We start from the raw sequence: 72,089 nt of genomic DNA, 5'->3' as shown, positions 1-72,089 counted from the left end.
GGGGCTGATCTATCAAGAAGAATATAACAATTGTAAATATGTATGCATCCAGTATCAGAACACCTAAATATCTAAAGCAACAATTATCAGAGCTAAAAGAAGAAACAAACAGAAATACAATAATAGTTGCACAATGAAAGATCCAGATCATCCAGACAGAGAATCAATAGGGAAACAGTGGATCTGAACACACCATAAACCAAACAGACCTAACTGACATATATATAAAGTGTTCTATCCAACAACAGAATACATTCTTCTCAAGCACACATGAAACATTTTCTAGGGTAGACAATATGTTAGTCCAAAAACAAACCTTAGAAAATTGAAAAGGAACAAAATCATACCAAGTATCTTTTCTGACCACAAAGTAAAAAACTAGAAATCAGTAACAAGAGGAAAAGTGGAAAATCCACAAATTATATGGAAGGTGAACACTCTCTTGAACAACCAATGGATCAAAGAAGAAATTAAAGGGAAAATAAATAAGTATCCTGAAACAAATGAAAATGGAAACACAACATACCAGAACTTATGGGAGGCAGCATAAGCAGTTCTAAGAGGAAAGTTCATAGCAATAAATGACTACATTAAGAAACAAGAAAGATCTCCATCTAACTCTGTACTTTAAGGAAAAAACAAACAAACAACAACAATAAAAAACTGAGCCCAAAGTTAGCAGAAGGAAGGAAATAATAAAGATTAGACCAGAAATAAGTGAAATAGAGAACAGAAAAGATTAACAAAACTAAGAATTAATTCTTTGAAAAGGTAAACAAAACTGATAAACCTTTAGCTAAACTAACCAAGAAAAAAAAACACAAATCAAAATTATAAATTAAAAAAAGACATTACAGCTGATGACACAGAAATACAAAGAATCGTAAGAGGCTATTCTAACATAACTATATGCCAACAAATTAGACAACCTAATAGAAATGGAAAAATTCTTAGAAACATACAACCTATGAAGACTGAATCAGGAAAAAAATGGAAAATATGAACAGACCAATTACTAACTAGTAAGGATATTGAATCAGTAATCAAATAGCTCCCAGTGCAGGAAAACCCAGTACCAGATAGCTTCACTGGTGGACTTTACCAAACATTTAGAGACAAGAGTTAATGTCAATTTTTCCCAAACTCTTTTAACAACTGGAAAGGAGGGAACACTCCCAAACTCATTTTATAAGGCCAGCATTACCCTGACACCAAAGCCAGAAAAGGGCACCACAAAAACATAAAACAAGCCAATGTCACTGATAAATATAAATGCAAAATCTGTCAATAGAATACCAGCAAAACAAATTCAGCAGCACATTAAAAGGATCATTGACCATGATCAAGTGGGATTTATCCCTGGGATACAAGAGTAGTTCAAAATACACTAATCAATAAATCTCATACATCACATTAATACAGTAAAAGAAATCCTGTGATCTCAATAGACACAGAAAAATCATTTGGCAAAATTAACATCTGTTCGTGATAAAAACCTAACAAATTAGGAATAAAAGGAACATACTCATAAGAATAAAGGCCATTTATGTGCAAGCCCACAGATAATATCATACTCAGTGGTGAAAGACTGAAAGTTTTCCTATAAGATCAGGAACAAGAAAAGTGTGCCCACGCTCATCACTCCTATTCAACACAGTACTGGAAGTCCTAGCCAGAGCAATCAGCAAGAAAAAGAAAGGAAAGGCTTCAGAATTGGAAATAAAGATCTAAAATCTCCTCTATGTGCAGATGACATGATTTTATATAGAGAAAATCCTAAAGACTCCATCAAAAAAAGTTTTATCTAATCAATATGGATTCAGGGAAGTTGCAGGATACAAAATTAATATATAATATTCAGTACCCTTTCTATGCACTAACAACAAATCATCTGAATAAGAAATCAAACTATTTATAATAGCATCAGAAACTTAGCATCAAAGTACTTAGGAATAGACTTAAGAAGAAAGAGATCTCTACTGAAAACTGTAAGACACCGATCAAAGAAATCACAGATATAAATAAATGGAAAGGTATCCTGTATTCATGAATCAGTATTATTAAAATGCCCATACTACCCAAAGCCATCTATAGATTCAATGCAATCCTTATCAAGACTTCAATGGCATTTTTTGTATAAGCAGAAAAAACAATTCTAAAATTCATGTGGAACCACAAAAGACCTCAGACAAAACAATCTCGAGCCGGAAGAACAAAGCCGGAGGCATCACAATTCCTCATTTCAAGCTAAATTACAAAGCTATAGTAATCAAAATAGTATGGTAGTGGCATAAAAACAAATACATAGATTAATGGAACAGAATCAAGAGCCCAGAAATAAATCATGTACACACAGTCAATGAACATTTGACAAGGAAGCTGAGAATATACAATGGAGAAAAGACAGAGACAGTCTGTTCAATCAATAGTGCTGGGAAAACTGGGTAATCACATGTAAAAGAAACTAGACCCCTATTTTTTATCACTTATAAAAATTAACTCAAAATGGATTAAAGATTTAAACATAATACCAGAAACCCTAAAACTTTTAGAAGGAAACAGGAAAAAAAACTCCTAGATACAGATTTTGGCAAGCAATTTCTGCGTATGACACCTAAAGCACAAGCGTCAAAATAAAAAACAAGTAGAACTATATCAAACTAAAAAACTTCTGCACAGCAAAGAAACAACCAACAAAATGAAAAGGCAACCTGCAGAATGGGAAAAAAATATTTGTAAACCATATATCTGATAAGGGGTTGATATCCTATATGTATATATAAATATATAAAATATATGTATATCTAAAAAATATATATGTATATGTATATATGTCTATATTATATATATCTATATGTATATATAAAAAATATAAAACATTTTATATATAAAAAATACATATATTTTAAAAACTCCTACAACTCAACAAAAAAAATTATCCAATTAAAAATGCACAAAGGACCTAAGTAGACATTTTTCCAAACATGATATATGAATGGCCAACCAGTACATGAAAAGATGTTCAACATCCCTCATCATCAGGGAAATGCAAATCAAAACGAGAATGGGATATCACCTCATGCCTGTTAGAATAGCTATCACCAAAAAGACACAGTTTGACACATGTTGGCGAGGACATGGAGGAAAGGGAACCCTTGTGTGCACTGTTGGTGGGATGATAAATTGGTACAGTCACTGTGGAAAACAATATGGAAATTCCTCAAAAAATTAAAAATATAACTACCATATGACCCAGCAATTCCACTTTGGGAAATATATCCAAAGGAAATGAACACACTATGTCAAAGAGCTATCTGTACCCCTATGTTCACTGTAGCATTATTTACAACAGCCAAGACATAGAAACAACCTAAGTGTCCACAGATGGATATATGGATAAAGAAGTTGAAACACACACACACACACAGACTGTTACTCAACCATAAATAAAGGAAATCTACCAAGGAAGACAGTCAGCCCTTGAATAGTGGAGATGGAGTTGTTGAGGGAAGCAATTTCCATCATTTGAGGAGTTACGGCTGAGTTATGGCTGCTGGTAACCTATCCTTGGAATTTTGGTTAAGTATCCAGTATTTCTCCTTGAGTTCTCAGTTCCCCTTTATTTCTAACTCAGATCCCACAAGAGCTAGGTTGACCATGGGGAATTTACTCTTTGATTCTGTATAATTAACTGAGAATCCACTTGGGATGTTGGCTGCATAGTAACATATAAGCAACTATATATCAGATAGAGGAGGAAGTCCAAGAATAGAAGGGCAATCAAAAATTCTTTAGAAAACTTGGAACCCCAATTTGTATGTAGTTTTCCCTTCAGCCTAGACCTAACCAAGGGAAAAAGTCCCATGGATAATGGCAGCTAATTTAAATAATCAAGTGCTCTTTTCTCTAAGTTTCATTTTTTCCTAAAGTTTTACCCAGACACAAGAAGGTATTTCAGTCATTTGCAAACTTTGCTGTGATTAGCCAATAAACAGTCAAGAGAAAATCCATTATCTAGAACTTCTTCTGCTGGTCAGTTGGGCCTCTAAAGCTTGAGCTACTTAATTGCTCTCTGAGCCTTAGTCAGCCTTAAGTTGTGGATCAGACATTCTAGCATGGGAACTTTGAAACAGGGTAGAAATCCTCACATTTACTAATGATATCCAGTGTCTCACATGCATCCTGGTAAATTATTGTCAGGCACTAAGTAAATTAGTACTAATTGGAGAGGGGGTGGTTACCTTTGAATAAATGAGAAGGGAAGATGGCTCTATAAAAAGTATATGTTTTTGATGTGGTAAGCACAGGAAGACCATTTGAACACACATACACCCCCGCCCCGAGATGTGCATTTTGAAAACAATCACACATGCTTTTACGATAAACAGTTGCTATCCACTACTCTCTAGTCTTAATGGGCTTGCCTACAGTAAAGGACATACAAATTGGTGAAATTGAACAGATCTTGGAATGATTTCTGCATAGTTTCATGAGGAATAATTGGACCATAGCTTGCATCATTAATTCCATGTTCATTTTTATCTCTTTCCTCTGAATTTATTTGAGGCTCTATAAAATGTTAATAATAGCAGTTAATTGTTTTGATTATGCTTCTGTGTTGACTACAAAGAGACATATGTAGCTATACATATGTCTCTAAGAAGCTCACCAGAGTAGTCTGGGGCCAGACGTCAAACCCAAGGGTTGAAAAGACAGCTAACCGCCATTGAAATTGCTTGCAAATGGTTCAGTTAGGGAGTTTGAAGAATTTAAATAAAGGAATTTGGTGTAAAAAAAAAAAAAGAGTGGGGAGAAAAGTATTATAAATGGTCCCAAGTCTTATGGACAAGAATATTCATTTTTCACTCTGAAATAAAATCAAGATAAAGACAATTCTTCCATTAAGTCTTAATACTAAAACTCTTAGTGGTTTTTTTTATAAGATGGTATCACTTACAATAACCTAGCAATATCTACTAATTTAAGTCACAGCTAAGTTTTTCTCTCCCTGAATTATAGTTTCAATAAGGGTCTGGAGCTTTCTTAAAAAGCCAGGGCATTTAAAGCATAGGAGTTAAGTTTCTTAGGTCTAGAAACTCTTGAATTCTCTTATTCTAGGCTTATAGAAGCACTAAATATACCCTATAAATCTATTTGAATGAGAACTTTTTTTTAAATTTAAGAGGTTTTATAGTGTAGTTATTAACCTCCTCCAAAATAGGTAAATGTATTTCAACCTATTTGCTTAGAAAACCATGTATACTCACACAGTGAAGGAATAGTCTCAGTATCTTTGTCAAGGTAGGGAAATTTGAAGGCAGATATTCTCTGTAGCATGGAGTCATTTTTTCTGGTGCTAATTCTTGGGTAGGTATCTTAGCCTAGGAACAAAATTTCCTAACTCCAGTATAAGGAGTTCATTGTTAGAGGTTCAGTGTTCTTTCTCCCTGCTTCGGAGAAGAAGCTGTTTTCTCTAACGTCTGTCCAGCTGGGTTGCAAGTTAAATAAGGGCTTAACTCTAAGGTCTGTTTACACTTTGTTCTAGCCACTCAAAGGTTTTCCTCACATCTTAATTTAGTTCATTTGTGAATTTCTATAAAATTGTTCTATTTTTTTCAAGAGAGATGAGAAAAAAAAAAAACATGTACTCAGAATACTTCAGGTTTTCAGGTCTTAATGAGACGGTACAAACTCAAGATAAGCCAAAAGTAGTAATTCTCATTCAATCTGCATTTTCTTTTCAATACATATTCATACTTTTTTATATAAGCATTTAAAAAAAACAAGCAAAATTCACTTAGAATTCAGAATAAAATTCCCTTCACTTTAAATGATAGATCTGGGGGCACCTAGGTGGCTCAGTCAGTACAGCATGTGACTCTTGATCTTGGGGTCATAAGTTCAAGCCCCACATTGGGCCTAGAGCTTACTTTAAAAAAATGAATGAATGAATGAATGAATGGTAGATATGTCTAAGATATCCTTGAAGTGCACACAAAATCACCTACTACTAGTTTTTCAAAAGGTCCGGAGAGCAACACAGAGACAGAGAGACACAGAGATATGGCCATAGATACAGAAGTGCTATAAACATGAAGAGATTACTGAACAAGGCTGTTTTGAGGATCAAAAAAGCTGGTTTTGCTTTCTTCATTTATAGACATGGAGACAGAGAAACTGATAGCTTCAGTTTCACAACTGTGTCAAAAGCAATACAGACACTTTATGTCCATTACTTGATTTTGACTTCTGAGTATTTCATAAACTTTCCTATACAAACAGTGCTATCACAGCCAGGATACCATATCTAGACTTCCGGAGTGCATTCAGACATGACAGACAACACAAAAGATTCTACCAGTGATGGAAAAGCAAATGGTTAGTGGTGTAGGAAGTGACACAAGTGACTTCACAACCCTATGACTAAAACCACTAGCCAATGGTCTGAACAAATATAACCAGTTTAGTAGCAAAGAGATGGAGGACTCAGAAGTCAGGTGATACTAGAATCATCAATACAGACATACAAGAATCCCAGCATTAACAGACATCCAGATTTTTGACCCTTAAAACCAGATTCCCTGTTGTTGGACCACTTAACTACAGAGACCAGATGATCAGAGCAAACAACGATACTTTCCCATTTTACTGCCACCAGTAGAGAGAAGGGAATAACCATACGAAAATTATAACCAGGACAAAACTAGACTGAGTCAGGAAACAGATTCAGTTCATGCACATTAAAAACCATCTGCTGAGTGGAGGGATTGTCTAAAGATTGGGGAGGATGAAATATAAAGGGATCAGCAGTAAGCCACGAACCGAGCAGTACATTGAGTTAAATCCAATGGATAATGACAGTTTCGTAATATAATTGTACTATACTTGTTAAATATATTTATTTCAATTTCATTCAGTTTTATCTTGGAGGCTCTAGAAAATGAATCAACTGGAGTGTCAGAGCCACTGCCGCGGAGTCCGAATCCAACCTTGTGTGCCGCTGACGCCCGCCCGCCCGCCCGACATGCACTCCCAATTCCTTTTGGTTCTAAGTCCAAAATGGCAACTCTCAAAGATCAGCTGATTCAGAATCTTCTTAAGGAAGAACATACCCCCCCAGAATAAGATTACAGTTGTTGGGGTTAGTGCTGTTGGCATGGCTTGTGCCATCAGTATCTTAATGAAGGACTTGGCAGATGAACTTGCTCTTGTTGATGTCATGGAAGACAACCTGAAGGGAGAGATGATGGATCTCTTTTCCTTAGAACACCAAAAATTATCTCTGGCAAAGATTATAATGTGACTGCAAACTCCAAGCTGGTTATTATCACAGCTGGGGCACATCAGCAAGAGGGAGAAAGCCGTCTTAATTTGGTCCAGCGTAACGTGAACATCTTTAAATTCATCATTCCTAATATCGTAAAATATAGCCCAAACTGCAAGTTGCTTGTCATTTCCAATCCAGTGGATATCTTGACTTATGTGGCTTGGAAGATAAGTGGCTTTCCCAAAAACCATGTTATTGGAAGTGGTTGCAATCTGGATTCAGCCCGGTTCCGTTACCTAATGGGGAAAAGACTGGGAGTTCACCCATTAAGCTGTCACGGGTGGGTCCTTGGGGAGCATGGAGACTCCAGTGTGCCTGTATGGAGTGGAGTGAACGTTGCTGGTGTCTCTCTGAAGAATCTGCACCCTGACTTAGGCACTGATGCAGATAAGGAACAGTGGAAAGAGGTTCACAAACAGGTGGTTGACAGTGCCTATGAGGTGATCAAACTGAAAGGCTACACTTCCTGGGCCATTGGACTGTCTGTGGCAGATCTGGCCGAAAGTATAATGAAGAATCTTAGGTGGGTGCATCCAATTTCCACCATGATTAAGGGTCTCTATGGAATTAAAGATGATGTGTTCCTTAGAGTCCCTTGCATCTTGGGACAGAATGGAATTTCAGATGTTGTGAAGGTGACTCTGACTCCTGAGGAGGCAGCCAGTTTGAAGAAGAGTGCAGGTAGACTTTGAGGGATCCAAAAGGAGCTGCAGTTTTAAAGTTTTCTAAGGTACCACTTCACTGTCTAGACTATGGCAGGATTTTAGTTGGAGGTTGTGTATATTGTCCTTATTATCTGATCTGTTACTCAGGTAATATTAAAATGGCCTAAGAAAAAATGTCAGTTTCCTCAAGTTCCAAATAGGAATGGTTCACCAAACCCTGCAGCTGTATCCTGATACTGGGTGATACCTGTCTTTGTAGCCCTAAATTGGTTAACGTAAGTTAGCCCCACTGTCTCAGAGGCTCCACTGTCAGAGCTGCGGTTGCTCTGCACACCAAATGTGTGTTTACTGTGTGTTCTGTCACTTCGGGTTCCTTCCCCCAACACCCGACATGCCTAGTCCATCTTTTCCAGTCAGTCACGTCCTGGGATCCAATGTATAAATTCAATATTGCATGTATTGTGCATAACTGTCCTAAAGGATCTTACTTTGTGTACCATGTATGTCAGAATATAGTATACATGGCCATATAATGTAAAAAGACAATGCAACCAACTAAGTGTCATACCAACTAAAATACCAAATAAATTTTGAACGGTGAAAAAAAAAAGAAAATGAATCAACTGGTTTAAATATTGAAAATAAATTTTTTTGGCAGATTATTTTACTGTATGTCAGGAAAACTCAAGAAGCTTCAGTTAAAAAACAAAAAATCTAGAAGTAAAAGAGAACTTAGTAAGATGCTAAATAAAATGTAAATTTAATAAATATAAGCATAAAATGATTATAAGTAGCTTCTCTTTATACTAACAACCCAATAGAAATGAAAAATAATCTTAACAATAGTGTTGAGATTAAAAAAATTTTAGACTGCATACCTATACACATACCCACACACCCCAACTAACCACCACGAGCACAAAAATTCAACTATGTTAATTATGTTTATTTTGATGGGGTGGATTATGGGTTATGTTTAATTTCTTCCTTACACATATATGTGTAAGTTTTTCTGCAATCAGCACCTACTATTTAAATGGTGCTCTCCAAAATGAGCTGCTGTCACCTGGGAGGAGGGAGTATGATGGCAGGGAGACAGTGACAGGCATGGTGGCATAAGATGGAATAAGTTGATACATCAGGGTAGGGAGAGAATATATTACAACCTTTATGTATGATTTCTTATCCTTACGTTAGAGAAATATGTATCACTTACAGCAATCCAACTATCCCGAGAATTCTGCCAGAGGGAGTGGGCTAACAGTGAGTAGATTCCTCATTTGTTCACTTTTGGCATACTGAGTGGCTTTACACCTTGAGTCTGTCTCATTAAAGGGATTTGTAAATTACATTACCTCATGAGACAATACTTGGCAATAGAAACAATGCAATTCTTTGTAATGAGATAGTAAGTAATCACAACTTTTTGTACCACACAGATATTCACTGTTAATTACCTGGCAAATTTTTTTAAGTGACAGACCTCAAAAGTGAATTATACATTCTTCATTTTCCAAAAAAATATATAAAATAAATATTTCAAACTGATTGATATTTTCTGTAATAAAAAGTGGCAGTCAGTGGCTTATTACCTAACAGTTACTGAAAACAAACACAATCATTATCTTTACTTTCAAGTTAAATGTGAGATTTATTTCAATGGTGAATGAGAAAGCAACTGCTTTTAGAAGGAAATTTGGAAAGTAGAGAACATCTATTCGTAGTAACAGGACGTTTGTAGGACTAGTATCAGAGAAAGTTGGAATTGATGAGCCAAATTTCAGTAAAAACCCTTGCCTAATTGGTTGATGAAGGAAAATGACCTAGAATCTTGTGGAATATTTCCTAGTATCTCCCTGGCAAAGAATATTTTTTTAATATCTGTGAGGTACCCGGGTGGCTCAGTCAGTTAAGCATCTGCCTTCTGTTCAGGTCATGATCTCAAGGTCCTGGGATCGAGTCCCACATCAGGCTCCCTGCTCAGTGGGGAATCTGCTTCTCCCTCTCCCTCTGCCTCTCTCCCCATGCTCCTGCTCTCTACCTCTCTCTTTCTCAAAGAAATAAATCTAAAATAAAATATCTTTTAAATAAGTGAATACGCAGGCACAAAGAGTCTCAGATTTTCTGTATTTCCTGTAATATCCGAGTCCTGGCAATTTATCCGTCTTAGGTACACAAATTATAGGAGTCAAGCAGTCAGAGATTGTCAGAATTGAATAGATTATTGGATTTTTTTCCCAGAGAAATTAGATGACTTCCCAAGAATATAATCCATTCATCTGATTCTTACAGCAGACCTGAAGGAGGGATGTTAATTTCAAAATGCATACTTTTCGATTCTCTGTGCTTCCTTGGAGAGACAATTTGATATTCTGAAGAACACAGAGATTGACAGCAAAATCTTGTACTAGGTTACATTCCTATCAGTTATCAGCTCTGCAACCCTTGGCAAGTCATGTACCTTCTGAGCCTCAGTTTCTCCAACTAGGGAATTGTGAAACTGTTACTGATATTACCCATAGGCATGCCATATATACACTGCAACTAACAACATCAATTTCGGTTTGGGTTGTTACTCCTCAATCGCCTGCTTCCTTCAGATGCTCCTCAGATTGTGCTCTGAGAAACTGCTAGCCCAAGTCAGGAAAGTACTAATTGGGTTCCCTGTAGGAGAGCCTAGACTTGCCTGAAGCACTTCGGCTTCTTTCTCTTTGTTCCATTTATCTTTCAGCTGTGAGTGGATTTTCTTCTCTTAATATTAGTTTGGCTATTTTACTGTGGACAAATCCCCCTGGCTATGTCTGTGTGTATAACCCAGTCTCTCTCAACAGAGAGACAGTGCCCTCCCCCAACTAGACAAAATATGCTTTGAGAGCAGCTCTAAACTACCACCGTTATTACCTCCTGTCTTGTTTGTTCTATGGCAAATTCTAAGGTGTCTCATTTTTATTTTTGTTCAATTCTTCACCTCCCACCCGGAAAGAGTTCTCCAACACCTCCTGCTTCATAAAAATTGCTTTCTGATTCTGAAAAAGCATTTACTCTCTGGTACATTCTTCAGCCCTTCACATCTTTTCTGAACAGATAGTTCTCTTTGTTCCTTTTCAAGTCTGGAGAAAAACTTTAATTAATCCCAGCCAGCTGTAAATCCTGTCATTTGCAAATGCTTCTGTTTCAGGCAAACGTAGAAGACATTTAGTGAGCACCTGTAATATACTGAGTAATATCCTTGCAATTTAAAGAACAGAACTCAGTCCCTCACCTACAAGGGGTTCACAGAATAGACCAACATGAAAATAATCACATGGCGGTGCCAAGAACACCCCAGTAGAGAGATGGGTCTAACTTTTAACCAGAAGCTTTTTTTTTTTTTCCAATTATTCCTATCTTGCCTTGTTTCAGGAAAGACTTACACTTTTTCATGTTGATTTAACTTGTGCATGCCTCTTCAGAATTTTTGTCTTGGTTTATTTACTGCATTTTGGAATATCTCTTGGATCATTTTAATCCATGTCTTACCTGTGCATAGAGTGATCATTGGCCAGAACTAGATGAAATGCAGATTAAATGCAGTCATTCTATGGCATAGTCGAGGTAACACTGGGGAAGTAAGAAAAATCCAGAAGAAAACACCCATGGTTCATGAGGGAACCTGGCAATATGGTGACCAAATTAAAGCTGTTCAGACTGAAGATAATACTATGAAGACACATGACAGCTGCTGTTCTCTACAGAACAAATAACAAATTCCCACAAACTTAGCAGCCTAAACCAAGAGGCATTTATAGTCACAAAGTTCTCTAAGTCGGAAGTCCATTCTGGCTAAGCTGGGTTGTTTAATCAGGATCTCAAACTTGAGATGTCTGGCCAGTTGAATCCTCTTTTGGAGCCTTCAGGGAAGAACTTCCAAGCTCACTCAGATTATTGACAGAATTCTTTTCTTTGATGCTGTATACCCACGGTCATGTTTTCTGGCTGGCTGTTGGCTGGAGGTCACTCTCAGCTCATGAAGACTATTCTCAGGCCCTTGAAAATTGGTTTTTTACCGTACCATATCCAAAGTCAGTAACAGTCAATCTCCATCACATGGAATCCATCTCATGCTTCAAATCTCAGACTTTATGAAAAGCACAGCCCTTATAAGGGTTCACCTGATTAGGCTAGGTCCACAAAGGATAATCTTCCTTTCTTAAAGTCAACTGTGCCATGTAACATAAACTAATCATGGGGATGCTATCCCATCATAACCATAGTCACATCCACACTCAAAGGGAGAGGATTATAGGGGACAAGTACCCCAGGCAAAGAAAACTTGAGGGCCATTTAGCATGTCATCAACCACAGCTGGGTTCCTCTTCTGGTGTTGAGAATGGCTTGAGTCTTAAGGACTTTAAGAAAGGTAGGCCATTCATGAACAGAGGGCCAAGAGGGTTATAGGCTCTGAGAAACAGAAAAGTCGAAAAAGAAAAGTATAGGAAATTAGTAAACAGTACCCAAGGTCTTACTATGTGCAAGGCACTGTGCTAAGCATGTTGCAGACATCATTCTGTTTAATTCCTGAAACAACTCAGTAAGACAAACAATGTATCTTAGAGGAGGACACAGACAAGCACACATATACCTCTCTAGGATTAGAGAGACCCGGCAAGAGACCTTGCCATGGTCCTTCCTAACATGTACGGCTTGGATTTCTGTGGGACGGGGAGAGAAAGCTTACAAGTGTCTGAAAGGCTGTTGAAGAAGTGAGGAAGCAAACTTACTCTGCTGAGCTCCAGAGGTTGTGGTGTGCTGGCAAACACTGAACAACCAGCTTTCTAAGGATTCCTTGATGAGGAGCAGTCTTTGCAGATTTATTTGATTAAATGTTCTCACCATGGACGATTTTAACCTCCAACCTAATGACACTGAATGCAGCCTTAGGAAGAGGGGCAACTTCAGGAAAAACAAAACAAAACAAAACAAAACGGAAACAGATTTTTAGTGATATACTAAAGTATTTTTGCAGGCACCCAGGTGGCTCAGTCGGTTAAGGATCCAACTCTTGATTTCAGCTTAGGTCATGATCTCAGGGTAGTGAGATAGAGCCCCGCACTGGGCTCCAGGCTGAGCATGGAGCCTGCTTAAGAATCTCTCTCCCTCTCCCCCTTGCCCCTCTCCACTCCAACCCCCCCATGCCTGTGCAAGTGTGCGCTCTCAATAAATAAATAAATAAATAAAGTATTTTACAATAAGAAAGCTCTGCAATGGAATGGACTCTCTCAAAAACTAAGGGTTCCCCATCCTCCAGGTAATTGAAGCAGATCTTGATGCTGTCAGAGGTAACTTTAAAATGAAACCTTGCATTGGAAGGTTACAAAGATAGGGTGTGAAAATGGATGGGTTAAAGACGTCTGATAATTTCCTGTTCCTTCTGCAGTATCTACAGCAAGATCGCTCTAATTTATAGGTAAGACTTTTTTTCCATCAGCTGCTGAGGGACGGAGTCTGTAGGACTTCCTTAATGATCTCAAGAGTGGTGCCAAGGGGCCATCTCTTCTCTTTTCTGCATCTGAAATCCCTAGTTTTCTTGATTTTTCTCTGTTTCAACATTTTTAGGCTGGGCACTTTCAAAGCATACTTAGTAAAAATCACATTCTTGGCAATTTTCTTCACCACTGTGTCACAAAGATTAGAACTATAAATAATAGGAAAACTTAATTACAAATTTCTTTTTTTAAAGCACTGTTGAGAGATGCAGTGTTTAAATCTCCATAAAATTACACCTTTGAAATTGCTTAATTGTGTTTTTCCTGCCAATTTAAATTGCTCATAAAAGGAAAACTTTAAAAATATATAGTCTCTAATCCTTTCCCTGAATCATCACGGTAGCATTGCTTTTGCTCCAGAAGATAGCACTGCTTGTACAAATACTGCAAACATCAGCAAATTAAGGTTAGGCCCACAGTGGTGTGGGAGGAAGGAGGAGACACTTCAATCTACTGGTTTGGTTTAATTTATGTGTAATAGATTAAAAAAAAAACCCACTTAAAAGTTTGCTTCTTACTCAAAACCTTGCACTTAAGGCAGGTAATAATAGTTATAAAAGGCTTTGTTAAATTTCCTTACAAAGATATTGCTCTCCAGGGCATAGGCACCTAGCTTTCTTTTTAATTGCAATTATTACTGTATTAGGCTCATTTATTTGCATAATAAAATAATCATTTGCATTTATACAATTCCTTTCTTCCTAGGAGCTCACATTCTCATGGAGCCTATCTCACACACAAAAAAAATATCCTATCGCCTGTATAGCAGTCTAGTAGATTTGTAACACGACAGACATGTTCACTGAAAACTCTTTCCCTTTGTGCCCAACAGCTCCATCTGCAAACAGGCCAGCTTCCAAGTTCCATCCAGTGCTATTTGTTTTGGTACAAAACCTTCCCAGGTTCTGTGAGCTACCATAACCAGTCAAATAGTGGTACCACATGCAACTTTATACACTTTTAGGGCAAGAAAGCAATGAAAGGAATAACTAAGTGTCAGGTGCTTTAAAAAATGACAATCCGTGAGTATATAAATGCTAAAAAGCATTCAAAATTTAGCCTTCTGCTCCTCTGTGCAGGATATTAACTAGCAATTAGTTTCTTGCTAGATTTTAGTCTATTACATAGAGGGAGACAGCGTTTTCTGGTATTTCTCAGACCTGGCTCTACTTGAGATGAACTTTAGAAACACACACAAAAACCACCTTAGTGAGCTTTTACCAACTGTAAATGCCTACATTCTGAATGAGATTCTGAATGAACTGATCCTGATTTTTAAAAGTACACCAGCATTTTTAAGCTTCCCTGGTGTCTAATGCATGGCTCAATATTGGTTATCATTGGTCTAGTGGAAACAACACTAGGTTGTTCTTGGTCAACTGTAAGCTACCTTTGTGATCCTGAGGAAAGCGTTAATCTCTGGGCCACAAAATATTAGGCTGAAAAATTAGACGTTTGGATTAGAAAGAATTTTTCACCTTTAAATTCCTATGGTTTGAAACAATAAAGATGGCCAGTTCTCAACATGAATTATAATTCCCAATACACTTACACTCCACCTTTACAACATGGAAATGCTACAGAGAAAAATACATTACTGGTATTTTACATTCAGAAAACATAAGCTATGTGAGAGACCAAAGCAAGTGCAAAAAAAGGAAAAAGAAAATTCAAAGTATACTTATGCTAAGTACACATGAAGGACCATTTTAACACTAATCATTTCTTTAGAACTTGGTTACTAGCATAAAACAACAATTTCACTGTATCAGTTAAACAGGCAAGGAAGACCTTATGCAAGACTATTGCAATAAGGGAGAGAGATCAAACTCAAGTCAACTGAAACAAAAAGTGGGGAAGTTTTTAAGAACTGGGGTAAGCTAATGGAAAAGTACTGAAGGACTTTGGAAAGGGAGCGTTGGCCATTGTGACCAGGCCATCTGTTAGCTAACTGGTACCCATGGAAGTAAGGTTCTCTCTTCCCAGAGACTAGGAGATAGAGGAATTATCTCCTGGGATGATGACATTTTAAAGGGATAGTCCTTGACAAGGTACACTAGGGTTGTAGAAGATTTACATTTCAAAGGGAGAGAGAAAGAATTTATAATTTCAAGTTTTCTAAAGTAAATACACTAAGAAAAGGGATGTCAGGGGCCTACAGTCATGAAGAAACATATTTAAAGTTTAGTCAACCTGAGGAAAACATTAAAATGTTGTTCACTAGCTTACTGAGTTAGTTCTTTCTTGTCATTGGACCTGAAATTCCTACAGCTGCATGGTTTTCTCATCTCTTGACAATTTAGGCTGATGAACCATCATAGTTCATCAATTCTTAATCACACAATTTTTTTTCACATTTTAACTTTTCCAAATTTGGAATGTGTCTTATGATCAATGGTGTCTTACTATTACTGTCGGCCAGGAGCATTGGGGACCTATCAAATGGCATTACTGGTCAGTCTTCAAAAGCCTACACTGTTGTTCATTGTTGAAACTGAGTCATTCTGTTAAAATGAACCACCGCAAGTAAATTTACTACTATTCATGAAGTAAATATTTCTTGTCAAAATAATGATCGAAACTCCCTATTTTCTTGCTGAGCAAACCAGTTCTTTAGATGAAGCTACAACCAAGATGTATATGAAGCTGTGCTACTTTTGTTATTGGAACATGTGCAAACGATATGTATGTACCTCTCAAGTGCCAAGCAATAGAATAAAGACAGGAGATACAACCAATACCAACAGAAAACACAAGATGTATGTCAAAGCCAGAAGAGACGGGTATGACCAGATGCTAGTATTTTTTCTCTTGCTCAGTGATACATTAACATAATACAGTACATCTTAGAATCAATGAGGTTGCAGATTTAAGAAAGCATGGTAGATACACCCAAGCCATGTATGCAGTCCATTGTTTGCCCCAGAAAAGCAAAATCATTGAATCTGTATACACTCTGAACAGGTATCTCAAGCAACTGAAGGAAGGTACAGTGTAGAATAACATTCAGAGAAAAACCATTTTCTGTGATTTCCAATCCCTCCTTCATCTAGACCCTCTTTTTGTTATTTCACTTTAAACAGAATCTGTCCCTTTGTCGCTCAATGTGTCGGATGTGGAAAAGCCCCTCCCCCGCTCATGAACACTGCCTTGATGCCAGCTCTAATTACTAGTGAGAGCCTTCTGTGCATTCTTCAAAACTCAAGGCTTGAAACTGCCTATGCCATCTTTTCATGAAAAAGAATTACTTCATGTGGGTTTATAGTGAGTAAAATTCATTGATTCAGCAAAGCCACAAGCAGATAATGGCTTTAGTTTCCTTAACTTAATCCCAAAGGAGGGTGGTAAAAAGCAAGCTGGATTTTCTTTAAAAAAATGACCTGATTCAAGTTCAAGTGAAACAGTCCTTAAAGTGCCTGAAGTGAGGGACCCTAGGGGAATCATTAGCAACTTGTCAGTGGCTGCCTTAAATGAGAAATGGTTGGAGGTTGTCTTTTTCAATAGGACTGAAAATCTTCCAAAGGCCTCAGGAGGACATTTGCCCCATGGCCTCTGGGGAATTCTCCGATGTGTACAGGGTAGCAGAAAAGGGTGGCCAAGTCTAAGTCAATACCACCAAGAGTCCTCTCCCAATGGGTCATTTGGTCACAGCACTGGCTGCTTCAAGTCTATCTCTCCTACTCAGCAGTGATATCCTCTTGCCTGGCCTCTGAAGCCTTAATACTTCCTTGGAATAAAATCTACATTGAGTGGTGTCCTCAGTGACATACTGGTCAAAGTCTTCTGTGTATTACTGATCTTACAACTCTAAAATGCTTGCCTCTGTCTTTATGTACAAGTTTTGAAAACAAGGCCAAAAAAAGTCAAATTTTAGTGGCATGAACACTCTATTTGGAGACAAACATTCGGATCAAGTCTTTGCTCTCCCACTCACCAGCTATATGAACTTGGAGAACTTGTTGAACATCTCGGATTCTCAATTTCACTAACTAAAAATTGGGAAAGGCTGTTATGAGAATCACACGTCAGGGCGCCTGGATGGTTCAGTCAGTTAAGCATCTGACCAGCTCAGCTCATGATCTTGGGGTCCCGGGATGGAACCTGGCATTGGGCTCCCTGCTCAGCGGGGAGTCTGCTTCTCCCTCTGCCTCTCACCCCACCCCACCCCCGCTTCTGTGCTCTCTCTCTCAAATAAATAAATAAAATCTTTTTTAAAAAGTCACATGTAATTAAATGGGTAAAATATTTTGCAAACTGTCAAAAACTCTCCCAAAGTTAAATGCTCTAGAGTTGTGACAATAAATGCCACTATCTTTATCCTCAGAGGAATCACAATACCAGATAAAAGGAGGTTAAATGTGTAGAGTGCAAAGGATGGTCTTTACAATAGAAATGGCACCCTTTATTTTACAGTTGGAATCATAGTCACACCATCTTACATTGGATTTCTTTAGAAGATCTTTTAAGAATTGTTAGAAGAGGGCGCCTGGGTGGCTCAGTTAAGCGACTGCCTTTGGCTCAGGTCATGATCCTGGAGTCCCAGGATCGAGTCCCACATCGGGCTCCCTGCTCAGCAGGGAGTCTGCTTCTCCCTCTGACCCTCTTCCCTCTCGTGCTCTCTCTCATTCTCTCTCTCTCAAATAAATAAATAAAATCTTCAAAAAAAAAAAATTGTAGAAGATGCTAAGTGACTTGGTCAAAGACTTATAACTATAAAGGAAGAAATGGACAACAATGAACAGCGACTTCACAGAACAAGGAGGTAGAGATGACTATTTACAATATTGTGCTCCTGCGGAGATTATTTCGGAATAACACTTCAATTGTTCGCTCACCCATCTTGCATCATTATTGAATTTTGAGTATTAACAAACTTCTGGTCTAGGTAAGAGGATTCTTGAATATTCTTTGGGATCCTAAGACCCAGGCTATGTCTGTGTTTTTTCTCTGGGATACTCCTGGCCCTTGACAGAACTGAAGGGGGGTCCACAGTGTCCACTTTTTTTCTCCCAAGAGAATAACAGCACCAGTAGGGGAGAGTAGTACCAGTATGCCCAGAGGACTGAGTACTATAGGGAAGCACTGGTGATCAAAGGATATAGGGTGCCTATACAAGTGTTTTGTAATCTGCAAAATGCTAGAATAATGACAGCTGTTTGTTGTTGTTTACTATGTGCTGGGCATGCGTTAAGGCAATTTACGTGCACTATTTCACATGGGATTTTCATAATATTTTAACAGTATAATATGCTAATAGCATTATTATCCTCATTTTACAGAAAAACACTGGTGAGGAACAGAGAATCTCAATGTCTTGTTCATAGAAACAGACTTGTTAAAAGAAGGAATTTCCCTCAGGCAGTCATTATCACAACCCAAGGACTCAAATCCTACATTCCCACTACTATTCAATGTTTTTGATGATACTACTATTAACGGAATTGTCTCCCTTAGTTGGACAATTCCATTACCCTTCAGGCCTTAGCTTAAATTTGCTTTCCTCTTGAAGACATTCCCTAGTCCACCTGACAAGCTCAGACCCCTCTTTTTTTATGTGCATATTCTTAGTACTCTACTTCTCCTTCATAGTGTTTATAACAGTAATAATGTAAGTAATTCTTGAGTAACTGTTTAATTTCTATTTCCTCCCACATCTTGTGCTCAGACTGCAAGGTAGGTCCTCCATCAGAATAAGACAAAGAACAGACATTCAAAAGGTTCACAACACCTCAAAAACACCCTTGACTACGACTGAAGCATGAAAACTAAAGAAACCCAAAAGGACCACAACACAACCATTGTCCTCCGCATATAAAATAGGGCAACTTCTTTCCAGTTTAGGAAGTCTCCTTCACCTGTCTGAGCTTGAGTTTCTTTTTCTCTGAAACATAAAAGAGCCTGATCATACAATCTCTGAGGATCCTGTCAGATTTAACTTTCTTTCTATAAATCCATAGGCCTATAAGGTTCTTTGCCATGTGAAGGAGAAAAATGTGAAAATTTCTCTCACTGTGGCAAAACAATCTCAAATTGGTTAAAACTAGTGAAAAAAAAACTCACAGCTCTGAAGAATCTATCCATTGTCTGCTGTAAATCTACAAGTATAACAATCTTTTACTCCATGCCCATGAAGCCAAGCCACTAACATGGAAAGCAATCAGTTGAATATCAAATAAAATCAAAGAAAAACCTAAAACATAAAAAAAGTATAATGCAGTGCAAGGTGTAGTGAAATGTTATTTTATCTAAATTTTTAAAATTTCAATGTTTTTCCAATAAATTTTCTAGTCTAACAATGGAAAACTAGAACCACAGTAAAATTGGAAATGTTTAGCCAAAAAGAAACCAGAAAGAAAAAAAAGAACGTTTTTAAACTCAGTATTTTAAACAAACCTGTAGCCATATTCATGTGAATTGTTTCTATCTTTAGTGAATGCAACCAAGAAACATTAAATTATTCAAGGTTGCTTTGGCTATTCAGGGTCTTCTGTGGTTCCATACAAATTTTAGGAGTATTTGTTCTAGCTCTGTGAAAAACACCGGTGGTATTTTGATAGGGATTGCATTAAATGTGCAGACTGCTTTGGGTAGTATGGACATTTTAATAGTATTTGTTCTTCCAACCTATGAACATGTCTTCACATTTCTTTGTGTCATCTTCAATTTCTTTCACCAATATTTTCAGAGTACAGGTCTTTTACCTCTTTGGTTAGGTTTACTCCTAGGTATCTTATTATTTTTGGTACAATTGTAAATGGTATTGATTCCTAAATTTCTCTTTTTGTTGCTTCATTATTGGTGTGTAGAAACACAACAGAGGGGTGCCTGGGTGGCTCAGTCAGTTAAGCGTCCAACTCTTGGTTTTGGCTCAGGTCATGATCTCGGGGTTGTGAGATCGAGCTCTGCATTGGGATCCATGCGTGGAGGAGAATCTGCTTGAGATTCTCTCCCTCCCTCCACCCCTTCCCCCATGTGCACTCTCGCTTAAATAAATCTTTTAAAAAAAAGGAAAAAACAACAGATTTCTGTACATTGATTTTGTATTCTGTGACTTTACTGAATTTGTTGATCACTTCTAGCAGTTTTTTGATGGAGTCTTTCAGTTGTCCATATAGACTATCATGTCATCTGCAAATAGTGAAAGTTTGACTTCTTCCTTGGTGATTTGGATGGCTTTTATTTCTTTTTGTTGTCTGATTGCTGTGGCTAGGACTTCCACTACTATGTCACATAACAGTAGTGAGAGTGGATATCCCTTTGTTGTCCCTGACCACAGAGGAAAAGTGCTGTTTTTCCCCATTGAGGAGGATGTTAGCTGTAAGTTTTTCATATATGGCCTTTATTATGTTGAGGAATGTTTGCTCTAAACCTACTCTGTTGAGAGTTTTTATCATGAATGGATGTTGTGCTTTGTTAAATTCTTTTTCTGCACCTATTGAAATGATCATCTGGTTCCTATCTTTCTCTTATTGATGTGATATATCACATTGATTGATTTGTGAATATTGAACCATCCTTGAAACATAGAAACAAATCCCACTTGATTGTAGTGAATGATTTCTTTTAATGTATTGTTGGATTCAGTTTGCTAGTAATTTTTTGAGAATTTTTGCATCCATGTTCATGAGGGATACTGGTCTGTAGTTCTCTTTTATAGTGGAGTCTTTATCTGGTTTTGGTATCAGGGTAACGCTGGCCTCATAGGATGAATTTTGAAGTTTTCCTTCCTTTCCTCTTTTTTGGGATACTTTGAGAAGAATAGGTCTTAACTCTTCTTTAAAGGTTTGGTAGAATTTGCCTGTGAAGCCTTCTAGTCCTGGACTTCTGTTTGTTGGGAGTTTTTTTGATTACTGATTCAATTTCTTTGCTGTTTATCATCTGTTCAAGTTTTCTATTTCTTCCTGTTTCAGTTTGGTAGTTTACACGTTTCTAGGAATTTATTTTTTCCAGATTGTCCAATTTGTTGGCATATATTTTTTCATAATATTCTCTTATAATTGTTTGTATTTCTGGGCTGCTGGTTGTTATTTCTCCTTTCTCATTTGTAATTTTATTTGAATCCTTTCTTTTTTTCTTGGTAGGTCTGACTAGAGGTTTATCAATTTTATTAATTTTTTCAAAGGACCAGCTCCTGGTTTCACTGATTTATTTTTTGTTTGTTTGTTTGTTTTTGTTTGTTTTTGTTTTTGTTTTTTTGGGGGGTTCTATATCATTTATTTCTGCTCTAATCTTTATTATTTGCTTCCTTCTGCTGGTTTTAGGCTTTGTTGTTCTTTTTCTAGCTCCTTTAGGTGTATGGTTAGGTTGTTTTTTTGAGGTTTTTCTTGCTTCTTGAGGTAGGCCTGTGTTATTATATACTTCCCTCTTAGGACCAGTTTTGCTGCATCCCAAAGGCTTGGGATCATTGTGTTTTAGCTGGAGTCATCACAGTTCTGGACTTCAAGTTATATTACGAAAGCTGTAATGATCAGCTGGCACAAAAATAGACTCATATATCAATAGAAGAGAATAGAAAATGCAGAAATGAACCCAAAACTATATGGTCAATTAACCTTCAGGAAAGCATATCTAATGGGGAAAAGACAGTCTCTTCAACAAATGGTGTTGGGAAAACTGGACAGCAACAAGCAAAATAATGAAATTAGACCACTTTCTTACACCAAACACAAACATAAATTCAAAATGGATGAAAGACCTAAATGTGAGACAGGAAACCATCAAAATCCTAGAGCAGAATGCAGGCAGTAATCTTGTTGACATTGGCCATAACAACCTCTTTCTAGGTATGTCTCCTGAGCCAAGGGAAACAAAGGCAAAAATAAACTATTGAGACTTCATCAAAATAAATAGCTTCTGTACAGCAAAGGAAACAATCAACAAAAATAAAAGGCAACCAACCGAATGGGAGAAAATATTTGCAAATGACATATCCAATAAAATGGTTAGCATCCAAAATATATCAAGAACTTATACAACTCAACACTCAAAAAACAAATAATTTATTTTAAAAATGGGCAGAAGACATGAACAGACATTTCTCCGAAGAAGACATCCAGATGGCCAACAGACACATGAAAAGATGCTCAACATCACTGGTCATCAGGGAAATGCAAATCACAACTCTAATGAGATATCACCTCACACTTGTCAGAATGGCTAAAATCAACCACACAAGAAACAAAGTATTGGTGAGGATGTGGAGAAAAAGGAACCCTTTTGCACTGTTGGTGGGAATGCAAACTGGTGCAGCTGCTGTGAAAAACAGTATGGAGGTTCCTCAAAAATCTAAAAATAGAACTACCCTATGATCCAGCAATTGCACTGCTAGGTATTTTCCCAAAGAATACAAAAATACTAACTCAAAGGGATACATCCACCCTAATGTTTATAGCAGCATTATCTATAATAGCCAAATTATGGAAGCAGACCAAGTGTCCACCCACTGATGAATGGATAAAGAGATGATAAATATATACACAATGGAATAATTAGCCATAAAAAAAGAATGAAATCTTGCCATTTGCGACAACATGGTGTTAGAGAGTATTATGCTAAGTGAAAATAAGTCAGAGAAAGACAAATCATATGATTTCACTCATATATGGAATTTAAGAAAACAAATTAGTAAAGGGAGAAAAAAGAGAGAGGCAAACCAAGAAATAGACTCTTAACTATAGAGAACAAACTGGTTACCAGAGTGGAGGATTGGTGGGGGTTGGGTGAAATAGGTGATGGGAATTAAGGAGTGCACTTGTGATGAGCACCAGGTGTTACATGGAAGTGTTGAATCACTGTGTTGTACACCTGAAACTAATATTACACTGTATGTTAACTGGAATTTAAATTAAAAAATAAAGTGTAGATCAAAGGTCAAAAATAAGTAAGTTGTAAAGATAAAATATGAAAATAAAAAATATTTTATATGAACATAAAAAAGAGAAAAAAGAAACATTAAATTATGGTCACTCAGATGATTTCTTTTTAAGTAGGCTCCATGCCTAATGTAGGGCTTGAACTCATGACCCTGAGATCAAGAGTCACATGCTCTACCAATTAAGCTAGCCAGGTACCCCAGGAAACACTAAATTATGAATAACAAAAAACAATGGAATAGTTACAATAAGTTTAAAAATATTATTTTATCTAATACATATAAACAGTTTCTTATTCTGAATGTAAAGAGAGGAATACAGTATTTATTAACAGAAAATTAGATGCTCCCCTATACTACTAAATACAATTATTTAAAGAATATTGTTTAAAGGAGTTGTCAAATCATTAGGCTGCTCATAATGCCCTCGTGTCTAAATTTAATCCTGCATGTGTACATCTGAATATACACCCACAAGTTTATGTTACAAAATTTTTCAAAGTATTTTCTGTCTCTACCATTTTGAATTTTTGAAGGATAGCACCAGCATGACTACTCCTTAGAGATATTCTGACTTGACAGAAGTGTCAAACCTGGAAGTTAATCAGGTTATTCTACCGAAGCATAGTTTAGAATCAGATAAGCACCTCAATGTTCAAGGTTTCAAGGTCTACCTATTTATCAGATAGCCTCATTTTTCATTCACGGTGGAATGCTTTCTGAAGGCTTTAGAAATTCTCTCGGGTGGAGAACAAGCAGTACTTCTGAATTGTTTTTAGGAAATGAAACTCCTTTCCTAATAAAGTTAGGAAAGTTAGGAATCATCCTCAACATAAGATGCTTACACTATTCAAATAAGTTAACTCATATGCCAACGACTGAACTCAGCTATTGGAATGTTAATGCATGGAGAACCACTTTGTTGGAGGCAAAGTTGCTTAGAATTTCTGGAAATTTCCACTACTTTGCTGCTCCTGGAACTCTGTATTGAATGAGCAAAGAGGATGGATGGACAGATGACAGGTGGAGAGAAAGAAAGGGACAAAGGAAGGTGGGGAAAAAAGGAACAAAGAAGGTAGAGAAGGCCCAAAATAAAGAAGGAAAGAGAAAAAGGGAAGGAAGGCGGGCAGACACTTGGATAGATAGAAAACCAGGTTAAAAATCTATTTGCTAAAAATGTGCTGAGAGAAAACAAAGGAAAAACATATTTACAATATAATCAAACAGTTCTTTGAAAAATCACATAAAATTATTGCCTATGAACTAGACTCATTTTAGTTGTTATGGAAAACTGGTATTTGAATTTGAACTGATTTGGGTCCTTCAAATTGAGAGCCAAATTTTTAGAATATTAGCATAAGCCTCCATATTTCTAAAATGTAATGGTATCGAGTATGTTTTTCTACCTGATTTTCCATCTCACATGCCAGAAATCACTAGAGATGAAATATCCTCCCTCCTTCTAGGAATTTATATAACTGGGGATCTATGGCGCCCTGGTTAGAAGCACAGGATTTGGAGGCAACTAGAACTAGATCCCAATACTGATCCTCTGGATTGAACTTTCTGTGCTTTAGTTTCCATTTTGATGATAAAAGAATAATCACTGCGTTTAAAATTTCATTGTGAAAATCAAATGAGATCATGTATTTATTTAAAACTCTCAAACCATGCCTGGCACTAATCAAAGCTCAGTCAATAGTAACTTCTGCCAAATATTAACGAAGGGGCAGATATTTATTTGCATGTGATTTATTTCTATGCAGAGGAAACCAATAATAAATGAGTAATTAACTGACTTCATATACCAAAAGCAATATCAGGCTTTATAAGAAAGAAGAGGGGGAGAAGGGAAAACCACAGACATAGGGAGTGAAATTTGGATAAATCAGTAATTCGCTGAGAAAGGCTAATCAAGGTGTTCTGCACCTAGGCAGATGGAGGAGCACCAAAGAAGTCAGATTTTATGAACTCTCCAGGAAAGCCAGACTGCTTAGCCCTAGGTTGGGGGGCTAAAATGTCTGAAAGTAGGATTCTTGGTGCCTTTGGCTAGCACCAGGTCTGCACTACTTCCCTGACCAAAATTCCTTTATCTTTCAAAAATCTAACTGCACTCCTCTGCCGCGCTAGTTTATGGTGCTCTGTGGTCCCCTTGGTTGTACTCAATTCATTTTGTAATTACAAATGTCCTTTTTGATTGATCAGTGGCTCTCTTTCCCTCAAACTGTCATATCCAGAAGAACATGGATCTTTCCTGATTTATTCCTTGAGGCATGCTCCGCATGGGGCACATCACGTGACAGTGCACAGAATGAGGAGGGGAAGGGGAAAGGGGGAAAGGCGAAAGGGAGGCGGAAAGGGAAAAGAAAGGAGGGGAAAGAAAGGAGGGAGTGGAGGGGGGAAGAAAGAACGAAAACAAACAGGTGGGCACAGTCTGGTACAAGATAGGTAAAATAAAGTGTTTTGATAGTTTAGAGACAGGAATTACCACCCTAGATTTAGGCAATTACATAAAACTTCCAAGAAGAATTGCCATTTTAACTATGCCTTCAAACATGGGTAGAATTTAAAGATTCCCACTGGGAAAGCATGGGACGTGGCATAAAATGTGTCTCAGTTTCTCTAGGACAGAAGGTCTCTGAGGGGCACTGTAAGTGTTGAGGCTAGAAAGGTGTGCAGGCTGTCAGACCAAGCCATTTGACCAAGCCCCTGGAGGATGTGGGTTGGAGAGGAGACATGCTCACATCTGTTTTCTGGAAATATGAATTTCCTAAGGCAGAAAAGCTGACTGTGAGAGAGGAAAAAATCTGAAGCAGGGAGCCAATTTAATATGGGCTAAATTATTCTTTCTGTTATTTCTGTAACAGTCGTTTTATTTATACTCGCCAATAGCCTACCAAACATTCAGAGCTTAGTTTTGACAAGTGGTGATGATACTCAATTCTTCGAGGAATTTTTCCTGAAACAAAATCACCAAGATGAATAATTAGAATATCTGGAGAACTATTCAAGCCTTTTCTAAACATGCATTTATCTATGTCTGGCTAGCATGCAAATTAGAACTTAAACTCCAGGGAATAATGTCATGGAATTCACAGAGAGTAGATAAACCCGAGAAGAGCCAAGGAGGTCATGAATATGTAGACTTCTTTATTCAAAATTAGAAAGGCAGGTAAATCCTATTTTGACAAAAGTCTTTAATTTCCAACTTTAATAATAGCAGTATTTACTGTGTAGCCCCAATATTCTAGGTACAGTACCAGGGCAGTGTATACATTATTTCATTTAATGAACATAATTAAAATATAATAATTATTTCATTTCTTTATTTTGTTTATTAAATAGCTCCTTGCTATTTTAAAGTATTTTCCCAATCAGCTCACCAGGAATTCTACTAAAATAAACATACCCCCTTGGGTGCCTGGGTGGCTTAGGTGGTTAAGCAACTGCCTTAGCTCAGGTCATGATCCTGGAGTCCTGGGATCGAGTCCCGCATGGGGCTCCCTGCTCAGCAGGGAGTCTGCTTCTCCCTCTGACCCTCTCCCCTCTCATGTGCTCTCTGTCTCAAATGAATAAATAAAATCTTTAAAAATATATATATAAACACACCCCCTTGTCCCTACCCACCCCTCCGTGCCAGGCTCTAACGCCACCCTCACCACCTTCCCCAGCGCCACTTCCTCCTTCTGAAGGGCATTCTCTGCCTCCACAAAGTCCTGGATGTCCTTCCTCAGCTCATTTAGCGATGTCATCCTGCCCCTACCTGACATGATCCTGCCCGGGGCCACCTCTGTCCGGTTCTTGCCCCATCACCTCCTCCCTCTTTACCCTCCACCCCCAGTTGGCTCCTCACAGCTGGCTGCTTCGCTGTGCCCCGGGGCAGATAGAACAGGACAGCCTTGTCACCTGCTCACCTCAACCCTCCACCAACTAGGCTGCAGCAGAGGTGGGTGGCAGCGACAGCCGGCAAAGACCCTGGAGGTCATGGCCGGGGCTGACAGAGGAGGAGGCGCTGCACTAAGTGCTGGGAGTACGCCTGTTCTCCCGGGACTGGCATTCTAGGGACAAGAAATAAGACTCGTGTGTAAGATATGTAGCTGCCTGCCCTGAGGCAATTTTCACCCCTGCTGCAGTGACGGGACCTCTTCCTACTGCAAACGGTAGAGGTCTTGACGTGGCCACACCGAGCATTAACTAAGGCAAAATACAGACTTTTTCAGACTAACAAAACACAGAAAATTCAGTGTCAGAAGATCTAAGCTGTAAGAAATGTTAAGTTCTTCAGGCAGCGGGAATACCATACCAAGTCAAAACTACACCTGCACAAAAATTAGGAGTTATAAATGGAATTTTTTTTTTTTAAGATTTTATTTATTTATTTGACAGAGAGAGACACAGCGAGAGAGGGAACACAAGCAGGGGGAGTGGGAGAGGGAGAAGCAGGCTTCCCGTGGAGCAGGGAGCCCAATGCGGGGCTCGATCCCAGGACCCTGGGATCATGACCTGAGCTGAAGGCAGACACTTAACGACTGAGCCACCCAGGCGCCCTATAAATGGAATATTTTTTAATGGTAAAAATTCATTTGGGTATAGAATTTGGGCTGAAAGTTGTTTTAATTTTTCCTTTCAGTACTTCAGAGATGTTGTTCTATTGACTTTGATTTGTATTTGCGTTCTCGCTCCCACTCTGTCCCGCTCCCTCTGTTCCACTCCCCATCTCCATCTCCCTCCCCATGTCGCAGTCGCCATCTCCATCTCCTCCCCGTGTCTCAGTCGCAGTCTCCATCTCCTCCCCGTGTCTCAGTCGCAGTCTCCATCTCCCTCCCCGTGTCGCAGTCGCCGTCTCCATCTCCCTCCCTGTGTCGCCGTCTCCCTCCCCGTGTCGCAGTCGCCGTCTCCATCTCCCTCCCCGTGTCGCAGTCGCCGTCTCCATCTCCCTCCCCGTGTCGCAGTCGCCGTCTCCATCTCCCTCCCCGTGTCGCAGTCGCCGTCTCCATCTCCCTCCCCGTGTCGCAGTCGCCGTCTCCATCTCCCTCCCCGTGTCTCAGTCACAGTCTCCATCTCCCTCCCCGTGTCGCAGTCGCCGTCTCCCTCCCCATGTCACAGTCGCCGTCTCCATCTCCCTCCCCGTGTCGCAGTCGCCGTCTCCATCTCCTCCCCGTGTCTCAGTCGCCGTCTCCATCTCCCTCCCCTTGTCTCAGTCGCCGTCTCCATCTCCTCCCCGTGTTGCAGTCGCCGTCTCCCTCCCCGTGTCACAGTCGCCGTCTCCATCTCCCTCCCCGTGTCGCAGTCGCCGTCTCCATCTCCCTCCCCGTGTCATCTCCATCTCCCTCCCCATGTCGCAGTCGCCATCTCCATCTCCCTCCCCGTGTTGTCATCTCCATCTCCCTCCCCATGTCGCAGTCGCCATCTCCATCTCTCTCCCCGTGTCGCAGTCACCATCTCCATCTCCCTCCCCATGTCACCGTCTCCCTGCCTGTCTCCATGTGTCTGTCTGTCTCTCTCTCTCTCTCTCTCACTCATACACACACAGTTTTATATCCCACTAAATATCACCATCCAAGCAGGAATCTCCCTGGTAGAAATTTTGTTTTATGGCTAGTAGTCTAACTGTACTTGCAGCAAAATAGTTTCAGTTTAACAAAGAGGCAAAAATGTTTCAAATTGCTTTCAGTGCAGTTATTTACAAAAAGTGCTTGTGAACAGAATAGCAGACTTTATTGGGTGCCTTTCAGCGTCTGTGCAATCTGTATGTAGGATGCCATGGATTCCACACAAGTGGGTGCTATTCTTAGTGCTGCTTTCAGTTGAGGGAACGGTCTTAGGTCAATTTTTAGTGGGTCCATGACTGATCTGATGGTGAAGCTGGAGCCATAACCTAGATCCCTTTGGCTTTAAAGAAGGCTGAAGGGACAACCATTCAAATGCCCAGGTGATGTGTTAACATTTCCCGGTCCTGGGTTTTGTTTGTTCAAATCAAGACTGAAGATATCTAAAGGGCCAGGGGCCACACTGTGTGAGACGCACCCAGGGGGGATGAAAAGTAAAGATGGAGGAGTTCATAGTTTCTGTGCCTGCACCAGATGTAGGCCACATTAAGAAAATTTGATTAAATAAAACTCCTTATAGAGAGAAAAGGTCTTCTGTCAAACATCTCAAAAATTGGTATGGCTAATATTTGTAGGTCACGCTTATTTCACTTAATAAAATCAACTCTTGAAAAATGCAGTCTTAAAAGAACTATACTTTAAAAAGTTATTTCTGATAGATGTATTTGAACCAGAGATTGCAGACCTACTGTGCTGGGTAATTAGATTTTCACATGTCACAAGGGGAAAAATAAAGGAAAAATACAACATGTCACAAGTTTGAAGTCCCCCAACACATTCCCATGTTCACATAAAAGAAAAGAAAATGACCAAGTGAGCCAAGACTTAGGATAGGCCATCTGCTGTTTAAAAAAACATAAAATAGGGGCGCCTGGGTGGCTCAGTCGGTTAAATGCCTGCCTTTGACTCAGATCATGATCCCAGGGTCCTGGGATCGAGCCCCATGTTGGGCTCCCTGCTCAGCAGGGAGCCTGCTTCTCCCTCTGCCATTCCCCCTGCTTGTGTGCACTCTATCAAATAAATAAAAAATAAATGAAATCTTTTTAAAAATTAAAAAAAAAACTATACAATTAATCAGACAAAATCGAAGTTTCTTTCTTGCTCAAGTAAGCTTTCCTGGGCATGAGACCCGTTGACAGGGCAGTCCCATTCCGGGATGTCAGGGAGGCTGACACACTCTATTTTCTTTACGTTGCTTCCAGTCTCCTTGGCAAATACCCCCATTCCAGCCCACCAGGCAGGACAAAAGCACAGGGTGCATCATGGAGGCACTCAGAGCCAGTTCTGAAAGCAGCACACATCGCTATTTTTCCACATTCCTGTGGCTCAACCTAGGCACGTGGCAACATCTAACTTCAAGAGGGTTTTGGACATGTAGTGTGGGATGGGCGTGGGCAGCACTTCTCAGCGAGAACTCTGTGCTACAGCAGGGCAACATGGCTTTCTAGCTGACTGTCAGCTGCCCCTACTGTAAGCCCCCAACCAAGCTCTCATCCGGAGGGTGGCAAGGTGTAATGAAATGTCACAGAGTGATTCTGACAGCAATGATTTACTGACCACTTAGCTGCCAGACATGGTTCAGCTCTTTACTTATATTCCCAAATTGGGGGAGGGGTTTGGTTTTAGAGTTTTTTTCTTTTTAATTGGACAATGCTGTGGTGTGTGGGGAGGGAGGAAGTAGGAAGTAGCCAGGTTCTTGAGTAGCTGATGAAGCCTGCTCTGTGTGTACATCAGGGATCTTCTTAATCTGGAAAACTATCAGGTTTTCTAAGAACTTTCACATTTATTATCTAATTTGAACCTCACAATGGCACCGTGAAGTAAAATAAATCTTACTGCCATTTTGAGGAAAGGGAAACACAAGTATAAAGAAGTTGGACTTTACCTCAAGTCCTCCAGCCACTGAGGCCTAGACTAGATTCTGGACCTGTGACCTCTAATTTGGTAATGCTTCCCATTACCTGAACTGGGTGGCAATGGTCCAAAGGGCAATTAAATGGAGATCTTTCCAAGAAAATGTATTTCTTGACCTCTGGTCAGTAATGGTGTATGTTCGGTTTGACTGCTTCTGAAATTTTTTTAGCATTAGAGTTGCAAAAATACCTTCCTGTCACTCTTTGACAATTGAGAGGAAAGACCTTTGAACTGGAAGTAACAGAGAAGCCAGGATAATCTATATTAGGTTACGTTCATTGGTTGAAATCCTAGAAAACGTAGAGCCCAAGGAGATTCCTGGAGAATTTTTTCTTCTGTTGGCTGGTCACCTAGATCATGCTGTTCAACTGTCCTGTCCCCTCTGAGACATGGAGGCTGCACCAGAGAATACCTGGAAGGGGATCGGACTCCCGAAGGCCCTGAGGCTGGACATCTGTTCACCAGAGCTATTGATCATGCAGTCGCCTCTGAGGTCTTTATGGCCTTCTGGAATTAGAACCAAGGATTCATCTTTTTCTATTCAATCTTGTTATGAAACGGTCATGTTCTACAGCAAATGGTTATTAGGCCACCACATGCCTGAGCTTCCAGTCACTTGGAAAGCCTTACCAGTAATGTCCTCCATGAAATGTTAATCAGAATCTTCCTTTACAGGATCTTACAGATCTTTAAAAACCTCACAGTGAACATGAGCACCTATGAGCAGCCTAACAGCATCTCCAGCCCAAATCAAAGAACAACATTTTGCTGATGCTAATTTAGGCCATTTTTATACTGAATCATCTTTATTAGCAAATAGTGCTGAAGCAAGTGGATATCCCTAAGGGGGAAGAAAAAAATCTCAACCTAAACCTTATACCTTTTATAAAAAAAATAACTCACAATGGATCAAGACTTGTTACAATCTGAAACTGTGAAACCAAAAAAAGAGAGGGATGTCTTTGGGATCTAGGACTATTCAAAGAATTCCTAGATTTGACACTGAAATTATGATCTATAAAAGGAAAGATAATTGAACCTCATCAAAATTGAAAACTTTTTTTTTTGTTCTGTCAAAGCCCATATGAAGAGCATGAAATGACAAGTTACAGACTGGGAGATATCTGTAAACCACATATGTGACAAAGTGCTTCTAGAATCTGAGTAAAGAACTCTCATAATTCAACTGTAAAAAAAAAAAAAAAATCTAATTAGAAAACGTGCAAAAGACCTGAAGAGACAGTGCCCTGAAGGAGCTATGCAGATGGCAAGTAAGCATGCAAGAAGATGGTCAACATTATTAGCCATTATTTAAAATGCAAACTAAAACCCCAATGAGGTATCACTACACAGCTATGGGAATGGCTACAAGAACAACAAAAATGCCAAAAATACCAAATGCCACCAAGGATGCAGTGGGAATGTAAAATGACACAGTCCTCCTGGAAAAAAAAAAAAAGTCTGCCAGTTTGCTAAAAATTAAACATACAACCTCTATACAATGCAGCAAAGGCACTCTGTGAGCATCTATCACAGAGAAATAAGAACTTATTTTCATATAAGGCTGTGCATCAATGTCCCTAGCCATTTGATTTGTAATAGCCAAAAACAGAAACCAGCCCAGATGTCTTTCAAGGGATGAATGGTTAAATAAACTGTGGTTCACACATACTATGGAATACTACTCAGCAATAAGAATTAAGTATTGATCACACAAAAACTTGGCTGGATCTCCAGGGAATTAAAAACAAAAAAGTTTATCCAGAAGATTACATACTGTATGATTCCATTTGTATGACATTTTTGAAGTGACCAATTTTTAGAAATGGAAGACAGAGGAGTAGTTGCAAAAGGTCTGGGACTAAGGAAGGTAGAGAATAGGGCCAGGAGGGAGTCAGGATGCCTAACGAAGACAACACAAGAGGTACTTACAGTGTTGGAATTGTTTGGTATCTTGACGGTGGTGGATACACAAACCCGCACTGGTGATTATATTGTATGGAACGTAACACACACAAAGATACACACACACGCATGGCTACAAGTGAAACAGAAATCTAAAGATCAGTGGCTTCTATCAATATCAGTATCTTGGTCATGATGCTATACTAGATTTTTCCAAAATATTACCATCAGGGGGTACTAGGAAAAGCTTGTAAGGGAGGTCTATACTATTACCTTACAATTGCAGGTAAACCTATGATGATCTCAAGCAAAAAACTGGATTTGAAAAAAAAAAAAAAGTCTTTTGTAATCCACTCCCGATTAAACTTCTCTCACTTCTCTCATTACCTTTTAATTTAAAGAACCTGGGCGCCTGGGTGGCTCAGTTGGTTAAGCGACTGCCTTTGGCTCAAGTCATGATCCTGGAGTCCCGGGATCGAGTCCCACATCGGGCTCCCTGCTCAGCAGGGAGTCTGCTTCTCCCTCTGACCCTCTTCCCTCTCGTGCTATCTCTCATTCTCTCTCTCTCAAATAAATAAATAAAATCTTTAAAAAAATAAATAAATAACAATTTAAAGAACCTATCAGGAAAGTCAGAGGAGTATTTGATGTTTCCAAATGAGGGTCCTCTGTTGTATTCAAATCTCTCCTGGGTTCCTTATCCTGTGATGTACAGTATCTGCCATTAGCAATTCAAACGCTTCCAGATGGACCCAAGTGCTTTAGCTATCTTAGCACCAAGGCCATCATTTAAATGTGTCCTCCCTGTTGCCCATCATTCATCCATCGAAAGATGAGCTCCAGATTTGCATACCACCCCACAGGGCAAACAGGTGATTACTTATAATCTAGTCACAAAGGGGCCTATAAAAATCCTTCAAGCCAAAAAGAACACAGAATTACAGCAGAGGGCCTCATCCTGAAATGAAGAATTAAAGATGTAAGCAGAATAAACAAAAGAACATAAAAGCTCGCAAGAAGAAAGCCAACCTTCTGTTCCATTTAGCTAGGAAAGTGCATTGCTCACCTCAATTCCATTTGAGCCTAGCAACCATGTTAATCATAAAACAGGCTAGAACCTGGCACACACCACAAAGAGATACTCCCAGGCTACTGGAAGGCAATTATGTATCGCTCAACCCTCCACCCCCAACAAACCAAGGATTATGACTACCTGTCATGTTCACAGGATCCAAAACCCTGAGTCCACACATGGAGCTGATTTTGTAGGTGGATGCCTGGTAGCCTGTTAGAATCCTACTTGAATTTCTTTTAGCAGCAAGATCAATAGCAGTATGGGGGTGGGCAAGCTAGACGTTTAATCCCCGAGTGTTTGCAAATGAAGCCTCAGTGGCTCCAACTTTATTTCTACTAGCTGAACCATGAGTGCTACTAGTGTGGCACAAGCTGCATCACCATGTTATCTGGAAGGTCTCACCCACGGTCCCTAAGCTAGCAATAAGCAAAGAACTACGGACATTTGGTTCTAAAATTTCAAAACTCCCTTCTCCCTAGGTTAAGGGGCCCAGCCCAGCCAGTAGGGTTTAACATCATTCATCCAAATTTTTAAGGAGTGTGGAAGTCACACAGAATACACAGACAAGAACTTAGGAATAGAAAACAATTTCTAAGCCGGAGAGAAGCTCAAATGGCCAAAAGCCACGGAACCCAAAAGAAATAGTAAACACCAAATAACAGAGTCAGAGATTCAAGTATCAAGAAGAAAAACAAGAATCGGTATAATTTAAAGAGGCATTGAACTCTTACCAGGAATAAACATGTCCGAATGAGCCCCCTTCGTGCCTCCAGATGCATTGTGGGTAGGAAGACCAGCTGTTAATATAGGACCAAGGATAAGAAGGCAGACAGAGAAAACATGGAAATGGTTAAAACCTACTGAGAACACCTGTGTGCCCTGTGTACTGAGTACACCTGTGCACTCAGCTCAGCTAGTCGCTGGGGAGTACCAGACTCAACAGTTTGTAATATAATCATTTAGCAATTCCAACCACGGTCTCCGTCTTAAGTTCCACAGGGATTTCTGAGAAACAGCGAAGGCACAAGGGAAGGAAAAGATTAAGAAGGTTTCAACATTTACTCTCCAAATTAGGTGGCCTCTTATAAAGAATCAGTTTTCTTAACAAACCTGCTCTCAGGTGTGAGCAGGAGAGCGAATTCTAAGGAAGTCCCATAAAAAGGTGAGTACGCCATGACCCTACGATATTGCAAGATCAGGTAAATACAGATAAAAAACAAACAAACAAACAAAAAAAAAAAACAAGACCTAACTGGAGAAGCTTTGGGAATTCGAATAGGAAGCCTGGCAGTGAGCGGGCTGCAGATGAATGTTTGGCAATCATAAACAGCCAGGCCGGCTGAGGAGGCAGGCTGCAGGGCATTCATGACAGCAAGCATCTCTTCAAAGCAAATAAGGGTGAACCGAGGCAATGGAAGACGCAGCAGTAAAACATTCCCACATTTCTCTCACTGGCTCTTGGGACAGGCACACTTATTCAGAGCAATGATGGTTGGTAAAGTATTTCTATTCCCTGCAGATAGAAATTTAATCAATTGTGGAGTAGATATTCCCCAGACAAGAAGTTTCATGGAGAGAAATTCAAAGCAATGATATAATTCCACTGGGCACTAAGGAAAAAAAAAAATACTAGTCACCTTATTGTTCCTTTTGGGCAGGTTGGATTCTCCAAGGATATCACCCCGTTCAAGGAGGAAATTCATGGCTATTGCCATGGGACTGAGACTGAGTACCAAGTAGCTCAGCTGCAATGAATCCAGCACAGGAGCTCCACAGGAGAAAGAGGCAAAGAAGTCAGGGATTACCAATGCAAGAATGCACGGCAGGGGCGGGTTTACTGAAGCCACCTGGGTCACGTTAGGTGTGGTTCAAACTTAAAGCCATGTCATCATCTAAGGAAAAGAAACAAATGCCTTATAAATGAGCTACTTCAATAAAGTCACTACTTATTCCTCTTGAAGAAGTTGTTCAAGAACAAAAGAAAGAGGGCAGCTGTTCCATTTCCTGTTTCTTACCATTTTCACATTTAAATTCCTCTCCCTGCCTGTCCAGGGCCTCTATTACCCTATTTCCTTCTACCCCGACTTCTTTATCCTCACTCACATCTGCCCATTCTTGTGCCACCCACTCTCGTCAGGTAGACAGGAGTAAAGAAAACAGAAGTATGGTCTGATAGTTCTTCCATGTAAAAATGGATTCTTATATTAAAAAGACCCTTCTTTTATGCAGGGTAAGCCATCCAAAGGAGGAGTAAAAGGAATCCTAGAAGACAGACAGAGCTGGCCACTGAAGCCTGAAGGGCTGGGTCAGTCGTTGATCTCACAGTCTGTCAGTCTTTCTCCATCGGCCATTCAAATGGTGCAAAGGGAGCCATCATTCGGATGTGGGAGAGTAGAGAGTAATCCAACATGAAATGTAAATTTTGAAATGCCCTAAGACCGATGCTGCTGGTTCAGCATTTCCCAAAGCATAGTCTGTGGACTGAAATAGGAGTCGGTGATGAAAGAGTCCATGCTTGAATAAATTTTGGAGAAGCTAGTTCAGACCAAAGTAAGTATACATCTGTCTGCAAGACTGTTCACAGACATTAATCTGTGAATATGGACTGTGATTTTCCAAAGGTGTGGGGGACAGAGAGAGTACAGTAGTACCCTGCCTTTCCCACTCCTCTTCAACCATGAAACGCTTTGCTTCACTGAACGTCTTTAAGGACTATTGTTTTTTAGAATCCACTTTGGAAAGCAATATATTACGGAGAGTTAATAAAAATTAACAGAGTCTATGCTTGTCAAAGACACCACAGGACCACTGGTAAACTAGATTTAATAAAACCTTAAAATCATAGTTAAGTGGACTGACCCACACCAAAGTGGAGATCTGGTAAGCTGCTACCCTGAAGATAAACTAGACTGTATCATAAGAACCAGGCTAAGAAGGAAAGCAAAGTCCATGGAAATTTTCTGGAGAGCCCAAACTGGCAACTATAAGGTCAGAACAGGGTGATATGGAGGCAAGAGGAAACCCCACAGGGAATCAGACATGGATGATTTTACATTTATGTGGCTCCAGAGTTCATAAACAAAATGCTAGCCCCTGATTCCCGAAATAATGTGCTACCAGGGCTTCTTAACATGCCAGCTTCATTTGCAGAGTAATGAAAGGAACATTAAGTTAGGAGTCATGAAAACTCGATTTTCAGTTAGCCCAGTGGTCTGCTAGAACCAGCCTGCACTAGCTCAGCAAGCGCCAATTATGTGCATTTTTTCCCAGTTCCAAACTGAATAAAGTCACGTTGGTAGCCATGGTAAAAATATTTACATTACAGAAATTTGATAAACTTTACAAATCAGGGCTTTCTTTCCTACCCCCCTTCCCCCACTGCCAGCCACCCTCAACAGAGAGCTTATTAAACATTTACCAGCACACACCATTGGCCATGACCTAGGTTTGTGACATTTGGTTTATCTGGCCTTATCTGTAAAGTTAAGTGAATTGTAATAAGTCTTCACTGTTTCAGAGTGTAATGACCCAACGATAAACTAAAATAAGGTATCAGATTTTTACATGATAGTTTGTATTCTTGGTAGTTATTTGTTGGGGGAAAAAAAAGACAAATAGCTATTATGAATTGGACAACTTTTAAACACACTGTATTTTGTATTAGTCACAATAGCACCTATAGGTTTGATAAATATTAAATATGAGGGAGACAAGTGATATTTATTTGATAAGAGGAAAGACAGCATTTAGAATAATTAAGATAATTACATATCTTTTTATGATATGTAATATCATACAAAGCTCCCTAGGGATTCCCCAAAAATGGCCAAGCAACAGAAACACTGGACATTGCTAAAATTCGGCTTCCCATTTCAGGTGCCAGCCAGAGCAACCTACTAAGAATCTCCAAGAACAAGCTAATATCCCTAATGATTCTTATGTAGGTGACTGACAGTAGAGTTCCCCATATCCATCTGACTGGGATGGTCTTGATGATCTTTTATTTCCTTTTTATACACATATTCTACAATCCTGAGAGGATAAGGTGAGGAATCTGCAAATGATACCTTAGGAAAAAAATGGTTAAAAAGAAATAAACCCAGAAAAAATTCTACTTTAAAAAAAAAGTTTGGAAAAAAAACGGATCAAGAAAGCTCCCTAATTGGTCCTCTTCATTTCTTTCACTCCTTGCTTCAGCTTTGGGAACTAGTCCTTTGCAATCTTAGATAAAGTTGTTAGAAAAGTACTCTTTGTAACTAGGATGACCTGACAATTTATGATCCAAACCAAGACCATCAAAGAATGAAAGGAGGGGGCCATTAGTAAGTAATTCCCCTGAGACATCAGGCACAAAGGCATAAACTTGGACTGCCTCAAGCAACCTGCAGTCTAATTTCATTTGGTAGCTTTCAAAAACCAGAAAATAGCTATAATGCTCTCCCTCCTGGTTTTTTAACCATTTCTAACCCTTTTTTAAGGGTTAAGAATCTTAACATGTAAAACAGAATCAAATGTATTTGAAGGGGGTGAGGAGCCCAGACTCTACCTGTTGACTTCCCTTTGCCTCTCTGGATGGTGCTTGAAGCACCTCCAACAGAATCCTAAGAACTGGTAGTTTGAAAACTAAGATGACAAGGTGGGCAGCACAAGATGACCTTTCTAATATTAAGTTTGAGAATTCTTGGATGATTGCATTTTGAATGCAGGACAAAGATGGCAAGGGAGAAAATATTCATAGGCTTATAATTCCCAGTTTTTCTACTTTAAAAAAGTATATTAAATACATACAAAATTATTATATTGCAGAGTATAAAAAAATAACTAATACAACACACCTGCAAGCAACCACTGATAGTTTAGGGAATGTTAGCATTGTACTGGAAAGTCCCTCTGTTACTTTCGCTTCCCATCTCCATTCTCTCTCTCATCCTCCACCCCCAAAAGTAACCACTATCTAGAATTTGTGTGTGTCATCCCTCCACAATTTGGTGGGCTGTCTATAGCTGAGGGCTAGCAAAACACGTGAAGCAGGGGATGAAGACCCTGCTAACTCAGGGAAAGACAACTCTGTCCTGCATAGCCCACAATTGGCTGACAAATCCTTGAGACTATTTTCCTACAACTGTTTGAATTAATGGGTAAAAGACCCTGGATTTGGCCATTTCACAAGCTGATTGGATGTGGTTAATATAGAAATGCCAATTCTGTACAGCTGTGCAGAATGCTGAGGGTTTAGATGGAGGAAACGGGGAATCTGGCACCAAAAACCTTCACAAACCAATGATTGTAACAGTGTTGTATGCCCAGAAATCGATGGCAGCAGCTTAAGAAAAATGGGCTCATTTATTTTATTTTTTAAATTTTATTATGTTGTGTTAGTCACCATACAATACATCATTAGGTTTTTGATGCAGTGATCCACGATCCATTGTTTTCGTACAACACCCAGTGCTCCATGCAGTACGTGCCCTCCTTAATACCCATCACCAGGCTAACCCATCCCCCCTCCCCCCTCCCCTTGAAAACCCTGTTTGTTTCTCAGAGTCCATAGTCTCTCATGGTTCATCTCTCCCTCCAATTCCCCCACCCATTCTTCCCTTCCTTCTCCTAATGTCCTCCCTGCTATTCCTTATGTTCCACAAATAAGTGAAACCATATGATAATTGACTTTCTCTGCTTGACTTATTTCACTTAGCATCATCTCCTCCAGTCCCATCCATGTTGATGTAAAAGTTGGGTATTCATCCTTTCTGATGGCTGAGTAATATTCCATTGTATATATGGAATCCATCAAAATCCTAGAGGAGAACATAGGCAGTAACCTCTTTGACATCGCCCACAGCAACTTCTTTCAAGATACATCTCCAAAGGCTAGTGAAACAAAAGCAAAAATGAACTTTCGGGACTTCATCAAGATAAAAAGCTTCTGCACAGAAAAATGGGCTCATTTAAATCAGAAAGCCAACTGAACTCAGGAGTTAACAGGAGAAAAAAAACCGTTGGAGAGAGAGAAAGCTAGAGTGTAGCCTGGCCCCTTCAGCCCTTGTTAAACAGAAAGTGTTTTCTAAGAGTCTGTGTTTTACCTTACACCGTCCTTTTGCTTAGCCTCACATGTTGCTTAAACTTCATTTGAAAGGAAGACAAAGGCAGGGAATAATTATATCATGAACAAGGCAGAATGCTCTTAAATGTCTTTATATCCAAGTGCTAAATTGTGTGCCACAGGCCATTGGAAAACCAGGAAAGCTTGCCTACTGCCCTGGAACAAGGGAGTACTTGTGAGGTAGAGTGAGTACGCACTAAAGACATGTGAAAAGGGAAAGACCAGGTTGACTGGCAGCAGAGAAATCTTCGTAGCAGTAGCAACATTTGAACTGGGCCTTGAACACAGATTAGGGAATGAGGAAATGCAGACTGAAAGCCTTTTTATATTAATAATGAAAATGACTGGCGTTCATTGTGTGCCAGGCACTGTGGTAAGCACTTTGTGTGCATAATTTCATAGACACCTAACCAAGAAACCTCCTAAGTATAAGCATGCCCATTTCACAGATGAGGAAACTGAGACACAGAGAGATTAAGAAACATGGCAAGGTCACACAACTAGGCAGCAGTAGTAGTAGTGGTAGTAGTCAGGATTCACACTCGGGATGTTTGACCCAATAGCCAGGATGCCTAGGGAGAGCAACAACAGGAGAGGGAAGCCCAGACATGGGAGGAAACATGGTGATTGCCAAGGAGTTAGCAAAGACTGGTCACATTGAAGGGCCAACAGGGTGTTTGGTCAAGTCATTCCTCTGCTAAAATTCCTTAACTATCTGCCCCATCCGCTGTGCCTTATACACAGAGATGTTTGAGATTGCTTGTTAAATTTAATTGGCAATGTAAGGAAAGGCCCCAGCACAAGAAGCTATGATATAATTGGGATTCTCACCTATTATGTCTTCTAGTTTGACTAATATTTTGAAGTTTAACAGGGCATGAATAGGTTCATATGGGGAAAAATATCTTTAATACATCAATACAAATTGGGAAAATAGGGATAACACAAGAATGAACGTGTGAGGAGACTTTCAAGAGATGTGAAGTCATCTTTTATTCATCTCTTCATTCAACAAATATTTCCTGATTGGTCATTTTGTATTAGTCCTTGTGCTGGGGCACCAGAGATGTGGGCCCCTCTGAAGGGGCCAAGCAAAAGAAAGGAGCTTCCACTATGCTTCATAACAAAATAGAATTCAATGAGCAGCTGCATCGTTCATTGAACAATGGACATTTATCAACTCCTAATACGTGTTGGATACTCTAAGCAATGACAGATACACATTCCTATCCTCAAGGGCCTCCAAGGGGAGATTAAACCAGTGAACAAATAATGGCAACACAGCAGAATGAGTATCACCTACAAGGGGTTTATAAACTAAAACAAATGTCTGTACTAAAGGAGGATATATGATCCTGATCTGGTCTGCATCTGTTGAGTTCATTCAGAATGAGTTTGGTAGTTTCCTGTCTTGGTTGACAAAGAAGTTCATCTCCCTGGTCTCCAAAGACCAGATCAGGTGACCTGAAAAATCTTGCATCTCTAGGATTCTAATTTTGCACTCCCACAGCAGCTGAGAAATCAGGGCACATAGGCAAGAAGAGGAAAATAAGAGTAACAGAACACCAAGTACAGTGTGTACCCAGATTTGCCAATTCATAAGCTGGTTAAAGTTCCAATTTCACAATATTAAAAACATGGCTTTTGCCTAATTGCTGAATTCTGGAATGTCAGTGGTCGTCCACTAAAAATCACATTTCATTAACCAGAAAATGTGAATTCAGGTAGTTATGTCTCATCAGTCTGTTAGAAAATATAAAATTAAAAAAAAAAACCTCAGTAACTCGGTTGCATTATTTAAAAGAACAATTCCAAATCAAAGCTAAGTGATCACATAGAGGAAGGATTATAACAGCAAAGACAATTTTTCATTAAAATTACTAAAAGAAAAATCTAATCTCAGGCTATAACTTACTAGCTTGTGTGATGTTATGCCAATCACTTACTCTTTCCGGGTCTCAGTTTTCTCATTTGTAAAACAAGGGGGTTGGCAAAAAGTTCCATCTGCATCCTGTGATATTATGAAAACCTAACATTTTAGAATCGTAGTCGAGAGATGGCAAATATTTTGGCCTCCAGTGATACCTGCAGTGGATTGGTGTTTATGAGCTGCCTAGAGAATGGAGAAAGATTCTGATGCCCAGTCCAAGCTCAGAGGGAAAGTGCCAAGAAGTTTAATACTGTCTGGATGAGGCAAGTGGAATGAAGGGCACACAGAGTCATTTTTCTAGTTGAAACTCACATTTTTGAAAAACTAGAAAAATTGAACCCAGAGTGGTTTAGTGACAATGAATAATCACAGAGCAAATTAGTGGATAACACAAATTCTAAGTTGAATTTTTATTACCTATCACCCGTATTCCTTTTTAAAAAATTGACAATTATTGTATCATCTTTCATCTTGTTTCCAAAGAAGTTAAAGTGGTTTACAAAGGTGCACATAATGCAGCAAGATCAATGAATACAAAAAGAAGACAAAAGGAAATCTATACTTCATTTTATCATACTCAGTGCTGTCAAATTAATTTATCCAGAGCATTCATTTTATATTACTACTCTTCTCAGTGATTCCCCAAAGTCCTTCATTATTTTTCCTCAACTGCCCTTCTAAACCAGTATTCCAATTGCACTGTTCTACAATTCCCCACACATCAGACAGTACATCACCATCAGGAAATACCTGACCAGCATGCAAGTTATCTCTCCTTAGCGAGGAACTTCCAGATCTTCCCCTGGAAGCTATGTTAATTTGTGACTTCACTCTCCTTGCTGTGGTTCATGAGACTGACATAAATGTAGGGCAAGAAGATTCTCTTTGCCGTCTTTTTTTTTTTTTTTTTATCTGAGAGAGAGCACACGTGTCTGCTTGAGCAGGGGTAGGGGAGGGGCAGAGGGAGAGAGAGAATCTTAAGCAGGCTCCACGCCCAGAGCAGAGCCCAACGTGGGGCTCGATCTCACAACCCTGAGATCATGACCTCGGCCAAAATCAGGAGTCAGACACTTAACTGACTGAGCCACCCAGATGCCCCTCTTTGAAGTCTTTTAATTAAAGAGTTGCGAGTGGCTATAGTCCACTGTGTGAATGGAGAAGCAAAGAAAGCAAGTCTATAGAGAGAAAGAAATGAAGCAAAAATAAAAGAACTTCAAGTTCCTGATTGTTTCCCGGCCTTGACACCAATCTCTCCCTGAGGCCTGGCTCCATATCTGCCATTGAGCTCCCCAAAACACCCCTGAAGCCTTACACTAATTTCCCCCTCTCTTAAGTTTACTCTAGTTTAATTATTCTGCATCCCTATCTGTGTCTTGGCCTTACCTACATCCTGCCTTCAAGTCCCCGTTCAAGGTCACTTCCTCCAGAAAGCTCTTTCTGATCCCCTCAGACAGAAATAATGCCTTATCCTATAAATTCCTACAGTACTGCATTTATGTATTTCTGATGACATATCTGCCTTATACCTTCATGATTATGCATCCTATTTTTTTATCATAATTTCTGAGCTTCTCGTGGAGAAGGATCCATGCCTTACCCATTATGGTAATCTCCATATACCAAGCACATAGAATCACAGTAGAGCAATCATCAACCTTTGTTAAAAGAATGGATGAACGAATGGACACCTTTTATTCATTGTCTACTGTTGTGCAAATCCCTAAACCTCTCTCCTTCAGGCTGGTATTACAGAAGTGGAGATTTGATCAGCCAATTTATCCAGTTAATATGAACAATGTAGACAGACAAATAGGATAATTGTGATCCAAAAATCTACTCCAGGGCCAGAATGATGCCTTTTGGTTGTCAATATTGATCACATTTAATTAGGAAATTGCCAGATCTCTGCTGTTCTTAGTGCTGTGTGGGCATCACCTAAAAGCAAAGGGATGACAAGCTGTTCTGAGCATCTGCAGCCTTTATATAATAAACATGTTTTCATTTAAGAAAATTTGTGCCTGTTTCTGAGTAGGATCAGAGCCTTTTATAATTGCATATCTTTTCCCCATACAAACTTTCTTCATTGGTTATGAAGAGGGAACTATTAATGTATAATTCCTAGAGTTATTAAAGTAATGTTAATTTATTTTAGTTCATACCATATAAATGAATACTTGCAGAGTAGATGCAGAATACAGTTAAAAAATCAAGATTAGGGTTTAAGAAATAATCAATGCAGGAGCAGAGTGGAGTCACCTGAGGTGCATTTTGACTTTATGAAGGAGGTTATTAACCCGTCAGTTACCCTGTGTCCCTTCCAAACACCTCTTTGGTCTTTCATGACCTTATCAGAGCCCTTTCCAGATGAAAGCATCCTATCATCACTATATTTTATGACATACACTCCATTTCTCAAATAGCAGCTTACTCTCATGGTGTGACTTGTTATTGGATCTGTCTAGATCTTGGTTAATCTGCCATCAGTAACAGTTAACAGAGGGTCAGAGCAGCAAAAATGCAAGTTTTCACTTTGCCAGTATCCATAATTTGAAACAGTCATTCAGCAGTAACCAATTTGCTCATATTGGTGTTCAGGCTTAAGCATGTTGCATTTGCATGCAGTAACTGGTAAATAAACCTTAAGTGTTTATTTATTGAGTTTAAACTCACTCCATTGCTATTATTAAAAATAAACCAAGAATTAAGACTCTTAATACCTATGGCATTTTATTATCTTATAATAAGTTGTGCTTATCAACCTTAGTTTCTTAAATCCACGCTTTGAAAAGGCATATTGGAAAAGCATCATTGACTATCTCTAACATAAACAATAGATTGTCATATCTTCTATAATTTCAAAGTCTCTTTAAACCTGAAAAGAAAAAGTCTTATAAGATTGGTGAGAGAGATTTGAAAGGAGAATCCTTCCTTAACTTGATAAATTCCTTTTAGCTAGCTAGGACAGAGAGTAGAAGACATAACCACAGAGAAAATTTTTTTAGAAATCACCATTAATACTACTTTCCTGAAAGACCCAAGGTTAAAATCTTGTTTTATATTCTTTCTGTCATCTTACTTTGCATATATATACATGTAAGTGTGATTAAAATGGTACCATACCATTTATACTGTCTTGTAATATGCTGTTTCCACAGTATAGAATAAATATTTATCTGACCCAGAGATTGGCAAATGTTTCTGGAAAGGGTCAGCGAGTAAATATTTTAGGCTTTTGGGCCAGTCTTTGTCACAACTATTTGACTCTGCTGTTCTACCAAGAAAGCAATATGTAAATATGTACAATATGTAAATGGTGGTATGTAAATGAATAGGCATAACAGTGTTCCAATAAAACTTTATTTGCAAAAACAGGTAGTAGACATATTGTGTTCATGGACTGAAAGACTCAACATAGTAAAGATCTCAATGCTCCCTAAGTTGATATACAAGCTTAACATAACGTAACTCCCATCATAGTCCCAACATATCTTTTTGCAGATATAGACAAAATTATTCTAAAATTTATATGAAGAGGCAAAGAACCAGAAAAGCTAAAACAATTTTCAGAGAAGGCTATAGTGGGAGGAATCATTCTGTCCAATTTTAAGACATGTTTTATAGTTGCAGAAATCAAAACCATGTGGTAGTGCAAACTATGTATCTGACCAAAATCTCACATGATTAGATATTACTACAGACCTATCAGAACAGCTAAAATTAAAAAAATAATAATAATACCAAATGCTGGCAAGTATGCAGATCAACTGGATCTCTTATACATTGTTTAGGGGATTATAAAATGATATAGGCACTTAGCAGTTATTTAAACAGCTAAACATACACTTACCATCTGACCTAGCAATCACATTTCTAGGCATTTATCCCAGAGAAATAAAAACTTATGTCCACAAAAAAACCTACACACAAATGGTCACAGCAGTTTTATTTGTAACAGTCAAAAACAGGATACGAACATAAAGTCCTTCAATAGGTGAATGGTTAAACAAAATGTGATATATCCCTATCATAGAATATTATTCAGCACTAAAAAGAACTGAACTACTAATACATGTAAAATTTGATGCATCCAAGGACATGATGCTGAGTGAAAAAAAAAAGGCCAATTTTAAAAGTTATGATTTCACTTATATAACATTCTCCAAAATGACAAAATTACAGAGATGAAGAGCAAGGTTCGGAAATGGTAAGGGAGAAGGGGTGAATATGACTATAAAAGAAGAGGACAAGGGATTTCTTTGGATAATGGCATAGTTCTATATCTTGTCATGGTCATGATTATAGGAATCTACACACACATCATACTAATAATGTCAATTCCCAGTTTTGACCTTGGACTATAGTTATATGTAAGCTGTAACCAGCAAACGATATCAGGTGAAGGATACACAGGCCTTTGCTGGTACTATCTTTGCAACTTCCTACGAATCCACAGTTACTGCAAAATAAAAAGTTAAAAAAACAAAGCAGATGGCAGGCCATTGTCATAATCTGGCTGTAGTTTGCTAACTCCTGACTTAGACAGTAGATATTCTGACAATAATATTTGTATTAGCTGTGCAGTATGTCTTTCATTATATATATAATCATTTTGTTTATAATATATATCACATTTTGTTTAATATATATATAATGATTTGTTTAACCATTTCTCTATTATTTCCAATTTTTCTCTTTATAAAACCAAGACCCAGGATGTTTTATCTTTTTACACATCTATGATTATTTCTTTAGAATAAATATCTAAAATTTACAGTGTCAAATATAGACATAGCTTTAAACTTTTGGCATAATATTGTCAAATTACCTCTACAAAAACTTCAAGTCCTAAGTAAGATACCACTTCCTACAAGAAGACTTCCCCAGTCTCAGATGTCCCTCTTACTGGCTTCCACAGTACCCTGAACTTCCTCTATCATTTATACTCTGGTCACAACTTGTTTGTTGTATAACTTCAATCTCAATTAAGATCTAGACCTTAATCTCTGTACGGCAGGAGACTTTAATCTCCGTAGGGCTATGTTTGTCTTGCCCCCTTTTTTATGCCCAGCATGAGCACAATGCCTGACAAGTTGTAGATATTCATTAAATACTTTCTGAATCAATGAATGAGAAAGGAATAGATAGATAGATAGATAGATCACAAAGGAAATGTTCTACTTTTGAGAGTTTACAACACTAATATTGACAGTGTGTTTCTAGCACCCTCCAGGAAAAAGAGTCCCTTACCTATGAATATAGACATCAGATCAAAATCGAGATTAACCCTATAGGATGGAGATCGATTCATCAGATTGTCATAACTTGATGAAACTGCCATTAAGATCACCTCAATAACTTTCATTGTGCTGACTATATGCTCTCCCAGTCACTTTCTAGTTATTATTTGTTTTTTAGGCATAAAGTATAGACTACCCACACTGAGAATATGCATATGTCATACAAGTTTAAATTTCTTGCCCTTGTGACAATTATATTTTTTACTAAAAATTAATAAAGTGACATCCGATTTGTTCATTGTTTATGAATTTTATTATATGAATACATTCCCCTCAGCCTCCCCTAGAAGGCAGTAATCACATCAATGTGCTACCAACCTCCTGTCCCTCCAGGGACGATCTTATTATTTGCTTCCTCAAACTATAACAGGCATGATTTTTAAGGCTCTGTGGTTTTTATACCCAAGTATTTTTACTTCATATGACTTTTTTTAAACATTTCAAGTCTCTTCTAAAACTCTTCATGTAGCCTCTGTGCTTTTTCTACCTTAGCCAGAATACATTCCTTGACGGTAACTGAATTATATCTAAATTTGGGGAGGTCTTTTAATGCTCCTGCTCCTGATCAGACTGCTATGGCCCCTCTTTGGCAAGGCGCCTGAAACGTGATATTATTCTTTATCAAAACTCCTCTTTTTATCTATATGGATTTGCTCCTCATGTGCAAGGGTTTATTGCATTTAACACACTACTAAGTTTATCTAAGGTAGTCAAGTTATTATAGGTAGAGTGGCTTTTAGAAAAGATCAGAAAGCTCTTCCGTGGCGGCGACCAGAGCAATCCGGCCGTCCCCCAATCTGGGGGGGGGGCGGGGGGCGGCACCTTAGCGACCCTGCCTTTCCTTTAGTTTTTCCCTCTCTCGCCCGAGGAGGCTTTCCGAAAGGCTCTTGCACCGGGGCCAGGGGACGGGAGGGGGGAGCGGGGGAGCGGGGGGGGTTGGGGGAGGCTTGGCGCTGAAGTGGCCAAGCTGTCGGGAGGGGCCTGAGTGGGCGCTTTGAGGACCCAAGATTGTCTAAAGCCACAGGGAAAAAGGTGGAAAATTCACCGTCGCCATTGCCAGAAAGAGGGATTTATGGCTTTGTTCTTTTCTTAAGCTCCCAATTTGGCTTCATTCTGTATCTTGTGTGGGCATTTATTCCTGAATCTTAGCTAAACTCCTTAGAATTAACCTATTGGCTTCAAAAATACTGGGCGGTTGCACTGCCCGTCTACGTCCTCACTACTATAGTAATTGGTTACATACTCTTATTTGGAATAAACATGATGAGTACCTCTCCACTCAACTCCGTTCATACAATCACAGATAACTTATGCTAAAAATCAACAGCAGAAGAAATACCGGGAAGAGGCCATCCCAAGCATTAAGCGAGATTCCTATTAGTGAAGTAAACCAAATGTTCTTCCTGGCAACTAAATAACTTTATCCCAAAAACTAAATTGTATGTAGACTAACACCGGAGCATTTACTATAATTTTTTATGTAATAATTTTGACCATAATTATTTTGACTCTCTCTCGTACCCTATATTGAAATGTAAACAAAGTAAGTTGATTCTTTTAGATTAAGTTCTATTAATATTATAAAAGTTCTTGAGTATTAGTTATTAATGAACAGAATAAATAAAATACTGCATTACCATAAAAAAAGATCAGAAAATATGTTTAGTGGCTGAGATTTAAATATATGTGAAACAGAATTTCTTATTTGAGAATTATATTCTGGACCGTGAACATTACGACAAGTTGCTAAGGGAGACTATGGAATTGTATGCAGTCTGACCTGGAAATAAGAGGAAAATGTGGAAGAGCAGGCCATATATTACAGAGGAAACACATCAGGCTGGAACCCTGTTACTAACTCACAGAGGGACTCTGTGCTAGCCACTTCACCTCAGAACCTCTGTTTCCTCCGCTATAAACCAAGGCAGGTAGACCAGAAGAAAGATAAACTCCCTACCAGCTCAGAAGTTCTATGATTCTGTGATAAAACTGGTCTATCCCTTCGGTATCCAGTGTGAAGTAGTGACATTTATCTTGGAAATCTATGATTTACAATCTAATCAGAATCCCTTCCCTTGGACATCGATCTGTGATGTTCCTTTTCTGGTTGATAATTTTCGCTGTCTTCCATACCCTCGTACTGTAAGGATGCCCTCGGGACTTGAGCTCAATCGGTTCCCATTAGCTACCTCTCCCTGTCACCCACCTGCCCTCTTCCCATTTCTCCCCTAGTGACTAGCTCTCACTCTTATCTTCCGTAGGCCAGCTCTCTAACCCTATCTAAACCAGTCACCATAAGTGGAAGAAGGTCCAAGGCAGTACTCAAAATCTCATTCCCAAATACCATCCCTACATTTTAACAAAGGCTCCTCCTTTAATTCTAACCTCAGGAAAGACTTTAATTCAAGGAAGGGAGAAAGACAACTAACATCTGTTAAATAACTACTCTGTGCCACATCAATACATATCACATTTTCTTATAACTGTTGGAAAATACATACTATTTCCCCCGATTCTGTTGAAATTGAGAAAACTGATGCTCAGGGAAATTAAATAAGTTGCCGGGATCAAGAGGTAGTATCGGCAGAGCTGGGATTCAAACTCCCAGTCCATCTAACTTGAGAGTTGTTCTCTTTCCACCAGACCATATAGTCGTCTTGTGGTCCACAAAGCTCCAGGGTCCTGGGGTATTATCTCAGGGCCCTCTAAGAAGAGACGATGGGAATCAGGCTCCAGCCCTGTCTTTACTCTGAGGATGCCCAGAATACACATGCCCAGTGGTATTTATTTTGTAATTATTACTATTTAATTTGAGGAAAAAAGACTCCACTGATTTAGAAACGTTTGTATAGCACTTGTTAAAACAAATGGCATCCTAACCCAGGGTATCGCCTTTCCAACACATAGACACTTATTCTCATAGATGTTTCAGGTGATAGTCTCAGATTGAATAACCACTCTTGTCAGTCACACATCCTTAGGGACAGTCTAAGAAATAACGGAGCCATAGGAGATGTTCAACAAAAGTTAATCTGTGCCACTCCTCCTAGCTCTATCTAACCTCAGCCACATCACAGATGACTGTAGGTTGGTAGACCAGAATCCTGGTTTGGAAAAATTCTACAGCTCCTGTAGACATACAATTTTAATTTCATGGTAAACATGCTCAGGGCAACATCAAATCATGTATCCACTTTTTTCTGTTTGTTGGTTGGTTTTTAATTCTCCTGCACCTGCATCTACCCCCTTCTATTCTTTGAGCCAGGAGATCATAATGTGTGAAAATAAAGATCTACACAGAGAGAATGGAGGTGTTACAAGCTGCATGTGTGAGCAAATGATAGATAACCAGATGTATTCCCGGCCAGTGTTTTTTGGAACAGAACATTTGGTAACTTTGTAGTCAGAGAAGGGGAAATAACATCTGAAGTTAGCTACAGGGCTTAGAAGTGTCCAGCATCAGAAAGGTCAATGCCTGATCAACAGGTAAGGAAGAAGCCAAAAGAAACAACAGCAGGAGGAACAGATAAGGAGCAAAAAGCATCAAACAAAGAGCCTCAGACTTGAGAGATGGCCTCTGGGTGTTTGCTGGGCTCAGAATTTGCAGCACTGAGTTTGAGTATTTCCGGCCCTTTTTATAATTGTATCATTCATCAAAGAAGCCACACTGAAAATGGAGAGCTAGATTGAGTTATTTTCCTGCTGACTGCAAGGTACTTACAATTTGTCCGGGGATGGCAGAGGGACAAAGATGAAGACCTCCCATTTCCTATATGGGACTGCTTCACAAAGGTGGAAGAAGGCCAATAGTCATGATTGTGATCCATGAATCCTCTGCAGAGGCAGTGGACCACAGATGGAACATTCCAAGATGCTTAACTGATGCTTTTCTCACTGCCTCCATATTTACTGCCAAGACCAGTGCCTCTACAGGAGCATGACATGGTATCTCAGATATGGAACTAGATCATGTACGCAGGCATCCTCAGCATAACAAGTGATGCATAAAAGGTATTCTCCTTTTCTCTGAATTGAATTCATTTTTGCATTCAGTAAATTTGAGACGCCTAAGGGACTGTAACATGGAAATACCAGTATTCAGTGGAACACTACTGAAGATATGGCCTCAAGTTCAAATAGGAGAGGCAGGTTTCTGCACATGGGAATGGCTGGAAATGGAGATGGGTTGTTAGTCAACTGTGAATTTAGGGGCCAGAATCCCCTATTCTTAAGGCTGAGCATCCCATTGCATGTCTTTAACCTTATCGTTTATAATATTTTGATCACTGGTTGGTCAGTGACCCAACTTATGGACTACATTTATTCTGTATATTTCATAATAAAAACTTAAGTCACTGGGCCAGTGTTAGGAAAAGGAAATTTCTTTTTTTTTTTTAAGATCTTATTTATTTATTTGACAGAGAGAGACACAGCGAGAGAGGGAACACAAGCAGGGGGAGTGGGAGAGGGAGAAGCAGGCTTCCCACCGAGGAGGGAGCCTGGTGCAGGGCTCGATCCCAGGACCCTGGGATCATGACCTGAGCCGAAGGCAGACGCTTAATGACTGAGCCACCCAGGCGCCCCAGGAAAAGGAAACTTCTTGAATAACTTATTTCCCTGGTTAAGTGCCTATAGTCCTTCCCCCACATTCCAGACCTGAAACTTTTGCTCTAGTAATTGCTTCAGTGTCTACCATTCTCCATCAACAGAAGTGCTAGTGGTTTAGGTCATGGTCTCTTCTTTTCTTTTTGGCTTGCAAAGAAGAAAAAAACATACATTTTAGATTTCAATTATGAGCTCTCCTGGTTGACCCTGCTGCCTTTGAACCATAAAATGATCCCTCTCTGTGTTTCATATTTCTCCTCTTAAAAAGAACAAGTGAAATTCAATTGGTAGGAACATGTGATGAAGAAAATTGGAGTGGAAGCTGAAATTGCCTTAAACACCAGATGCCAAAAGAACAACGCTGGATAATGATCTAACTTTCAAATATATTGTGTGTTTTCTAGCAAAGAAAACAGGAAACATAAATGTCTCATAACGTCCACCCACTTAAAAACATTAAATTCTAATGGGGCTGAGGTAGAGGGAATAAGAGAAAGAAAAATACAGCTAATATCATTTGAATTCCTACTGTGTGATGAGTACCTTGATATATATGTTAAATATTATTTCATTGTCTCTAGCCTGCTCAGGAAAAAACTGACAGTCTGGGTGGAATTTAAGTCTGTCTCAATTTGAGCTGTAGGACATTTTATTTGCCTACAACAAAAACCCTTTTATCATTCTTCTATTTAAAAAAAAAGATTTTGTGTATTTATTTATTTATTTATTTGACGGAGAGAGAGAGAGAGAGAGAGAGAGCACAAGCAGGGGGAGGGGCAGAAGGAGATGCAGACTCCCCGCTGAGCAGGGAGCCTGATGTGGGACTCAATCCCAGGACCCTGGGACCGTGACCTGAGCCGAAGGCAGACACAATGATTGAGCCACCCAGGCGCCCCTTTATCATTCTTTTAAAAAATAAAAAACAGGAATTCAGTTAAAGATAGTGTGTCAGGAGTCCCCAAGACTACCCCATTGGAGATTCACCTAGAAGGATGCATGGGATTCAGATACGGTTGTGCTAATGGCTAAGATTTATTACAGCAAAGTGTAGGGATAAACAGCTGGATCATATGCGGAAAATGTGCAGGCAGAATCTGGAAAAATCCATACACATATTTCCTAATGTTCTCTCCCTCCCTGGGTGGCTCAGTCAGTTAAGCATCCGAGTCTTGATTTCAGCTCAGGTCATGATCTCAGGGTCCTGGCATAGAGCCCCCGGCGGGCTCCCTGCTCAGCATGGAGTCTGCTTGAGATTCTCTAACTCCCTCTCCCTCTGCCCCTCCCCTGACTCATGCTTGCACTCTCACTCTCTCTCAAATACATAAATAAATAAAATCTTTTAAAAAGGAGAAAGAATATACTGGTTAAAGTGGTTCATATCCATTAGAAATATTTGCTCAGATTGAACCTAAGCAGAATTAAAGTAAAACATTTAAACTTAACCAAATGAACCAGATCTTCTGGTTTCACAATCATTTAAGTTTAGTTCTCAAATGGTGCCAAATGCTTCACAAGTAGCTTTAAATGCAGCCCCGGGCAATAGAACTTTCTATGAGAGCGGAAATGTTCTTGCGGTCCAATATAGTCGCTACTCACCACATGCAATTACTGAGTACTTGAAACGTGGCTAGTGCAACTAAGGAAATACATTTTTATTTATATTTCATTTGAGTTGATTTAAATAGTTATGCATGGCTAGTGACTTCTGTATTGGAAACACATTTTTAAATGGGCTCATTGCCTTGTTTTTATTCTTGTTATAGGAGCCTCTTTCAAAACGTGTTGACAGATCAGTTGATTTGGAGACGCTGTGTGTGTGTGTGTGTGTGTGTGTGTGTGTGTGTGTGTGTGTAGCGCATCTTTGTCTTTGGGAAGTGTCAGCAGCACCATTTACAAATACACATACCTAATTATCAGAAAGAGATTTCAGTACTATCTTCGATCATCCTAACTTACTGCACCCATCATCTCTTCACATTTGTAACTTAACTCATGGGAACTCTATAAGCAAACTTCATTCATTTAAGTGGAGAGGCCAAGTAAAACCTCTTGAACATCCATTTTCTTGAAGTCTCACTGAATACCTCAATTTTTCTTAAAAAACAAATAAAAAAGAGGAAGAGGTAGTAGTGGTGAATGGTAATGTCCAGCAGAATCTAGACTGTGTATGAATAACGTGTCAAGTTATAGTTTATTAGCAAACAGGACAGAATATTTTCTACTTTTCTGTAAGAATTCATATGTTGTGAAGCTACAGATTCATCAGGACACCATGTGAATTCTAAAAATAAACTAGTACTGATATGCTGACACATTAGGCTAGGTCATGATGAGTAAGCTTCAGGGAGTGACATTCATTTGTTCATTAACTTCATAACATGTTCTGCATGTCTCCAGTGCACAAGGCACTGTACTAAGTACAATAGGTGGTATAAAGACAACTCCCTGACCTCCAATAATTCTGATCAAGATCTGGCACCAAGAGTGGATAAATCTGAAAAGAGAAATGTCAACACAGCATATTCCTGACTGAATTTTCCAATCATTTCACTTTTACATACAGTTTTGCTTATGACTATATCCAAAAAGGTTATGATCAGAGAATTTTCAGTGACATATAGCCAGAGTGTTCATCCTTCCACCATAAAAATAGATATGACTAAATGCAATATAGTATCCTAGATTGGATCCTGGAACAGAAACAAAATATTAGATCTAATTAAAGCCTGAAGTTTAGTTAATAGGACTTAATTTCTTCGCTTTGACAAATGTATCACAGTAATGTTACTATTAGCAGAAACTGAATGAAGAATGCATAGGAATCCTCTGTACTGTTGTCTTAGTCTGTTCAGGATGCTATAACAAAAATACCATAGACTGGGTGGCTTAAACAACGATGTATGATTCTCACAGTTCTGGAGGCTGGCAAGGCCAAAATCAAGGTGCCAGCAGGTTTTGTATCGGGTGAGGACCCACTTCCACATTCATAGACAGCCCTTTTTTTTTTTCACTATGTCACTAATGAATATATATATATATATATATATATATATTCATTATTCACTATATACAGTGGAAGAGGCGAGCGAACTCAGGGACTCTTTTATAAGGGTGTCTACCAAGTCACTTCCCAAAGGTCCCATCTCTAAATACTATCACACTGGGGATTAGATTTCAACCAATGAATTCTGGGGTGTCACGTTTATGTAGTCTCTAGCAACTAACTTGGCAACTTTCCTGTAAATCCATAATTATCCAAAAATTATATGTGTATTCAAAATAGATATGGAAGAACAAGCAGGAATGTCTAAAGCCCTTAGAGTTCTCTCTGAGTTACATGGCCGTCAACTCACTGGGACTGGGGGTGGCCTTTCTCCTAGAAGGAGAAGCTGGACATGACCTCAACTACCCCCAAGGTCTCCAAAAAATGCTGTCAGCAACTGGCACTAAAGCCCAGACTATTTGGCAGTCTATCTCAATCTATGTCTCCAATGACAAGGCAACATTCACACTTGCTTCATAAAAAATGCACAGCAAGGGAGGGTGGGACCCTTCCTAAATTCTATCCCCAGAATATGGCCATCTGTGCCCAGACATACCCTTTTGAGAAGACAAGAGATCAGTGCATCTTCTCATCCTTCTTTCTGTGGATTCTCATCTATACCATGTTCAGACAATCCCAGTTCATGAATTATGCTATGAAGATGCCATCATCTGGGCACCTGGGTGGTTCAGTAAGTTAAGCGTCTAACTCTGGGTTTCCACTGAGGTCATGATCTCAAGGGTTGTGAGACTTGAGTCCCGCATCTGGCTCTGCGTTCAGCGGGGAGTCTGCTTGAAGATTCTCTCCCTCTGCCCCTCCCCCTACTCACACATTCTCTCTCTGTCTCTCCCTCTCTCTAAATAAATAAATAAATCTTAAAAAAAAAGAAAGAAACTGCCAGCATACTTTATTTTTGATTTTCCTTTTTGAACATTTCAATTTATTTCACTAGCAGAAAAAGAAAGGTTTGAATAGCCCACCCATACTGAAAGTGGACAGTCAAAGGAAGGGGGCGCTGAAGGGAGGGAGCTAGTAATTGAATAGAACAAGACTTGAATGTGGCAAAGCTAAATCTGAAAGTATAGATCAACAGTTAGTGTTTTAATTAAAGACCCACAGCTCGTATCATCCTCAAAGGGTAAAAACTGAAAGCTTTTCCTCTATGGTCAGGAACAAGACAAGGATGTACACTCTCATCACCATTATTTATCATCGTACTGGAAGTCCCAGCCCCAGGAATCAGACAACAGAAAGAAATAAAAGGCATCCAAATAGGCAAGGAAGAAGTCAAACTTTCATTCTTCACAAATGACATGATACTCTATGTAGAAAACACAAAAGACTCCAACAAAAAATTGTTAGAACTGATACAGGAATTCAAAACCAGTCTTTAAATGGTCATCTAACTTCAATGTATGCAGGATTTGTGCAAACAAGTATTTTGAGTATAAAGATTTAGATTTGCCTATTCAAAAAGCACTAATTTACATAAATCAAAAACTTCAACTAGGTAAACTCACTAATTTGAAAGGCCTAGATGTATTTTTTGTAAGCAAATATTTTAATTATGGATAGAAAAATCCCACTAATCTGGATGCTTAGAGGTTAGGGTGAAGTCACTTTAAATAAAGAAAAATTCAAAATTTTGGAAAATGTTGGTAGAAAGCTCCTGCTTTCTTCAGACATTAATCTGTACCCTTAATGAGGAATGTAGCTTGTCTTCACAATTTCATAGGCAGCTGGAAGTTTTTACACATTGGTATAGGCAAGCCTATGCAAGACCTTCTCACATTGTGAACAGGTTTTTAAATAATGTGTGAAAATTCTGAAGTTGTAATAGACTTAGTAGTCTCACACGACAAAATAAGAGAAGAAAAATCAATTCCCACCCTAAGAATGAAAGAGTGTTCCTGCAGGGGCAATACACCAATTGAGTGAACAATTTCAAATTTGGGCAACAGACTTTGTAGAAGAATAGATTTATTCCTCTGTGAAAATACTGGGTTCAGAGTTTCTTCAAATAGTTTTACAGGCAAAAAATCAGTAAACTTCCTTAGAGTAGGGGAGCAGAAAATAGGAAAAAGCAGTTAAAGGCAAACCTCTGCTTGCATCTTCTTTTTTTCAGGTCCATATGGCTTACCACAGCTCCTGATTTTTCTCCATCCTCTTCAAATCTGGAAGGCTTCTCCATTTTCTTGATGATCTATAGTAACAAAGCATTTTCAGCCTGCCTCGGAGGAAGTAGAGGTTCTCCTCCAGCATGGTAGGGAAACTCCACAACAGCCTATATTATTCTCTGATTACAAGTAAAACCACTTATCAAAACACAGAAAGCAGCTACTTGAGGACTCTGAAAAGCACACAAAAGGCACTGGATTGGAGAGAAAGTCAGAAGTTGTAAAAGAAAACCAACTTTTCTGTGGTTGCTCAACTGTGGTTGAGCAGTAATTCAGGTGGCTAAAACTTCAGTAGAAGCACCATATTTCTGGCCAGAGGAATGAGATAAAGAGCCTGGCAGGTTGGAGAATGTGGGGGGAATTTGAGAAAGGCGACACCTAAAGCAGGGGATACCCTTATTCTGAAGATCACTCTCAGGCTCACCCATGAGTCTGCATGTGTGAGAGAGACTCAAATAGCAAGGCATAGGCTCTAAGAATAGAGCCAAGATTCCAACCACATCTCAAATCACAGGACATCCAAGAGGCGCATGTGCACAATAGGCCCAAAGCATCAGAGCAAAGAACTAGATGGGAAGCACCTCTCACAAAAGGTGAAAGAAAACGAAGATAAACAGATTGATAACCTGCTGAAACAACAACAACCGCAAAACAATCAACATTCTCTAGAACAAGGAACATTACTAGGGATCAAGAGGTACATAGCAAATGATAAAAAAAAAAATGTAACGACTCTAGATATCTATGCACCTATTGGTAGAGCTTCAAAAAACATGAAGCAAAACCTGACAGAAGAGAAATAAAAAAAAAAATCTACAGTTTCATTTGAAGCCTTCAGCATTCTTTTCTCAGCAATCAACAGAACAAGTCGACAGAAAAATCAATGAGCACATACAAGACCTGAACAAGATTATCAACTAATTTGATATAATTGACATTTATAGACTACTCCAACAACACCAGGATATACATTACTGTCAAGTCCACATGAAACATTCACCAAAACAGACTATATTCTGATCCATCAAACAACCCTCAACATACTTAAAAGAAGTGAAATCTCACAGATAGTTTCTCTAAATACAATGGAATTGAACTAGAAATAAATAGCAGAGGGCGCCTGGGTGGCTCAGATGGTTAAGCATCTGCCTTCGGCTCAAGTCATGATCCCGAGGTCCTGGGATCGAGTCCCGCATCAGGCTCCCTGCTCCTTGGGAGCCTGCTTCTCCCTCTGCTTCTCTCTCTCTCTCCCCCGCCACCATCTCTCATGAATAAATAAATAAAATCTTTAAAAAAAAAAAAGAAAGAAATAGCAGAAAGATAGCCGGAAATCCCCAAATACTGAAAAATTAAACCCACTTCTAAATAATCCACAGGCCAAAAACAAAGTTGCAAGGGAAATTAGGAAATATTTTGAATCGAATAAAAAGTAAAATGCAATGTCAATATTTTGGGTGCAGTTAAAGCCGTGCTTCAAGGAAGATTTATAATATTACATACTTCCATAAAAAAGAAGAAAGACCTCAAACCAATTATCTACGATTTCTCCTTAAGAACTAGAAAATGTCAGTAAATTAAACCCAGAGGAAGAAGACAGAAGGAAATAATAATAGAGTAGAAATCAATGAAATTGGAAAGAGAAAAATTTAGTAATAAATAAAAGCAAAAGCTAGCTTTTGAAAAAAATTAATAAAATTGATAAACCTCTAGCCAGAAACAAAGACACAAGAATAAAAGAATATAAAGAATAAAAGAGGAGACCCTACAAAGACCCCCACAGATATTAAAAGGCTAAGAAAATATTACAAATACCTTTTATATGTTCATGAATTTACCAATTTAGATGAAACAGGCAAATTGCTTGAAAGACACAAACTACTAAAGCTCACTCAAAAAAAAAAGATAATCTTAAAAAGATTGTCCTATATTAAAGAAATTGAATTCATACTTAAAAACTCTGCAACACAAGAAGCTCCAACTCAAATGGCTTCACTTCAATATAAATCCTTAATAAAGTATGTCAAGTATTTAAAGAAGAAATAATACTGATTCCATATAAACTCTTCCAGAAGATAAGAGAACACTTGACAGTTTATGGGACCAGCATTACACTAATAACATGGTTACAAGAAAACCATAGACCAATATCCCTCATGAAAATGGGTGGAAAATATTCAATAAAATATTAGCAAATCAAATCCAGCATATGTAGAAAGAACAATATATCATGACCAAGTGGAATTTACCCCAGAAAGGCTAGGTTGGTTTAACATTTGAAAATTAATATAATTCACCATTTCAGTAGACTAAAGGACAAAACAAATCGTAACGAAGATAGTTGGCTTTAAAAAAAAAAAAAAAAGTAATGGTAACAGCTCCAGTACTAACTTACTATAGAGATCTCCACCATCTAATTTATAGGAAATGTCAAACCCATTGTCAAACACACACTAAATTATTTATTTAAAATCTCATTGGCTTTGGGGGATAAATAAATGATCAAAGAATGCATCTTAGAGGTCTCATAGACAAATTCTCCTCTTACTTAGCAGTTTTATCTTATTTCTGGTCTCTCTTCCTCCCCACATTGCCGTTTCTCATTCCCAGCCCTGAAACAGAAAGTGATGGAGCATCTGCATTATTATGATCGCTTCCTGAAGGGGCCTGTTCAACACCTTCTAGAGCACCATTCTGCATGCTTGTTTGACTTTCAGCTAAATACTACTGTCTCTCCAACTCTAAGTGAACGCATTTCACTATTCAAACTTTCCCTCTTGGGAAAAGATAAGAAAATGCTTGAGATTGTCTCGTTTTGTGAGTTGAGCTGTCATGCCATTATACCAGGTCCTGGCCCTGGGACTCCCACTGCACGGACCTCTGCTGTGGCTCACTGCCTGACGGAGCTGGCCCGGCCCAGCCTCGGGCACCGGCACTCATGCTCTGCAGCCCCAGTGGCTTGGACAGGTGCCACAACCATCCGGACCACACCCAGGGAATGCAGGATGGGCAGCACCGCCCTTTATTCGCGTAAGTGTTCTACTTTTCTCACTTGCATTTGCCTCATGGACTACAATATTGTACACTTTAAAATAAGGGGATATTTGGAAATTTAATTCTCAAAACAGGCCGTCTTAAATCAGACGTTTATTTTATTTTATTTTATTTTATTTATTTGAGAGAGAGAGAGAGATAGTGACAGAGATATCGAGAGAGCATAAGCAGGGAGGAGAGGGAGAGCAGGCTTCCTGCCGAGCAGGGAACCGGACGCAGGTCTTGATCCCAGGACCTGGGATCATGACCTGAGCCGAAGGCAGATGCTTAACCAACTGAGCCACCCAGGCACCCCTTAAATCAGACTTTTAAATAAATTTTTGATTTAGGACATCATGTTCTTATAACTTTTGATCAATAAGTGCTCCAAAATTCTTTGGAGAAAAAAAAAAAGCATGTTTCTCTGAATGAAATTTATAACCATATTATATATAAATCATTCACAGTTTATACAGTCAGTAAACTTTCTATGGGAGAACAACATATGTACACTGGCACCTTACGTTTCCAGAAAAATTGTTTCCTTTTGAGATTTTAGTGGAGGAGGCTTTGAGATTATAGGAAATAGCTTTTGCTCTATCTAATCACCTCTCCCAGCCTACACATACCCATCCCCTGTCCCTATTTCCATGAAAACTTAAACTCTGAGTCTTCTTTGGGGAACACTTTCCTGACATCACCCCTCTTTATGCTGGATCTTGCTGTGTCTCACTGGAGCACTGTCTAAGGTATGTGCTCCCATTTGACACTAAATGTCACGACGGCAGCAAATACATCTGTTTCATTTACTCTTATTTTCACTACCTAGCACAGTGCCTGAGATATACAAGGGAACTAATAATAAATAAATATACTTGGATGGATGAAAAACTAAGAGTGCTATTACCACCGAGGAAAAAGTACCTCCAGATCACATTTACAAGGAAGTGTTAAAAACATCCGGGGGGGGGGGGGGTGGAGCAAGATGGCAGAAGAGTAGGAGACCTGGATGTCATCTGGTCCTGGAAATTCAGGGGGATAGGGATCAAACCATTCTGAAAACCTATGAACTCAACAGGAGATCAAAGAAAAGAATAGCAACAACTCTCTGAACAGAAAAGCGAACTCTTTCTGGAAGGTAGGACATGCGGAGAAATGAATCCGAGGCGATATTCGGGAGGGCAGATGGCGGGGGAGGGGGCCTCCATAGGCCACTTCTGGCAAGTGATAGAGCCGCAGAGCACAAAATCGGAACTTTTAGAAGTCAGTTCCACTGAGGGACGTCGCTCCAGTGGCTAAGCGAGGGTGGAACCCTCACAGAACAGTGTGGTCTCAGGACCCTCGGGGTCACAGAAAGACCAGGGGTGTCTGAGTGCGGCAGAGCTCCCAGGTATCGGAGCAGGGAAGCCGGCTGCAGAGACGGAGCCAAGGCATGGGCTCTCAGCTCGGGGTTGCCATAAACTGGGATCCGCAGCACAGCTGGGCCACTTGTCTTCCAGAAGGGACCCAACAAGCGGGAGATCCGGGGAGACTCCCCTTCCTCCCCTGGGAGGAGCATCGTGGGAGCGCACCACAGGGATCTGCTGGGATTGGAGACTCCACACGGGGTAGTGTGCCAGATATAGAAACGCTTGGTCACAGGGTGGGTGAGCACGGACTGCGGCCAGAGACCGGGGAGACGGGAGTGATTGACTGCTTTTCTCTGGGGGCGCACTGAGGACAGGGGACTGAGTTCTCGGCTCCTCTGGGGCGGAGATTGGGAGGCCGCCATTTTCACTCTCGTCCTCTAAAGTCAAACGGAAAGCTTGCAGGGAACAAAAGCCCCCAAGAGCAAACCCAAGCAGATTACTTAGCCAACACCAAAGAAAAAAAAACAATTATAAGAACATGTTATGAGCAACTATATGCCAGCAAATTAGATAACCTGGAAGAAATGGATGCATTCTAGAGATGTATCAACTACCAAAACTGAACCAGGAAGAAATAGAAAACCTGAACAGACCTATAACCACTAAGGAAATTGAATCAGTCATCAAAAATCTCCCAACAAATAAAACCCCAGGGCCAGATGGCTTCCCAGGGGAATTCTACCAAACATTTAAGAAGACTTAATACCTATTCTTCTGAAACTGTTCCAAAAAATAGAAATGGAAGGAAAACTTCCAAACTCATTTTATGAGGCCACCATTACCTTGATCCCAATACCAGATAAAGACCCCATCAAAAAGAATTACAGACCAATATCCTTGATGAACACGGGTGCAAAAATGCTCGCCAAAATACTAGCCAATAGGATCCAACAGTATATTACAAGAATTATTCACCACGACCAAGTGGGATTTATCCCTGGGCTGCAAGGTTGGTTCACCATCTGCAAATCAATCAATGTGATACAATACATTAATAAAAGAAAGAACAAGAACCCTGTAATCTTCTCAATAGATGCAGAAAAAGCATTTGACAAAGTACAGCATTCTTTCTTTCTTTTTTAAATTTTTTATTGTTATGTTAATCACCATACATTACATCATTACTTCGTGATGTAGTGTTCCATGATTCATTGTTTGTGCATAACACTCAGTGCTCCACGCAGAATATGCCCTCTTTAATACCCATCACCAGGCTAACCCATCCCCCCACCCTCCTTCCCTATAGAACCCTCAGTTTGTTTTTCAGAGTCCATCCTCTCTCATGGTTCGTCTCCCCCTCCTACTTACTCCCCTTCATTCTTCCCCTCCTGCTGTCTTCTTCTTTATCTTTTTTCTTAACATATGTTGCATTATTTGTTTCAGAAGTACAGATCTGAGATTCAACAGTCTTACACAATTCACAGCGCTCACCATAGCACATACCCTACCCAATGTCCATCACCCAGCCACCCCATCCCTCCCATCCCCCACCACTCCAGCAACACTCAGTTTGATTCCTGAGATTAAGAATTCCTCATAGCAGTGAGGTCATATGATACCTGTATTTCTCTGGAAAGATTAGTTGACAATAGAGTTGAGGGTCCATGTCTGGGCTCTCAATTCTGTTCCATTGATCTATGTGTCTGTTTTTGTGCCAGTACCATACTGTCTTGAGGATGACAGCTTTGTAATAGAGCTGGAAGTCCGGAATTGTGATGCCGCCAGCTTTGCTTTTCTTTTTCAGTATTCCTCTGGCTATTCGGGGTTTCTTCTGGTTCCATACAAATTTTAGGATTATTTGTTCCATTTCTTTGAAAAAAGTGGATGGTATTTTGATGCGGATTGCATTGAATGTGTAGATTGCTCTAGGTAGCATTGACATCTTCACAATGTTGGTTCTTCCAATCCATGAGCATGGAACGTTTTTCCATTTCTTTGTGTCTTCTTCAATTTCTTTCATGAGTATTTTATAGTTTTCTGAGTACAGATCCTTTGCCTCTTCGGTTAAATTTATTCCTAAGTATCTTATGGTTTTGGGTGCAATTGTAAAAGGGATCAACTCCTTGATTTGTCTCTCTTCTGTCTTGTTGTTGGTGTATAGGAATGCCACTGATTTCTGTGCATTGATTTTATATCCTGCTACTTTACTGAATTCCTGTATGAGTTCTAGCAGTTTTGGGGGGGAGTCTTTTGGGGTTTCCACATACAGTATCATATCATCTGCAAAGAGTGAGAGTTTGACTTCCTCCTTGCCGATTTGGATGCCTTTGATTCCTTTTTGTTGTCTGATTGCTGTGGCTAGGACTTCTAATACTATGTTGAATAGCAGTGGTGATAGTGGACATCCCTGCTGCGTTCCTGACCTTAGGGGAAAAGCTCTCAGCTTTTCCCCATTGAGAATGATATTCGCTGTAGGTTTTTCATAGATGGCTTTTATGATATTGAGGTATGTAACCTCTATCCCTCTACTCTGAAGAGTTTAGATCAAGAAAGGATGCTGTACTTTGTCAAATGCTTTTTCTGCATCTATTGAGAGGATCATATGATCCTTGTTCTTTCTTTTGTTAATGTATTGTATCACGTTGATTGATTTGCGGAGGTTGAACCAGCCTTGCAGCCCAGGGATAAATCCCACTTCGTCATGGTGAATAATCCTTTTAATGTACTGTTGGATCCTATTGGCTAGTATTTTGGTGAGAATTTTTGCATCCATATTCATCAAGGATATTGGTCTGTAATTCTGGGGTCTTTGTCTGGTTTTGGGATCAAGGTAATGGTGGCCTCATAAAATGAGTTTGAAGTTTTCCTTCCATTTCTATTTTTTGGAACAGTTTCAGGAGAATAGTGATTAATTCTTCTTGAAATGTCTGATAGACTTCGCCTGGGAAGTCATCTGGCCCTGGGCTTTTGTTTGTTGGGAGATTTTTGATGACTGCTTCAATTTCCTTAGTGGTTATAGGTCTGTTCAGGTTTTCTATTTCTTCCTGGTCCAATTTTGGTAGTTGATACATCTCTAGGAATGCACCCATTTCTTCCAGGTTATCTAATTTGCTGGCATAGAGTTGCTCATAATATGTTCTTATAACTGTTTATATTTCTTTGGTGTTGGTTGTGATCTCCCCTCTTTCATTCATGATTTTGTTGATTTGAGTCATTTCTCTTTTCTTTTTGATAAGTCTAGCCAGGGGTTTATCAATCTTGTTAATTCTTTCAAAGAACCAGCTCCTAGTTTCATTGATCTGTTCTGCTGTTCTTTTGGTTTCTATTTCATTGATTTCTGCTCCGATCTTTATTATTTCTCTTCTCCTGCTGGGTTTAGGCTTTATTTGCTGTTCTTTCTCCAGCTCCTTTAGGTGTAGGGTTAGGTTATGTATTTGAGACCTTTCTTGTTTCTTGAGAAAGGCTTGTATTGCTATATACTTTCCTCTCAGGACTGCCTTTGCTGCGTCCCAAAGTTTTTGAACAATTGTGTTTTCATTTTCATTGGTTTCCATGAGTTTTTTTAATTCTTCTTTAATTTCCTGGTTGACCCATTCATTCTTTAATAGGATGCTCTTCAGCCTCCAAGTATTTGAGTTCTTTCCGACTTTCCTCTTGTGATTGAGTTCTAGTTTCAAAGCATTGTGGTCTGAAAATATGCAGGGAATAATCGCAATCTTTTGGTACCGGTTGAGACCTGATTTGTGACCTAGGATGTGATCAATTCTGGAGAATGTTCCATGGGCACTAGAGAAGAATGTGTATTCCGTTGCTTTGGGATGGAATGTTCTGAATATGTCTGTGAAGTCCATTTGGTCCAGTGTGTCATTTAAAGTCTTTATTTCCTTGTTGATCTTTTGCTTAGATGATCTGTCCATTTCAGTGAGGGGGGTGTTAAAGACCCCACTATTATTGTATTGTTGTCAATGTGTTTCTTCACTTTTGTTATTAATTGCCTTATATAATTGGCTGCTCCCATGTTAGGGGCATAGATATTTACAATTGTTAGATCTTCTTGTTGGATAGACCTTTTAAGTAGGATATAGTGTCCTTCCTCATCTCTTATTACAATCTTTGTTTTAAAATCTAATTTGTCTGATATAAGGATTGCCACCCCAGCTTTCTTTTGGTGTCCATTAGCATGGTAAATTGTTTTCCACCCTCTCACTTTCATCTGGGGGTGTCTTTGTGTCTAAAATGAGTCTCTTGCAGACAGCATATCAATGGGTCTTGTTTTTTAATCCAATCTGATAGCCTGTGCCTTTTGATTGGGGCATTTACTCCATTTACATTCAGGGTAACTACTGAAAGATATTAATTTAGTGCCATTGTATTGCCTGTAAGGTGACTGCTACTGTATATTGTCTGTGTTCCTTTCTGATCTATGCTGCTTTTAGGCTCTCTCTTTGCTTAAAGGACCCCTTTCAATATTTCTTGGAGGGCTGGTTTCATGTTTGCAAATTCCTTTAGTTTTTGTTTGTCCTGGAAGCTTTTTATCTCTCCTTCAATTTTCAATAAGAGCCTAGCTGGATATAGTATTCTTGACTGCATATTTTTCTCGTTAATGCTCTGAAGATATCTTGCCAGTCCTTTCTGGCCTGCCAGGTCTCTGTGGATAGGTCTGTTGCCAATCTAATGTTTCTACCATTGTAGGTTACAGATCTCTTCTCCCGAGCTGCTTTCAGGATTTTCTCTTTGTCTCTGAGACTCGTAAGTTTTACTATTAGATGTCGGGGTGTTGACGTATTTTTATTGATTTTGAGAGGGGTTCTCTGTGCCTCCTGGATTTTGATGCCTGTTTCCTTCCTCACATTAGGGAAGTTCTCTGCTATCATTTGCTCTAATATACCTTCTGCCCCTCTCTCTCTTTCTTCTTTTTCTGGGATCCCAATTATTCTAATGTTGTTTCATCTTATCGTATCGCTTATCTCTCGAATTCTGCCCTCGTGATCCTGTAGTTGTTTCTCTCTCTTTTTCTCAGCCTCTTTATTTTCCATCATTTGGTCTTCTATATCGCTGATTCTCTCTTCTGCCTCATTTATCCTAGCAGTTAGTGCCCCCATTTTTTATTGCACCTCATTAATAGCCTTTTTGATTTTGACTTGGTTAGATTTTAGTTTTTTTTTCTCCAGAAAAGGTTTCTCTAATAACTTCCACGTTTTTTCAAGCCCAGCTAGTATCCTTAAAGTCATGATTCTGAACTCTAGGTCTGACATCATACTAATGTCCGTATTGAGTAGGTCCCTGGCTGACGATACTATCTCTTGTTCTTTTTGCTGAGGTGATATTTTTCGTCTTGTCATTTTGTCCATAGGAGAATAGATGAATGAGAGAACAAAATGCTAACAGGTTAACAATGTCCCCAGCAAATATACTCTATACAAATCAGAAAAGACCTGAAACCAGGGGAAAAGAAAGGGAAAGAAAGAAAAAAGAAAGAGAAAAGAAAGAAAAAAAAACAGAAAGAAAAAGATAAAAACAAAAACAGAACAATACAAAAAAACAGAATATGATCAAATATGATCAGGCTAGTGCATAGATCAGTGCCACACACTAGATTTTGGGTGTATTTTGGTCTGTTAGAAAATAGTGCCTCCTAAAATTTTAAAGGAAGAAAGACTTATATATGTACAAAATAAGGGTTGATACAATGAAGGGATGGAAGATGACTGTAAAGATGAAAATTATAAAAGATTTTATAAAAGGAATTGATAAGTTGTTTGAAAAAAGAGAGAAGATTAAAAAAAAAAGGAAAGAAAAGGGAGAGAATGTGATCAGGCAGGAGACTAGAACAAAGCCATACACTAGAGATTTAGGGTATATTTTGATCTGTTAGAAGAAACTGTATCTCAAAATTTTAAAGAGAGAACAACATATATATATATATATATATGCCAAAAATAAGGGTAACTACTATGAAGGGATAAAATATGACTCTAAAAATAAAAAATGTTTTTTTAAAAAAAGGGATTGATAAGATATTGGTTGAAAAAGGGAAAAAGAAAAGATTAAAAAAACAGTTAAAAAATTAACTTTGAAAAACTAATGAATCATGGTTAAAAAAGCCATGAATTCTATGTGCGGTATTCCCCTAGGGCTGGAGTTCTCCCGTTCTCCTTGATCGGTAAACTTGGTCTTGGCTTGCTGGCTGTTCATGCTGATCTTCTGGGGGAGGGGCCTGTTGCCGTGGTTCCCAAATGTCTTTGCAGGAGGTGGAATTGCCCCGCCCTTGTCAGTCCGGGCTAAGCAAGCTGCTCGTGTTTGCTCTGGTACAGCTTTGGAGGACCAGGGTGAAAATGGTGGCCTCCCAATCTCCACTCAGAGGAGCTGAGAACTCGGGGCCCCGCTCCTCAGTGAGCCCCCAGAGAAAAGCAGTCACTCCCGCCTCCCTGGTCTCAGGCCACACTGCGTGCTCACCCAGCCTGTGTCCGAGTTTCTATCTCTGGCACTCGACCCTCTGTGGAGTCTCCAAACCCAGCAGATCCCTGTGGTGCACTCCCACGCCACTCCTCCCGGGGGAGGGAGAGGAGTCTCCCCGGATCTGCCGCTTGTTGGGTCCCTGCTGGAGGAGCAGTGGCCCGACTGGGCCGCAGATCACAGTTTATGGCAACCCCGAGCTGAGAGCCCGTGCCTCGGCTCCGTCTCTGCAGCCAGCTTCCCCGCTCCTATACCTGGGAGCTCTGCCGCACTCAGGCACCCCGGGTCTTTCTGTGACCCCAAGGGTCCTGTGACCACACTATCCCATGAGGGTTCCTCCCCCTGCTTAGCCACTGGAGCAACGTCCCTCAGTGGAGCCAACTTCTCAAAGTTCCGATTTTGTGCTCCATGGCTCTATCATTTGCCAGAAGCAGCTGACGGAGGCCCCCTCCCCCGCTGTCTATCCTCCCGAATATCGCCTCGGATTCACTTCTCCGCACATCCTACCTTCCAGAAAGTGGTCGCTTCTCTGTTCAGAGAGTTGTTGCTACTCTCTTCTTCGGTCTCCTGTTGAGTTTGTAGGTGTTCAGAATGGTTTGATCCCTATTCAGCTGAATTCCTGAGACCAGACAAAATCCAGGTCTCCTACTCCTCCGCCATCTTGCTCAGCACAGCATTCTTTCTTGATCAAAACTCTTCAGAGTATAGGCATAGAGGGTACATATCTCAATATCATAAAAGCCATCTATGAAAAACCTACAGCGAATATCATTCTCAATGGGGAAAACCTGAGAGGTTTCCCCCTAAGGTCAGGAACAGGGCAGGGATGTCCACTATCACCACTGCTATTCAACATAGTATTAGAAGTCCTAGCCACAGCAATCAGACAACAAAAAGAAATCAAAGGCATCCAAATTGGCAAAGAAGAAGTCAAACTCTCACTGTTCGCAGAAGATATGATACTGTATGTGGAAAACCCAAAAGATGCCACCCCAAAACTGCTAGAACTCATACAGGAATTCAGTAAAGTGGCAGGATATCAAATCAATGCATAGAAATCAGTGGCATTCCTATACACCAACAACAAGACAGAAGAAAGAGAAATTAAGGAGTGGATCCCATTTACAATTGCACCCAAAACCATAAGATACCTAGGAATAAATCTAACCAAAGAGGCAAAGGATCTGTACTCAGAAAACTATAAAATACTCATGAAAGAAATTGAAGAAGACACAAAGAAATGGAAAAACATTCCATGCTCATGGATTGGAAGGACAAATATTGTGAAGATGTCAATGCTACCTAGACCAATCTACACATTCAATGCAATCCGCATAAAAATACCATCCACTTTTTTCAAAGAAATGGAACAAATAATCCTAAAATTTGTATGGAACCAGAAAAGACCTCGAATAGCCAGAGGAATGTTGAAAAAGAAAAGCAAAGCTGGCGGCATCACAATTCTGGACTTCCAGCTCTAATACAAAGCTGTAATACTCAATACAGTATGGTACTGGCACAAAAACAGACACATAGATCAATGGAACAGAATAGAGAGCCCAGAAATGGACTCTCAACTCTATGGTCAACTTATCTTCAACAAAGCAGGAAAGAATGTCCAATGGAAAAAAGACAGTCTCTTCAAAATATGGTGTTGGGAAAATTGGACAGCCACATGCAGAAGAATAAAACTGGACCATTTCCTTACACCACGCACAAAAATAGACTCCAAATGGTTGAAAGACCTAAATGTGAGACAGGAGTCCATCAAAATCCTAAAGGAGAACACAGGCAGCAACCTCTTCGCCCTGAGCTGCAGCAACTTCTTCCTAGAAGCATCGCCAAAGGCAAGGGAAGCAAGGGCAAAAATGAACTATTGCAACCTCATCAAGATAAAAAGCTTTTGCACAGCAAAAGAAACAGTCCACAAAACCAAAAGACAACCGACAGAATGGGAGAAGTTATTTGCAAATGACATATCAGATAAAGGGCTAGTATCCAAAATCTATAAAGAACTTCTTAAACTCAACACCCAAAGAACAAATGATCCAATCAAGAAATGGGCAGAAGACATGAACAGACATTTTTCCAAAGAAGACATCCAAACGGCCAACAGACACATGAAAAAGTGCTCAACATCGCTCGGCATCAGGGAAATCCAAATCATAACCTCAATGAGATATCACCTCACACCAGTCAGAATGGCTAAAATTAACAAGTCACGAAAAGACAGATGTTGGTGAGGATGCAGAGAAAGGGGAACCCTCCTACACTGTTGGTGGGAATGCAAGCTGGTGCAGCCACTCTGGAAAACAGTGTGGAGGTTCTTCAAAAAGTTGAAAATAGAGTTACCATACGATCCAGCAATTGCACTACTGGGTATTTACCCCAAGGATACAAATGTAGGGATCCGAAGGGGTATGTGTACCCCAATGTTTATAGCAGCAACGTCCCCAATAGCCAAACTGTGGAAAGAACCAAAATGTCCACCGACAGATGAATGGATAAAGAAGAGGTGGTATATACATATAATGGAATATTATGCATCCATCAAAAAGAATGAAATCTTGCCATTTGCAATGACGTGGATGGAACTGGAGGGTGTTATGCTGAGCGAAATAAGTCAATCAGAGAAAGACATGTATCATATGACCTCATTGATATAAGGAATTTTTAATCTCAGGAAACAAACTGAAGGTTGCTGGAGTGGTGGGGGGTGGGAGGGATGGGGTGGCTGGTTGATAGACATTGGGAGGGTATGTGGTATGGTGAGCACTGTGAAGCATGCAAGACTGTTGAATCACAGATCTGTACCTCTGAAGCAAATAATACATTATATGTTAAAAAAAAAATAGAAGAAGAAGATGGCAGGAGGGGAAAAATGAAGGGGGGGAAATCGGAGGGGGAGAGGAACCATGAGTGACTATGGACTGTGAGAAACAAACTGAGGGTCTAGAGGGGACGGGGGTGTGTGGATGGGTTAGCCTGGTGATGGGTATTAGAGAGGGCACGTATTGAATGGAGCACTGGGTGTTATATGCAAACAATGAATCATGGAACACTACATCAAAAACTAATGATGTAATGTATGGTGATTAACATAACATGATAAAAAAAGTCTATTAAAAAAATCCAGTAAGATGGAGAATATTGTTTACCTCCCTTGAGAAAACAGCATTTTTTTTCATAAGAAGAATATTTTTTGGAAAAATATTTTCAACCCAAATTGTTATGGAATATTATGTATCTACTGATAAAACTGAAGTAACTGTGCGACTAGATATCCAGGATACATTTTTAATGCAAAATACATAATTTAGACATCATATGTAATTTGATCCTATTTTTGTTTAAAAAAATATAAATGCACACAGACACAATGGGATTTTACAGGGAGTTATTCAATTTCTACTTTCTACTTTTTATACGGTAAAATTTTAAACAAATAATTTTTCAGTAGGAAAATAAAAAACTAAAAACCTTTGCGATTCTGTTTCAGTTCTTCTGTTAAATGTTAATGTGGCAAGAATTTCAGTAGCACTGATGAATACATCAGTAGAATAACATGTCAAATTTTGCTGCAATAAGATATGCATTTGGCCTTTTTAAATTGTTTATTTAAGGGTAACATATATACAGAAAAATGTACAAACCAAACTTCTTCAGCTTAATAAATTCTGACACACAAATTAGACTGTAATTTTCCTTCCTTGCTACATTCTTTAACTCTTCAAACATTCTCCTGCCTCATTATCTCTATCTCCTCCCTCTGAGATCTGTTTCATGTATAGAAATCTTTTCACCAAGTCAACATGTCTTTGATGCTTTTTTCCTGAATTTTCCACTCTTTTTCTTCCTGAGCTTCAGTGTGGTTCCTGTTGACTTCCCTAATGCTGTCTTCTCATGTACAGGCTTTTCTTTAAACCATCTATTACTGATTTTTTAAATTTTAGTTATTATATTTTTCAATTCTGAATTTCCTATTTAATTTGTTTTTTATATATTCTAAGACTTTGATGAGATCCTCCAACTTTTCATCTGTTTTGCCCATTATTTCCTTCTATTTGGGGACATAATAGTCACAGTTACGTTAGCACCTTGTGCTTCTAACTCCAATATCTGAATCTCCTGTGAAACTCTTTTTAATAATCTTCTATCTCAGGTTATAGTCCTGTATCTTGGCATGTCTAGTAATATTTTATTGAATG

At 39.2% G+C, this 72,089-nt stretch overlaps 2 pseudogenes; both read left to right on the top strand.

The window, feature by feature from the left end:
- Positions 1 to 7,041: 7,041 nt before the first annotated feature.
- On the top strand, positions 7,042 to 8,046 carry LOC114218211 (L-lactate dehydrogenase A chain pseudogene; annotated as a pseudogene).
- Positions 8,047 to 35,064: 27,018 nt separating this feature from the next.
- Positions 35,065 to 48,639, top strand: LOC114218190 (phosphatidylinositol N-acetylglucosaminyltransferase subunit P pseudogene; annotated as a pseudogene).
- Positions 48,640 to 72,089: the final 23,450 nt, after the last annotated feature.

This window comes from Eumetopias jubatus, unplaced genomic scaffold, assembly GCF_037043125.1.
Source record: "Eumetopias jubatus isolate StellerSeaLion01/CBP00866 unplaced genomic scaffold, mEumJub1_p1.0 scaffold_15, whole genome shotgun sequence".
NCBI classification, from domain to species: domain Eukaryota; kingdom Metazoa; phylum Chordata; class Mammalia; order Carnivora; family Otariidae; genus Eumetopias; species Eumetopias jubatus.
Note: the sequence above shows the minus strand (reverse complement) of the source record. Positions and strands in the feature narration are given on the sequence as shown.